The sequence below is a fragment of the Apium graveolens genome, chromosome 1 (genome assembly GCF_009905375.1).
Source record: "Apium graveolens cultivar Ventura chromosome 1, ASM990537v1, whole genome shotgun sequence".
In the NCBI taxonomy this organism is placed as follows: domain Eukaryota; kingdom Viridiplantae; phylum Streptophyta; class Magnoliopsida; order Apiales; family Apiaceae; genus Apium; species Apium graveolens.
In genome coordinates, this window is record NC_133647.1 from 197875420 (window position 1) to 197936367 (window position 60948).

Consider the following 60948-nt stretch of genomic DNA (forward strand, 5'->3'; position numbering starts at 1 on the left):
AACTTCAGCGAATGATTAGTTTTTTCCTAGAGGAGATTGTACTTTTTTTCCTTCGTCAATTTTTTTATCCCACTGGGTTTTTCTTTGACAAGGTTTTAATGAGGCAATCTATGATCCATAATGACAATAAAAGGGGAGTGTTATAATATGATTGTCACACATGGTCAATATTGTGAGATTGTAATAGTAGAGGTATGAACTAGCATTTGAAATGGTATACATGCAATTAATAGTTTGTTCCTTGCATTGCCTATAAAAGCCATGCAACTGTGAATGAAAAAGAACACACCAGCAACAATCACTTTTTTGCTTGCATTCTACTATATCACATCTCCGCCCCTTTTATTTACTCCAGCTATTGTTATAATATAGTTAGTATTTTACAACAATAACCCCTTTGTCATGATAATTATATTTTTTCAGAAAATTTTAGTGTTAAATATCGGACCTAATTTTCGCATAAAGTGATAATTTTAATTAAATACATATATTTCATTTCCCCTGTAAATCAAAAAAAAAATCATTATACTAGTTTGCTTAGATTTGATTGCCCAATAACTTTTACATTATCTAATATCTTCTGAATTGTCTTCACCTCATTTTTGTGGTCGCCCTGTTGTCGCAATAATAATATCTCAATTGATTGTAACATTTGAATAACGCTAGATGTCGGAATTTTTAGATATCTCGTGATTATCTTCTTCTTCTTCATCCGCCTCCAATTCATTTTTATTTAATTGACTTAGCAATGTTTCAATAATATTTTAGTCTCTGGTTAGTTGAATATAGAAATGTATTAAATAATCATTTTTTTATAATTCTTCTTAGTTGAATCTAGACATATAAGAGGTATAATGTATATCTAATGTGATAACCTCTCTAAAATGATAATTTTTTCCGATTCTAAGAAATCACTTCTGAGGGTTCTGTTATCATAGGTTTTGTGCCACTAAAATACATATATCTATTGTTATACCTTTTACCTAAAACTTTATTTATTTAAAATGACACAAAAAACTAAATAAAAGTATATAAATGCGTAATTATGTTGCTTACTATTATTTTAGTCATCTATTTTTCTTCGTTATCTCCCTCGCATTCCCTCGCATTCCTACGTGAAAAAATCTTCATAATATTTTTGTCCACTGTTCCTTTATTTACGGTATCATTTTTTAATTGATCCAAAATAATTTATCATAAACTTATGTGCAATAAGTAGTTCCAACTTTTTTAAAACTTATAGGTAAATGATAACACCGTAAAATTATAGTTTTCTCTACTATCTTTACTATAAATTAATGCCGTGACCACTGATTTGAGACCAATCCAAAAAATTAACTTTATACACGACCGTCATGAAATTTAACTTGATGTAATCGCCACCTAATTTCAACACATTCATTATTTATATGTGATAATCACTACTCCCTCAGTGTCAATAAATTCCATACATTATTTTTTTACACTTTTTCAATACTGTTTTAAGACATAACTCCATGATATTTTTATTTTATTTTTTCTAAATAAAAATTTTATATTTAAATTTTTATTCAAAAAAATATTATGAAACTATATTTTATAAAAATCTCGAAATTCGTGCAAATAGTAAACGTATAAAAACTAGCGGCGCGGAGTAACTACAATTTATGATCACTACATTTCAAAATAGCATATGGCTGGTTATGATCCCTTGCGGTCCTAATTTTAAAAGGGTAACCATGCAAACTTGTTTTTATTCAATAAAATTTGTTTACTAATGATAGATGACACAATTGAACAATGAATCAAATGTTCATAGTTTGCAACCATTATATAGGATTTAGCTTAGTATGTATACAAGAAATTTAGAAAGCTTCAGCAAGCAAGGCGCCTGCATGGTCCTGAACCACCTTCCAAGCTGCACTCACATGCTTAATATCTGTTAGGGTTCCTCCGATGGCGAACCGGATTACGTAAACCCCTCCCAACACCGTGTGACTCACGTAAATCCGACCCGAATCATTCACCGATTCCAGCAACTTCCGGTTGATTTCATTTACTTCATAATTGCAAATTTTTGCAATCATTGCAGACGGCTTGATTCTGAAACAGACCATTGAGAAAAGTCTAGGCGCCGCGATTTCAAACCTATTGTCCATTCTTACTAGGTCTTCGAAATACTTGGCCATGGCTACATGCCCTCTTATGAACTCTCTTAGCTGACAAACTCCATAGCTCCTTAATACAAACCATAATTTCAATGCTCGAAATCGCCTGCTCAACATTATTTGCCAGTCCTTATAATCCACCACTTTGTTCGTTTCACTGGCATTATTCTTTAAATATTGGGGATATGTGGATAGAGATTGAATAAGAGCACTCGGATTCTTCACCCAAAGACAACAACAATCTAATGTTGTCAAAAACCACTTGTGTGCATTCAAACTATAAGAATCTGCATTTTCGACACCGTCAAGATACTGTCGAAATTCGGGGCAAATGCAAGCACTTCCCGCGTACGCAGCATCAACATGAACCCATAAATCGTACTTTTTCGCCACCTCTGTAAGATCCGGCAATGGATCAACTGCGGTTGATGACGTTGTCCCGACAGTAGCACACAAATACAAAGGAATAAGCCCATTTTGCAGATCATACAAAATCACGGATTCCAGTCGATCAGGACAGAGCTGGAAATTCGAGGATTTTCTAGTTTCGATTACACGGATATTCTTGAAATCTATTCCAGCAATCTTGGCAGCCTTCTGCAGTGCAGAATGAGTCTGGTCAGAACAATAAACAACCAACTTACCAATATTATTATTTTCTTGTTGTCGCAAGTTTTTGTCTCTAGCTGCCACTAGCGTACACAACAAGGCCTCGCAAGTAGTCCCTTGCAAAACACCACCACCACCACCCGGAAAAAGAAACGATTCGGGAAGTTGAAGCATTCTCCCGAACCAATCAGTGACGACGTTTTCGAGCTCAGTAGCAGCAGGAGAAGCCATCCAGTTAAAGCCAACAACATTGAAACCAGTACTCAGCATTTCACCAAGAAAACCAGCAGTACTGCCACTAGAAGGAAAATAAGCAAAGAAGTTAGGACTTTGCCAATGTGTGATCCCAGGGATTATTTTAGTCTGTACATCTTGAAGAATCGTTTCGAGAGATTCGGGGTTGTATGGGGCTGATTCGGGTAAAATTTCGCGAAGATAACCAGGTGAGACTTGACTTCGAACTGGATAATTTTCGACTTTACAATAATAATCTGCAAGAAAATCTATCATCATGTGGCCTTGCCTTCGGAACTCTTCAGGCTCAAGTGTATTCATCGGAAATTGGGATGTTATTTTTTGAGCTGTATGATTATCGATTGAGCCCATTTTATCTTGCTTCTGCTTTTGTGTTTCTATAACAATTTACAAAGCAATGCAAGTGTAAGCAAGGCAAGTGTAGTCTTATCGTGGTACGAAAATTTCCTTGTCCATGTGTAGCTTATTTATTGTTTTTTTTTGCAATTATGAGCTATACCTTTTGATCCTAATTCCAATAGAATGCTAGTTTCATCCTTATATTTAAAATAAAATATTACTCCCTCCGTCCCTAAAAACGTTTCCTCTTTGTATTGGACACGTTTGCCAATGCACACTTTTGATTATTAATATCTTTAATACCGTATTAGTATTATATATAAAAATTTCATTGTATTAAAGTATTCATAAATACGAATCCAACAAAATCACTCATTACTATGTTTGATCTTATAGATTAGACGTAAATTATTAGTCAATCGCTTACCACGAACAGTGACGAAAGTCAAAATAGGAAAAACAATATGGGACGGACGGAGTAGATATTAGGAATCTGGAACATCGATAAAATTTTGAGTGTGAACAATATTTCTTATATTGGTTCCTTCCTTTATTATATTACTCCCTCCGTCCCAATTTATCTGTCTTATTTGACTTTTGATGATCAAATTGACTCAACTTTGACCGTAAATAAAAACTCATTTATTTATTATTTTGAAAAATTAAAATATGCATATAAAAGTAGATTAAACATACTTTCTAATTATATAAATTTTATAAGTATTTTTGATATTATACTATGTGAAATTTCCGGTCAAAGTTGGGTCAATTTGACCGTAAAAAGTCAAACAAGACAGATAAATTGGGACGGAGGGAGTATATTATTAAAAATACTTTTCATAAACTACGCAATAGAGAGATAAAAAAAATGTTCTAATATTATTTTATTAAATGTTCTAATATTATTTTATTAAATGAAAATTAGCACTTGCTAAGAAGAGGTACGTTGGTTATTTATAAATAAAAGAGGAAGAATTTTAATAAAATAAGAACTCACTAAAATTTGGTTAGAGCACATTTTTTCGTCTTATTCCTTAAATTACACCTTACAATAACAAATGTGGAATCTTGTAACATCTTTGGAGCACATCTGTGGAAAGAAATGCCCGAAATTGTTTTGGTTTGTACATCTTTGAAGGACTGTTTCCACTTCCACGTGTTCGGGATTGTATGGACCGTGAAAATAATTAACAACTTTTTAAAATTTAATTCCGCAAGAAAATCGATTATTAGGTGACCTTCTAAATTTTTTAGGGTCTATAAAACACTCTAATCCCATGTTAAAAAAACAGATATTTTTTACTTAATTTTAAAGCTAAATTTCTAGCAACAAGTAAATTAACAAATTATGATTTTTTTGGGACATATACGGGACTTGTGAACTCGAGTTTCTCCATTTATTCGTTTCAGAATTTTTGAATAATTATGTTTTGAGCTTATTTCAAATTCAAAATTGACAATAAATTTTTGTACAAACTCATTACTATCAATATAGTACTAACTAGACTTGTCAATTGTTCGTGTCGTGTATTTGCGTGTCGTGTACCTTTTCATGTCGTGTACTCAAATGTCAAACAAAAAACTGAACCATTTAGGGTTCGTGTACTTTCGCGTTCGTGTACCTTAGTTTCGTGTCGTTCCCGTGTCGTGTTTCGTGTAAAATTGAATATTAATATTAATATAATTAATTAAATAAATTAAGGTAAATATTAAATTTTTAGGTAAAATATATACAAAATTTATATAAAATGTATACATTTAAATCATTTATACTTACAAAATTATAAAGTTATGCATTACTTTTAAAGTATTCATTATAATTATACATATTTATATTTATATTTATTTAACTTTGATATTAATATTTATAATAAATATTAATATTTAACTAAAAATATATTTATTTTGTATATCTCGTGTCATGTTTGAGTATTTAAAGAGTAAACACTAAATCAACATAATATCTCAGTCGCGTATCTCGTGTCGTGTACCTTTTTATAACGTGTACTCAAAATGTAAACATATATACTAAATTTTTATATCATATTCATATCATATGTTTATATCGTGTTATAAATGACCGTGTCTAGTCCTAACAACATTGAAAAGTAGGAGTTATAGTAATCGGTGTATATGTATGCCACGTTTACCAAAAATTTTAGTGGCAGAAAGAGGGAAATTTATAATTTGAGTTGTAATCAAATTTAAATGTGATGTTAATAAGTAGGTGTATGAGGCCTGAGGAGAGACATCGGCATGTGAAACCGAGAAAATAGGCCAACTAAAATGAAACTTCATTTATTCTTTTTTAATTATGATATTTAATATCATAGGCTCAGATTTTTAATTTTTTATTTAAATTTTTATACTTTTTATTTATTATGCACATGCACACAAAAGTCGGGAGTATTTCGGAAAACAGTCTTTTCATTTTTATGAGAACTAACATAATAACCCGTGCGAGGCACGGGTTATTTTCTAGAGTTTTTTTATGTATGCAATTATAATGTTTTTAGTTATATTTTTATTTGTAAATGTTATATAATGTCTAACGTATTTATCTGTGTATCATTTTCATGCATGGGTTATTTTATAAAGTTTTTTTATGTATGCAATTATAATGTTTTTAGTTATATTTTTATTTGTAAATGTTGTATAATGTCTAACATATTTATCTCTGTAATATTTTCATACAACGCATTACTAAATTACACAATGTTTCCAATATAGCTTATTAAGGAAAAATAAATATATATATATATATATATTCTTGTTTGTATTGTATAATTGTATTTAATGAATGAATATAAACAGGATAGTCTTAAAATGAAACAAATAAACTTAATATGTAGAATGTTGGTATGTTTACAACGAAAAAGTTAAAAATTAACATATATGTTAAATACATAGTTGACCAAAAATTTTGAATTTTATTTAAATAAACTATGTAACTGTTCTATATTATTACTGAGTTCTCTACTAACTTACAATTAACTTACTCAATTTAAAAAGATAAAAAATGAATAACTGAATTCAGAATGACTTGCAATCATAATATAAAATTTACACTACTTTTAATATAAAAGTTGATTTTAATGAAAAATGTTAGTTTTTGAAATTTAACGTATGTATGTTTGGAAAAATGTTGGTTTTTTACACTACTCTTAACAAAATAAGATTAAGTTATATGTGTTTATGTTAGCATGTGAATTATCGTATGTTACATTTATTAGGAAATTACGATGATTTCAATTATTTATATGTTAAATATCTTATTTATGTACATGTATAATCATTATTAATATCTAGTGAGGCAATTGATTACTTAAATAACATGTTATAATTATTCAAAAATTAAAATTATGTAATAAATAAATTACAATAATTTATATATGGTATTCACATTATCACCGACAAACAATCCATATCTAGCCCGCAAGGTTGGCTCAGTTGGTTAAAAAGAGGATAACTATTCTCTTGGTCACAGATTCGAATCCCACGGGAGGAGAGATTCGAATCCCACGGGAGGAGAATTTATGATTATGCCTCCTTAGCCAGAGCATGTCGCTTAAATGCGGTTTATCTTGGTTCACGTGGTTTGCAGGCTATTGCGTGAACCCAGAGGATTTACCCGGTGCGCACCCGGTGGGTAGCGACTGCGGGTTATCTACGATAAAAAAAACAATCCATATCTGTTTTTACGCGACCGAGTATCAATCGTGTAACTTAAAATAAATTATATATTGTAAGACTTATTATTGATGTTCATGATTTGTTTTCAAGAATTTGAAGGAAAAATTGTAATTATATTTTTATTTAAACTATTTTTAAGTTTCTTTCATTACAACTTTAATATTTCTTCATATAATAATTTTATAATATTGTATACTTTTCTCCTAAAATTAAATATTTTTCAATTCGATAAAGTTTTATAAATATTAGTTGAACTGGTTAATTCTTCAAATTATTGAACAATATATACATATATATTAAATAGTATAAAATGTATTGAATCAAATGCTACAATATAGTATAGATATAATTTTTATTTGAATAATTCAAAATATTAAAATAACTCAAAATATTTTTACAATATTATCTTGATCAATAAATATTGTTTATCTAAAAGAATTCTTTTTAAAATGCTAGTTTTTTATAGTGAAAAATAAAAAATAAATCAATTTGATATATCATCATAGTTTTAACAAATCTCGTGAGATCTCATATCAAATTTTAAAATATTTTTAAAATCAGGACAAATCTCAAAACACTATTGCGCTACCAGTGAAGTTAGTAATTTTAATACAAATAATCAATTGACTTGATACTATAAATACCTCAAACATATTAATTTATATTAATATAAGATATCAAAAAAATTCACATTATTGATAAGATATTCTCGTCGAACTTGTAATTTAAATTTACTAAACGTAGAATGTGACAATATTGTTCGGCTAGTCATGGAGTCAAATTTCGAGTATTTTTTGAACAATGGGTCAAATTCTTATTTCAAATTCAAAATAAACTAAAATTCATTGACTCATTATAATTCGAACTTATCTAAATATTTAATAGTAATCTAGATTATTTATATATAGGCGATTCTATTTTCAATATTTTCTTTAAAAATTATATATGTAAATTTTAATTACTTTTTATAATAAAAAATAATATAAAAATATATGAGATATATTTTCAAACTAAAAAACAATAATAAATAAGATAATAATCCAGTTTTGTACTATGCCTAACTTTATATCTGGAATTAAGTTCTTTAAAATTAATTGTCCAAATATTCAAGTAACTATCATTTTTTTTGCGGAATTCAAGTAGCTATCTTTAAAGTTAAATAAAATATTTATTTAGCACACTTACATATTATGTGTATGATAAAAAACACATGTGACAATATGGTGTAGTGGTACACGGTTGTATAGAAGAATGAAGACATGGGTAGTTTAGTCTTTTCAATGAGACTTTTTAATCTCAAAATAGTATCCCCTTGTTGTGTTGTTATATATAGAAGAGATAAGCTTTATTCTCCCCCAAACCGTGCGACAGGGAATATACTGGTTATATTTGATTTGGTTTATATTTATAAAAAATACATAATTATTAAAAAAATTGTAAATTATTTTCATACATATCCTTATTTATTGTATTAATTGAGGGGTTATAAGTGTATATATATGTCTTCAAGTCAAATATTAGAACTATCAATTAAGGAGTAAGCATAAAAATTGAAATAAAAATGACACAATTATTTAAGGATTTTTTTTTTCAAACGAGGCAAATAGAAGGGGTCGGACTACCCCGAGAGAGTATTAGGTGGCTGCGAAACATTCCATTCATTGAATATTTGATACCTCATCATAATTCTTGCATTAAAAGTTGTCATCTTTAGTTATAATTTGATTAATTTCATTTGAGGGATTTCTCACACTTCCCAACTAACTCAACGACAAGACCGTTATTGAGTTTAATCTAGCTAAATTCTTAATTGTTCGAGATTCGACCTATTAAAAGTTATTAAACTCGAGTTCGAAATTTTATTGATTTAATTTTTTATTTTATATCGATTTATATAGAAAAAATTATTCCTGAACACCTTCATGAATATATTTCCGAACTATATTTTTTTTAATCGTAGGTGACCCGTAGCCGCTGCCCTTCGAATGCGCACTGGGTAAATCCTAGGGACTATTCAACGTGTGAACAGGCTTCGGCTGGATTGAAGATGGCTTCGGCCGTACCTGAAAGTGAAGAGAATGCGAGGGTTTGTACCCCCGATTCACCTCCGGTGTGAGAATCAGAATCTGACTGTAAAAGTATGGTAGTAATACAAGATAAGCAGAGTGTTGACGAGAGAATGTGTGTGTTTTGTCTTACTTCACAAGAGTTTTTATACCCAATCCTGCCATGAATGTTCATCCATTACAAATCATTAAGGAGGGAGTGAAAAGGGGGCGTTATGTCCCTTGTTCTGTCCAATGGTCCGCGAGTAGTGGGCCTCGGCCTGGGCTTCCGTGGGCCTTCGTTACGCGGGCCTGGAGGTCTTTCGGCCTAGTAGCTTAACCGCTTACCGGGCCTTCGTTCAATGGGCCTTATTGGGCCTATAACCAATATGTCCCTGTCCTTCGGCTGGGCCTTCGGGCCGGCCGACGGACACCGGTCTCGGCCCATATTGGGGTGAAGAAACCCTAGGGCGATCGCTTCAGTCCCGCCTCGATCTTCGGTCGTACACGTGGCAAGCTTGTGGGGACTTGCAGTGCATTAATGTGACAGCTGTTGGCACGACGTTCCATGACTCAATCTAAGCCGTTGAATGTCAACCGTCTTGATCTAGGACGTCCATTTCAAAAAACCCCAACCGTCGTTTTTCTAAATTTATTTTAGGCGCCTATATAAGCCCATTTGTGTGTTTCATTTTCTTTTTATCACTTTAGTTCCTCCATACACAGTGACAAATCACGGTGAATCTTCCAATCACGGGCAACAGCAACTCCGTCTTCCCAAATCATCCCATTTCAATCCAAGAACATCTCCAAATAAGTAAGTCTCTTTTCTTGTTTTCCAGTTTTGAATTTGCATGCTAATTTTCTGTTTTAGGGAGTTTGCATGTGGACTTAGTGGTTTTGTTCTGGGTTCACGGGGTTTTTTCTGGGTTTTGTGCGTGTGCCATTGCGTTTTTCTGGGGATTTTGGGTATTTCTGGGTAGGTAATATAGGTTTCTGGGTTTTACCAATTTGAGGAGGCCCCACGGGTTTAAAGATGGCATGCGAGGCGTTTTCTGACCAAGAACGTTCTTCGGAATTTCTTGGTTTTAGAACGTCTTTCGGGAGCCGACCCAGGGCGTAAACAGGTGGTCTGGAGTGATGTTTGCGAAAGGTTCTGTAGGCAAGAACATCCTTCGGGAGGGCTTGCCTCAGGAGTAGCCTTCGGAAACAGCCTCCGGGGTTCTGGTTCGTTCGGTCCTGGGACGTGTACTCGGGTTTTTACTTTTTCTTTTATGTCTGCTAATACGAGTACATGGACTAATGTCTCTCTGTTCCTGATACAGGGACATGGACCGAGCAAACCGTCCCCTAGATTCTTGGGACCCCTTGTCGAACAGCTTGGTGGGAACGTCTTCCATTCGCCCCGAGCGGACGGGACGGGCCCTATATGGTTCGGCTGCCGACTATCCCGCATCCAATAATAGATCTGAACTGATGAAAGGACGCGTAGTTCAGATGTATGATGATTACTCTGTCCCTCGAGGGCTTTGTTGGTTGTACGCGCCGAGGGAGGGTGAAAGAATCTACGACACTCCCGGGGTGCCGGATGGATATGGAGGTTGCGCCGTAGGGGTTTCAGAGGCAGCCTTCAAGTGTGGCTTGAGGGTGCCACCGTTGAAGCTGATCAAGCACCTTTTCTTCCAGATGGGTATCGCCCTCGGACAGATGGACCCGAACGGGTTCATCCATATTAACTGTTTTCAGAATAGGTGTCTTCACGCTGGGATCGCACCCAGCACTCGCCTATTCTGGTACCATTATGATTTTCGGAAAAATCCGAAGATTTCTGGTTTTTACACCATCGCCCGTCGAGCAGGGCAGCCTGTTTGGACGGCGACCAATTCGAACAATAAATCCACTCACACTCATGGGTGTTATGTGAGTGGTCCAAGGTTGGCGGCCATGTCGGTTTGGCGAGATATGAATCCTGCGTTGCTTCTCATGCCGAGTCTGACCTTGGAGGAGAAGGAGAACTACACGGCGTTAGTGGACGTCAATGTGAAGAAGCTGGGTCCCGGAGAGTTTCGGGACAAGGATTGGCTCTTCAGCTTGTGGGGTGGGGGTAACAAAACTTCTTCCTTGTCTTTTCTTTAGTTTTGTCCCAGCACCTGTATATTTGCTTGTTATGAATTTGCTTATATATGCCCGGACTGACTTGTTTCCCCTTTATATTTCAGTGTCTTCGAGAGAGGCCTTGATCGAGAGGAAGAAGGCCAGGGCGGCCGAGAAGAAGGCGGCTGAGGCGGCGGCGAAGAAGGTTGCCGATAAGGGAGCTACGCCCGATCCTTCCGAGGGCACAAGCGAGAGGGCCCAAACCGAGAAGCCTCCGTCGCCCCGTCAATCTCGAGCGGCTTCTGAGACCGAGGAGGGGGACGATCTGGAGTACATGGGAGAAGGGAATCCCTCCAAGAGGACCCGGAGCAAGGAGGAGATTGTGCGCTCTTATCTCCCGGGGTGGGGCGTGCTCACGTCCGACCATACTGTGTACCCAGCCCGACAATCCACGAAGGAGGTGGCTTCGGACCTATGCCATGGCCTTCAGCTCCCGGTCGATCTTCCGACCTTTACTTCGGCCTCTGCTACCGAAGCCTGCACGGAGCTTCTGTCCTTCCTATCCTTGGTACATTTTTTTAATCTTTCTATTTTTCTTCCATCTTCTTCCTTTCGGCACCTTTTAGTAATATTTTGTCGTCCTTTTGCAGGCTGCCCCTTGGGCCGCAGCCGTGGAGGATAAGGTTAAGGACATGGAGACTCGGATGGCCGAGGTAAAGGAGTTGGAGAGGAGGGCCGTGGCGGCCGATGAGGAACTTGTAAGGGTGAAAGCCCAGAACGAGGTCAAAGCCGCGGCGCTGAAGGAGGACAGATCTCGGCTGAAGACTGAGCTGGAGAGGGCGAACCGGAGGATCTCCCACCGGAACGTCCAGCTGAAGAGGTCCCGAAAGGAGCTTCGGAAGAAGCAGAAGCAGCTGGACCGGACGGAGGAACGCTGCTTCCAGTTCGGCGCTGATTATGTCCTGGAGAAGGCCCATGGCCTGAACTGGAATTATAAGCAGTTACTGGACGACAACCTGGAGGATCCTATCGGCCGGCCAGCAGTCGAAGTCCCTCATGTCTCCTCCAGCGAAGACGAAGAGCTCTCGGATGAAGACCCTCAAGCCTAAACCTTCAGCACTGAGGTGCTTGACATGACGGAAGATGATCTTGTTGCGAAGTTTGTCGTTGGTGTTTCATTGGTCGTACCCAACTCTTGTAGCGGCATTCTTCGTTCATCTTCCTGGATTTCTGTTTTTTGTAATCGGTACTCTTTGTAATTGGTATTTGTAATTTGTACTCTTGCCTTCGGGCTTTTGTAATTTAACTAGCCTTCGGGGTTTTATATTTTAATGCATCTTTTGTTTTTCATCAGCATTGTCCGACTGTATTTAATTGTTGTATCTTTTGCTTCATCCGCCTTAACAATCTAACAAAATGAATCGTATCTTCGGCTTATTCCTTCGCCTTAACGAAAATGAATTGTATCTTTGGCTTTTTGCCTTAACAATTTTAATAATTTGAATAAAATGAATCGTATCTTCGGCTTATTCATTCGCCTTAACGATCTTAATGAATTGTATCTTCGGCTTTCTGCCTCAACAATTTTAATAATTTGAATAAAATGAATCGTATCTTCGGCTTATTCATTCGCCTTAACGATCTTAATGAATTGTATCTTCGGCTTTCTGCCTCAATAATTTTAATAATTTGAATAAAATGAATCGTATCTTCGGCTTATTCATTCGCCTTAATGATCTTAATGAATTGTTGCCTTACTACCCCCTACGGCCCCAAGGGTTAAAGGTCGAAGGTGAGTTCGGGCTGTTAATCCTTTTACTGAATTCAGGCGAGGGAACATGGGTGCTGATCTTTCAGCGATTGTCCCTAGATCAGCAGGTCATGGTTCGTTCGTCCAAGTGAAGGTCTTCTTCGGGATCGCCCCTAAACCTGGTTTTCGGTTTAATTTTAAATACTTGAGTGAGGTCGAAGGACCATGTTCTTCTTTTGATCGCCCCAGAACAGGGGTTCCTTCGGCCTTTTTAATAATGATTAAGGGAAGATGAATGATAGGGCGTTATTCCAGGATTGCCCCTTAAGCCCCTTAATTCTTGTTTACCAATTTCAAATTGTCATAATAGTGCAGTGATGTTCGAGTTTTGGGCGATTGCCCCTTATGTCGTTCAATTAACAAATTAGACAAGGGCGGCGGCCGAGGGGTTTATCTTCTTCGGGATCGCCCTCAGATAATACTCGGTCGGCCGCAGCACGTATAAATAAAGAAATTTGACAAAAAATGAATCTTTATTTAGCCAAGTTGCTTACATTCTTCACATATAATTCAAATACAAACTTTTAAGAAATTTCTTACTGATAAAATTTTCGAAGGCGACTGGCATGCCAAGTGTTTTTGATTGATTTGCCTGACAATGTTTCGAGCTTAAAGGTTCCCGGACGAACGACCTCGATCACCTTATAGGGTCCTTCCCAGTTAGGCTGGAGCTTTCCTTGTTTGGACGGCATGGATGCGGCCAACTCCCTTAGGACTAGGTCTCCTACTCTGAAGGACCTTTTCTTCACATTGGAGTCATAGTGTTGTGCCGCTTGCAGTAAATACCTCATGTTTCTTTGATGTGCAGCTTCTCTTTCTTCTTCTATCAAGTCTACATTCGCCTTCAACCCGAAGCTATTAGTTTCCACATTGTAGGTCTCGGTTCGGTATGATTCCAAGCCTACTTCAACGGGAACTAGGGCCTCAGTGCCGTAGGCCATTCTAAAAGGAGTTTCTCCCTTTGATGTCCGGGGGGTGGTTCGGTAGGCCCATAAGATCCAAGGGAGTTCTTCCGCCCATCTTCCTTTTGCCTCGCCCAACTTTTTTTTGATTCCCCGGAATATCACTTTGTTCGCCGCCTCGATTGCCCCATTTCCTTGCGGGTGGGCGACTGAGCTAAATTTCTGTTCAATTCCGAAGTGGTGCAGAAACTTGCGGAATTTGTTTCCAATAAACTGAGTTCCATTATCTGAGATGCAGGTTTTCGGAATGCCAAACCGGAGAATGACATGTTCCAGGAAGAACTTTTTAGCGGCTTCTTCGGTTATGGTTGACAGAGGACGAGCTTCGACCCATTTGGTCATGTAGTCGATGGAAATTATACAGTATTTCGCTTGCTTCGTGCTAGTGGGCAGTATGCCAACTATATCCACGGCCCATATGGCGAATGGAATTGGGCTTAGTACAAAGGTCATTTCTTCTGGAAGCTGTTTCGGGACAGTGGCGAACAGATGGCATTGTACACATCTTTTTGCATAGTCGATGGCGTCTGCCCTCAGAGTGGGCCAGAAGAATCCCTGTCGGAGAATTTTAAAGCCGAGCGACTGACCAGCCAGGTGCTCGCCGCAAATTCCTTCGTGTACTGCCTCCAAAGCCTGTTGTTGTTCTTCGTTGTTCAAACAGCGCAGAAGGGGTTGACTGACTGATCGGCGATACATCCGCCCATTGATTATAGTGCAGTTCGATGCTCTGTATTTAATTTTCAGCGCATCCTTTCGGTCGGGTGGTAAAATGCCTTTTTCAGAAAGTTCCTGAGGGGGGTCATCCAGTCGCTTCCCTGGTGAATTTCAAGACATTCTTTCTTCTCGATCGAAGGCATTTTGGCTTCGGTGAGGTAAATAGAACCAGTTAAGTTCTGTGTCTCGGCCGAAGCTAGCCTAGAAAGGGCATCTGCCCTAGAATTGTTCTCTCTGCCAATTTGACTTATTCAAAGGTTTCAAATGATAAAGAAGCCTCACGTACCTTGGCGGCATAGGCTTTGGTTCGGGGGTTCCTTTGCTCATATTCCCCTGTGAAGTGTTTCACGACCAACATGGAGTCGCTGAAGGCCCTTAGGTGCTTCGCCTCAAGGCTTCGGGCCAGCTTCATCCCTGCGAGGAGGGCCTCATATTCGGCCTCATTATTTGTCAAAGGGAAGTCGAACCTTATAGCTTGGCATATTTCAAATCCTTCGGGACTGGAGAGGATCAAGCCGGCCCTACACTTTTTTCCGGCTACCGACCCATCTACAAAAAGCTTCCACTTTCCTGAGTTTCGGATTAGTTGTTCATCAGGAGAAAGGTCCTCCGGACCCGGGAATGTGCATTCAACCATGAAGTCGGCCAAAGCCTGGGCCTTAATTGCCGTTCGGGGAACGTATTCGAGATCAAATTCCCCGAGTTCGATGGACCATGCTACGACTCTCCCAGAGGCTTCGGGCCTAGTCAAAATCTTCTTCAGAGGTTGGCTGGTGACAACTTGGACCGTCCGGCCTTGAAAATAATGTCGCAATTTTCGGGAGGCCATAACCAACCCATATGCGAATTTTTCGGCGTTGGGGTACCTTGTCTCTGCGTCCTTGAGGATATGGGACACGTAGAACACAGGATGTGATTACCTTCATAATTTTTCACAAGGACGGCCCCCAGAGTTCTGTCGGACACAGCTAGATAAAGCTGAAGAGTTTCCTTCGGATCGGGCCTCATCAAGAGTGGTGCCTTCATCAAATATTCTTTTACTTCTTCGAACGCCTTTTGGCATTCGGTCCCCCACTCAAAATTCTTTGACCCTTTGAGCACGGCGAAGAAGGGAAGTGCTTTTTCGGCTGACCGGGAAATGAAACACCGAAGGGCGGCGAGCCGACCTGTCAATTTCTGTATATCTCTGATGCATTTGGGAGGTTCCATATTGATAACTGCTTTGATCTTCTCCGGGTTCGTCTCTATTCCCCGGGTGCTGACCATGTACCCGAGAAACTTTCCACTAGAGACTCTGAAGGTACATTTGTTCGGATTGATCCCCATGTTGTTCTTTCGGAGAGTTTCAAAGCATTCCTTCAAGTCTTCGGCGTGATCTCGGAATAGTGATTTTACTATCATATCATCCACGTATGATTCCATGTTCCTCCCGATCTTCTCTTTAAAGACCTTGTTCACCATTCGCTGGAATGTGGCTCCAACGTTCTTCAGTCCGAAGGGAATTTTAATATAAGCATAAGTCCCCTTCGGAGTTATGAACGCTGTCTTGGGCACGTCCCTATCATTCATAGCAATTTGATGATAACCAGAAAAAGCGTCCAAAAAACTAAGTACCTCATATCCTGTCATTGCGTCTATCAGTTGGCCGATGTTAGGCAAAGGGTAGTGATCCTTTAGACATGCCTTATTGAGATCCGTGTAATCCACGCACATTCTCTATTTCCCATTCGACTTCTTCACGACCACCACATTGGCTAGCCAGTCAGGATACTCGATCTCCTCGATAAATTTGGCTTCTAACAATTTTTCCACTTCGGCTTCTATTACCTTCTGTCGTTCGACTGCAAATGTCCACTTCTTCTGCTTTACCGGCTTGGCCTCAGGCTGCACATTCAAGCAGTGCGTTGCCGTCTTGGGATCCAATCCAGGCATATCTTCGGGTCCCCAGGCGAACACATCATGGTATTGCCGGATGACAGCTATTACCTTTGCCTTCAGATCCGCCCCCATGTTTTTTCCAATTCGGACCATCTTTCCCGAATGGCCCGCATATAATTCCACTTCTTCGGTCTCTGCTGTGGGTTCGGCAATTGGGCTCGAGAGATCGGCCCCAAATTTTTCCAGCTCGATGTTCAATGTCTCTCGGCTTCCGCTGGGTTCGGATTCTGCCCGCTTCCTTTTCCCAGTTCCATCCGGTCGTTCGTATTCCTGATCCTTCTCAAGGTCTTCGAGCATTATGATTCGGGCGGTTTTCTGATCGCCCCTCATTTCTCCTACCCCTTTTTCAGTGGGGAACTTGAGTTTGAGGTGGGGTATAGATTCCATTGCTTCAAAGGTTGATAATAAGGGCCTGCCAAATATTGCATTGTACGGGCTTTCAATCCGAACCACATAGAACTTCACCATCTTTTCGACGGTATACGGCAACTTGCCCAGGAGGACCGGAAGAGTAATCGTTCCTTCGAACTGAATAGGATGTCCTCCGATGGCGTAAAGGGGAGCCTCGTTACAGGGCTCTAGTTGCTCTCCTGCCAAGTTCATCTTGCAATAGGTTTTGTGGAATAGTATATTGGCCGAGCTGTCTGTGTCCACCATTACTTTCCATATTTTATTCTGCCTGATGATGGGATTGATGATTAGAGGGTCCTCGTGCGGGCGAATGACATCCTCGTAATCTTCAGTGATGAAGGTCATGGGCATGTAGGGCTTTGCCTGTCCGAACTGATACAGATTGTACACCTGTCGGGCATACTTCTTCTTTGCCGTCTTGCTATCCTTATCCAGGATGCTTCCCCCAGATATAGTTTTTACTTCGCCTCGTATCCTGTCCCTTCGCTCTGGCTCATCGGCCTCTACTTTCTCCTCTTGGTTCTCCTTCGACCCCAATCTATCTCTCAGATCTCGAATGAACTGATTAAGCTCGCCGTCTTTGATCATGCGCTCAATGAGCTTCTTGAGGTGATAACATTCATCAGTGTTATGCCCCTTGTCCCTGTGATAGTCACAGTACTTATCGGGGATTTTCTTGTGGTTCGGGACCTTCATCTTGGCGGGGCGAACAAACCCTGGCTTGCCCTTTATCTCATGGAAAATCTTGGAGATCGGCGCATTCAAGGGGGTGAACACGGCCGAATCTCTATCTCGACGTCGTTCGGCCCCACGATCTGTGTCTTTCCTTCCTTTCTGCTATCCCTCTGGTCAGATCCTGATCTTGAGCCCTCATATCTGTCGGCTCGCTTTGATCGGTCGTCCCTTCTTGAGTCTTTATACCCCCCAATACTTTCCATTTTTCGGCGAATATTCTCGCCTCTTACATATATATCATTCAGGAATTTTGGTGGAAATCGTAAAGAGATGAGCGAAGCTTTTTACCTTTATAGGGGTCTTGCCCCGCCGTTAGGAAGCCCATTGCTTTGATTTTGTCCAGGTTAGTGACCATCCCCGCTTCTTCCTTGAACCGAGCGAGATAATCTCCCAGCTCTTCATTCGCCCTTTGTCGACAGTGGACTAAGGCTTCGGTATCCTTCGCCTTTCGGCATAGGTGCGAGTAGTACTTTAAGAACTTCCTCTTCAACTGCTCGTAAGACCCGATGGACCGAGGTTTCAGGGATTTGTACCACATTGAAGCAGACCCTTTGAGATAAGTCTTGAACATTTTGTACAACATGATATCATTGTGGCCCATCCCAACCATCAGGAGTTCATACTTTTCACAGTGGTCCTCGGGGTCTCCTTTCCCGTTGAACTCGCTCATCTTGGGGAATTGTCTCTCTTCGTCCGGAGGGGGTCGGTACAGCTCAATCTCTTGTATTACAACAGGTTCTCGATCGGGCCACTTATCACCGAACAGGGCCTTCTCTAAGCGATTGAGCCTTAGGCGGGATCCATCGGGCTCCTCATCTGAATCAGAAGAGTAAGGTTGTTTAGTCCTCTTCCTTCAGGGATGCGAATCAGAGTCAGACTCATCTTCTTCGTCATACACCCTACATTCCCTTCTATCTTTATTCGTTCTGCCGGTCTCGTCGGCCCACATCGCCTCTCTCAGGGTTCGTTCTTGCATTTCAATTTCCTCCCTTTGCAGTTTACAGGGCCTTCGACTGGAGCGCATCAGCTTCTCTTTTCTTGGCTCGCGCTTCCGCTTCCTTGTCAACTTGATCAACTTTGGCCTTACCCTTCTCCGCGGCCTTTTCTGCCCGGATCTTTAGGAGTAAGGCCTGTTCTTCAGGGGATAGCGTAATAACCCCGTCCTCGTCGATTAGGGTGGACGGTTGTCCTTTGTCGGTGAAACCAGGCGGTGGTGAATGTTCATGAATTATTTCTGTCATAGTCTCGTTCACAACTTGTAACTCTCGTATTTCCTACAGACGGCGCCAAATGTTACGCCCAGATCCTTTTGGTCACGTGAACAGGCTTCGGCTGGATTGAAGATGGCTTCGGCCGTACCTGAAAGTGAAGAGAATGCGAGGGTTTGTACCCCCGATTCACCTCCGGTGTGAGAATCAGAATCTGGCTGTAAAAGTAGGGTAGTAATACAAGAGAAGCAGAGTGTTGATGAGAGAATGTGTGTGTTTTGTCTTACTTCACAAGGGTTTTTATACCCAATCCTGCCATGAATGTTCATCCGTTACAAATCATTTAGGAGGGAGTGAAAATGGGGCGTTATGTCCCTTGTTCTGTCCAACGGTCCGCGAGTAGTGGGCCTCGGCCTGGGCTTCCGTGGGCCTTCGTTACGCGGGCCTGGAGGTCCTTCGGCCCAGTAGCTTAACCGCTTACTGGGCCTTCGTTCAATGGGCCTTATTGGGCCTATAACCAACAGTAATGTTAAATCAGCAAAGCTTACTTGTTACCGGAATGTTACCTCATCACAAGAAAACATAGTTAAATGTTATTTCATATTCACCTAACTTCTGAAGTATGCCGTCAACAAATCAACCGAACAAACATTAATGATAATAGGATGTTAAGTGCACAGACATGAGCCATATGCATGAATATATTCTAAAAAATTAAGTACATCTTGAAGCCACTATTAAGTTAAAATATACCTTTGGTTCAAGCATTAGAGCACCCATAGTGCAGCGTCCCATTTTTCTCTCCCTAGTGACCCTTTTAGCTGCCACGTAATCTAGAAATGGGTTCAACTAAAAAATAGCCAAATCAATACAATGCAAGCACACTGTCACATTTATGGGTCCCATTATTTTATATATTAGTATTAAAAAGGATATATTATTTATATTATATTATATATGTATTCAAAGGGTTTTAAATTTTATTTAATAATTTTCAAATTTTAATAATCAAAATGAAGTGAATAAAAAATATCATAAAAATAAAAAATCCTTAATTTAAATGCATCATATTATTAAGAAAACATGAATTAAAAAAACAACACACAAGAAAATATTAAAAATAAACGTTACAATACAAAAAAATTAACGATTATTATGGAACTGGAAGATATGCTCAACCAGGTCATTTTGTAGCTGACGATGTCTTTGTTTATCACACATTTGCATACTGTGTTGTATATATGTTTCATGCGGGACAAAAGGTTCTTCACCCAAATTTGGTTCCGGTAAGCCATTTTATTGCATCGTCATAAGTTGGTAGTGGACCAAATTGAGCCGTGTATGTGTTCCTCTCGTCTTCAACAATCATATTATGTATTATGATGCATGCCCTCATGATTCTCCCAAGATTTGCTCTGTCCCAAAAATGTGTTGAACCACGTATAATTGCGAAACGGGACTGTAACACACCAAACGCTCGTTCAAAGTCTTTTCGTTGGCTTTCTTGATATTTTGAAAATAATTTCTTTTTTTCACTTTGGGGACGGGGTATCGTTTTAACGAATGTTGACCATTCAGAATGTATTCCATCAGTTAAGTAATATCCCATATTATAATTGTTTCTATTAAGAGTAAAATTTACCTCTGGAGCACGACCTTGTAGCACATCATCAAATACTGGTGAACGATCTAAAATATTTATGTCATTATTTGACCCAACAAATCCAACAAATGCGTGCCATATACATAAGGCAGATGAAGCAACCGCTTCCAATATAATTGTTGCAACTCCTTTATGACCACTCATGAACATTCCCGTCCATGCTTTTGGACAATTTTTCCATTGCCAGTGCATGCAATCAATACTTCCCATCATAATATGAAATTGCATCCACAATACGGAGAAAGACATGTCTTCCCATACAGAATCTTCGTCGAAATATATTTTCTGGATATACTGGATTTGGTGAAAAATAATCATTCACTAGACGTTGATGACCTGCTTCATGATCTCTGTAAATACATTTTCGAGGCGTGGATGTTGAACTTTGTCCATATATTTTATGAAAGAGTTCGACTCGATAATTATCTTCAGTGTCATCACAAAATTCTTCAATAAATTCTTCAATTAACTCTTTAGTGAAACTTTCTGGTGTAGATGTTTGATTCATGTTGATGTAAATTGAATGACCTGATAGATCTAATTTATATACAACAAAAAAATGAATATATTCTAACGGCAAGCTCACAACAAATAAAAATAAATGCTAGCTTCCAACAGCTAACATACAAACAAATAAAAACAAATGCTAGCTTCCAACAGCTAGCTTACAAACGAATAAAAACAAATGCTAGCTTCCAACGGCCAGCTTATAAACGAATAAAAACAAACAAGAAAATACAAACTTTAGTTTCTTGTCATATTTTTCTCAAGCAACTTTGCATGAGCCTTCCGCTGAGTGTCATTCATTTTAGTAGTATATGCCATAATGACTTGTAAATCCATCTCAGACTGTTTCGCCTCAATCTCCCTTAGCAGAATGTCATATAATTTATCCATTATGTCCATTTTTCTTTCGTGATTAACTTGTAAAGATTCCCATTCATCAACTTATGCAGCTCTGGCCTTCCCCTTTCCCTTTCTTTTAGTTGCAGCTTTTGTACCAGGGAGACGAACCGGTTCAAATTCTTCAGATGTTGGTGTATCGTTATTTCCTTCAGATGAGTAAGCTTCAGAACTACTTATTTTAGTTCTTTTAGAAGTTGCACTAGTTGGAGCAGTTCTCCACTTAGGATGTCTACGAAACTCACGCTAATGAAGCTCAAAGTTAGACTTTTTCTTGTAATTAATTAAATGATCTTCATGAGCTTTCTCAATTATGTTATCCAAGTTTGAACCGCTCCCGATTTTTCGTTGAGCCTCATCATAACATGCACCAAATTTCTGAGTACCTTCATTTATTCTTTGCCACCTTTTTTTCCTTGCCACAACTCCTCTTTTAATGACACTGAGATTATCTTCTTCACAATATTAATGAATTCGCTCTCAAAATGCTTCGGGTTTTTTATCAGTACCGACTACTGGACCAATTGACACATTCAACCATGCACTTATTAAGAGTTTATCTTCAACCCACCTCCACTGATCGGTAATTTCTCGTAAATCTTCAGTTTCCTCGCAATCATCATTTAAATCGATAATGTTTTCATGACCAAAAGCCGGCACTTGCGCACGTTTAGAATTTTGACTATTGGTGGGTGTTTGTTGAATTTCAAATTGTGGATTTGAAAGCGGAGGAAATGGAAATTAAAGATTCTAAGAAAATGGAAATTGGTATGGTGAATTCGGATTTTGAGAATTAAAATTAAAATTTTGTGGGTTTGCAAAATAGGAATTTGGATATAGGTATGGAAATTGAGGGTTTGAATTTTGAGAATTTGAAGGTGGAGGATTATTTGGATTCTTATTTTGATAATAAATAAAAATTAATTTTTTTTAGGAAGTGAAGAATGTGAATGATAGAATAGGAGAAATGAGTATTTATAGAATTAAATGTTAACGTTATAAAATTGAACGTTATAAATAAGAACGTTACAATTAGCCGTTGTACAGAAAAAAGGACTGCATGCACATTCAATAACACCTGCAATGATTAAAAAGAAATAATAAAATATTTAAAAGTAAAGAAATGGGACATCCCACTATGGTGGGACTGCCCACTTCATATGTATTTGCTTCAACGCTTAAAATGAGAAAAAGAGATGGTCGACTCCACTTTACGAGTCCCAATGTTCGAAATGTACCCGTGTTGCGGGTGCTCTTAAAATCACTTGTGCAAACACTTCATCTGTGTCTGGCTCAGCCTGATTAAACACATAAAAAAATACAATACATCTTAGTAAAGGTACAAACCACATACTTCACCCATGAGTTCGATGAATTAGATTATCAACAAATTAAAATGTGTACATAGTAGTCTAAATTAAAAAACCAAACAAAAACTTTTTTATTACCTTTAAGTTAACATCAACAACACGGCATAATATCTTGGGCGGAATATTATACACCGGGCATCTGCTGCTCTGCCACCTGATTACCAAATCTCAAGTTAACGTGCTAATTAAGAAATCCATACAAGCCAATCATACAAACTTCTTTAACAATAAAAATTAATTTTTAAAAATAAAAATATAAGCCACCATCTTCAGATGCCTAACAATAAAATTTTACACTACAAATCTATATTTCTATTACTATAAAAAAATCAAAGTCTAAAAGTAATAGCTAATTAAGTAACACACATAAAAATTATTGTGAAACTACACTTAAAAGTAACAACAACTTTAATACACACACATATAGAAAAGATTTAAAAACTATATTAGCAAAAATATAAATTAAACATATTCAATGTGACTTAAGAAAAATAATACACAAGCTCAGTTTCACTAGGCACAGTAACAAGCGGACCGACACAAGTCTTTCATAGCCACCTGGTGGCAATGTTAAATAGATAGCCAAAATGTACTAAAAATCCTCCTAGTTATCTGACTAATACAAATTATTTTTCATTACACTGGGCTTTGATCTACATGTCAACTAGCTTGCTAATTTATAGTTATCACAGGTGCAACAAAGATGACATATAAGTAGGGATTTATATTTAGTTAACAGAAGTCGATATCAATAATATGATCAATATAGTAATTTGCAGAATCATTATTCTGCAATAACAAGGCTATATACTTTAGATTCGATCATGACAAAAATAAGAAAAATTAGGAAAGGTGGGAACCTGGAAGCACACAACAAGACTTCCAGGCTTCAAAATATGGCATTCTGAGTGGTCTATTCTGAGAGATCATTCACGAATAGACTCTTTCACATTAACCACACATTGTCCTCTGGTCCATACCCGACAAATAACTTATTTATTCTCATTCTGACAGAGCATCATGCATATGTAGAGCAAGTCATCAATAGTCATAAAACAACAATAAAATTCAGAAAAAGAAAACAAGACTTCAAGAATATAAATAGTTTATATATGGTACTATTAAACTAAAGACTGATCTTAGCTGCTTTTTTTTTGCAATACTATCCGACAGAAGTTGGGCACGAACATCCTTGACCTTCAAGTAGTTATACATCAGAAGACCACAGGTTGTAATTCGTAATAGAAATTTGAACTGACAATATAGAATTCATACCAATTGCATAGCCATTGATATTGAGTTTAATAATTGTTGACTCCGAAAATATGAGAAATAAAAGAGCAATCAATAACTAGTCTTTCAAAAACACCAGCAACTCGTATGGTCATTGTACCCGTTCTTTCATTTATCAATAAGATTGAAAAGTTTAATGTAAAACATTTGAAAACAATATCCATAAATTGAAACTTACAATAATAACCATAATGTGTCAATACCCATTTGCTGAATATAGCTGTATAATTCATATTCAAACAATAGTAGCATCACTTTATATTTTACAAATAATCAAACATAAATCAACGATAGCACAAATAGATGTTCAAATACACAAACATATCTTTGATATATACAAATACATTATTAAAACTAACTTATTAAAACAACAAGACACATATATATAACAAAAAATAAAATAAAATAAACATATACAAACAAATATTATAAGAAAAGGAGACATGGATATAACTATATGTACCATTACAACCGCAAAATCACTTACTTTGTAGATGACCCAAGATGAAGAATCAACCAATCTTTTAAAAAAGTTCAATTAAAACCCATAATTTGAATATTAAAACAAAAATTTGGGAAATACTTACTAATTTGAGCGGCTTCGAGGTAGTAATTGCATAATCGACCTCAATAAAGCTTTATCGTCATAAATTGAGTGTTTTAATTGAAAAAAAACACTAGGGTTCGAGCTAATTAGAATTCAATATTGGAGGGTATTGGGGGTTTGAAAGCTAGGGTTTGAATTAGAGGTTTGTACACTAGAGTTTGAAGTATAGGGTTTCGGTTTAGGTTCGAATTAGGGTTCTTGAGAGGTGAGATGGTGATATATAGAGTGAGATGGAGAAAAAAAAAGTGGGCTGAGAGCTGTTGGTGTAGAGATGAAGAAGGGGGAAATAAAATTGTGTCGAGGGGGAATAAGTTTTTAGCATAAGGGGAAATGTTTTGAAGTTAAAGGGGGAACGAGGGAAATGTATAACCGCATATTTTTTAAGTTTTTTAAATAGTAGTTTAGACATCGGTGTTAATCATTACTGATGTATTAAAATAAATTTAACATCGTTTTAGAATATAGTTGAAAGGAATATGTCCTAAGTCCAATCATGTATTAGGATTTAGGAATAACTTCCTGTGTAATCTGTTTTGATTTCATTGATATTAATAAAAGACTTGTTTTATTTTTATTACGGGCTTTATCTATTTAAGTGTTTAAATAAGATATACCATAGTTTAGAGTAAATCTTTTTATGGATTATGATGAGATCATAATAGTGAGACCTTAAAGATGATAACTCTAAACTTAAATAGTTCCGGGTCGTAGGATTACTAACTGGTAATTAATAATCCGCAGAGATCGGTACATACTATGCTTGCTTCATTATGAAGGATGTCTGTTCTCATAGACATTTGTGTGGTGACACTATAGCTAGTATGTAGGTGCTTATTATAGAATAAGTTCACTGAACATGACTCGCACAGCTGAATAACTGATGGAGTTCACTCACGTGGGAGCAAAATTTGAACTTGATGAAGTTCAAGAAGCACAAACTACTACGGATCAAGTGGAAACACCTGTTCTGACTGAACAACCTTTTGTGGAACAGCCCATTCATAGGTCAGGGAGAGTGTCTCACCAACCTGAGAGGTAATATGGCCTTGTCATTGAGAATGACAATGAGTTGTCGATCATTGATGATGACGACCCTGTGACCCATAATGAGGCTATGAGTAGTGTTGACTCAGAGAAATGGCATAGTGCCATGAAATCCGAAAAGGAATCTATGTATACGGTATACGAAAGAATGATTAGAGCAGATGGCCAGGTGGAGACCTATAAGGCCAGGCTTGTGGCAAAAGGATTCAAACAAAGGCAATGGATTGACTTTGATGAAACCTTTTACCTGTAGCCCTGTTAAAATCAGTTCGGATTTTGCTTGCGATTGGCGCTTACTACGACTATGAGATCTGGCAAATAGCCAGATGGTTTTCTTTCCAAGAGAAAAGAAAACCTAGTGTGTAAGCTGCTGCGAATCGTATGTGGTATAAAGCAAGCTTCTCGCAGATGGAACATCCGTTTTGATGAGACAATCAAAGAGTTTGATTTTATCAAAAACGTAGATGAACCATGCGTCTACAAAAGGGTTAGTGGGAGCGCGGTAACATTTCTTGTATTGTATTGAAATAGAGTTGACACACATAACAACATAGCAGACCCACTCACAAAGCTACTTTCTGAAAGTCACTTTGATCGTCATAAAGACAAGATGGGTATTAGATACCAGAGTGATTGGCTTTAGTACAAGTGGGAGATTGAAAGGAATATGTCCTAAGTCCAATCATGTATTAGGATTTAGGAATAACTTCCTGTGTAATCTGTTTTGATTTCATTGATATTAATAAAAGACTTGTTTTGTTTTTATTACGGGCTTTATCTATTTAAGTGTTTAAATAAGATATACCATTGTTTAGAGTAAAGCTTTTTATGGATTATGATGAGATCATAATAGTGAGACCTAAAAGATGATAACTCTAAACTTAAATAGTTCCTGGTCGTAGGATTACTAACTGGTAATTAATAATCCGCAGAGATCGGTACATACTATGCTTGCTTCATTATGAAGGACGTCTGTTCTCATAGACATTTGTGTGGTGACACTATAGCTAGTATGTAGGTGCTTATTATAGAATAAGTTCACTGAACATGACTCGCACAGCTGAACAACTGATGGAGTTCACTCACGTGTCAGCAGTTGTTCACATAGTGATAGTTGTACAAGTATCCTTAGACTTGAGGTCATCATAGTCATCTTGTGTACACTGAACTATGCTTTGGTTTAGTTCTTAGTCTCCAGGGATAATTATTAGGGCTCTACTGGGTATAGGAATTTGTACACGAAGATAGTGTATGATCAATAAAGGATCTACCCCTTCCAGTGAAGGAAGCGAATGTTCAAGGCTGATCCACTTATGCTAGTTCAGGAATCTCTGGCCAGAGTGAATGAAATTAGAAAGGAGTTTCTAATTTGCATAGAACTACGCATAGTAAATGGTAAGCAAGTGATTGAATTAGATAGGCTTGACACGAGATCCATGCCTTGTATTTAATCGGGACATGGTAGGGTAGAAGGAGTTTATTGTACGGTAACTATTCACTGAATAGGTTCTTGGTATTCTAAGCAGTGAATTCGTATTATCCGGATAGTCACAATATGCTGAGAAGTATCCCTCACGATGTAGAATAAATGTGATTAATTAATTAATCATATTTAATAAATTAGAGAATTTATATAAATAATGATAAAATAGTTTTATTATTATTTATTTCTACTACCGGCTTAATATTGAACCTACAGGGTCACACCATAAAAAGAGAATGATTTAATGGAGGAGGAATTAATTAATAATGGCTAATAATTATTTATTTATGAAATAAATAATTAATTGGCAAATTTAATAATTGATTAAATGAGATTTAATTGATTATAAATTAATTAAGAAAAGTTCTTAATATTATTAATTAAGAATTTAATTTTTGGAAATTAAATCAAGAGAGAGAATTATTTCTAAAGTATTTAGAAAAAGGATTAATAATTATAAGGTGTTTTAATTATTAATGAGAATAATAAATGGGATAATATTAATAATATTTATGGGAAAATTTCAGCTAAAATTTTTGCCTATAAATATACTATTATAAACCCTATTTTTATATTAACCCCAAAATTTTATAAAACCTAATTCTCTCCACCTCCTCCTCCTCCTTAACGTCGTTTTCTTGGTGGATACCGGTGGAGTGCTTCACGTTTGAGGAGCAGCTGCTAAGGATCTCCGATCGTTTCTTTTGGATCGCATATTAAAGGTTAGTAATCGATCCCTATGTTTTTACCACGATTTATATGCTTTTATTTGGATTTTGTATGTGTAAAAGTGCTTTTACATGCTTCCGCTGCGATAAAAATCCAACAATAGTGATGTTAAAAAACTAACTAACATTGTCCGCAAGTGCAACCGATGTTAAAGGCCGTCTAATAATTATTTTCTTGTAGCATTTCAAATCTTTGCATAATGTCATTTACATAAATTTTGTTGATGTTGTTATAGATGGCAGGCACAATATTCATTCCAGAAGAACCGAAACAAAAATTAATATACGGTTACATGTTCGGAAGGATCACGTAAAATTAGTGAAGTACAAGCCCAAAATACTGGTGATGTATAACCTTGCATTATAATCATGTATTTTGATGATGTTCACGATCATCTTATATTTTAATTTTAGGTTTTTAATCAAAAAGTATTGTTATGCCCAAATTTGGATATGGGCTCTAAACATTCTCATATTAGATTTCATTAAAATGGGGTAAAGCCGGTCGAGTTGAAGAGAGTCGGAGCTCCCTATGCTAGCATACATGCTCTCCTTTCTCTCAGAGATTCGGGTTTTCCACGCTAGCAGACGGGCTTTCCTCTCTCTTAGAGATTTAGGCTCTTATCTCTATTCGCTAGCAGAGATTCAGACTCTCTACGCTAGCAGACGGACTCTCCCCTCTCTCAGAGATTCGGGCTCTCGACATTAGCAGACGGGTTCGCCTCTCTCACAGAGATTCGAACTCTCTACGTTAGCAGATGGGCTCTCCTCTCTTTCAGAGATTCAGACTCTCTACTATAGCAGATGGGCTCTCATCTCTGTCAGATATTCGGGCTCTCTATGCTATAAGACGGGCTCTCTTCTCCTAGAGATTCGAGCTCTCTACGCTAGTAAACAGGCTCTCCTCTTTTTCAAATATTCGGGCTTTGTATGCCAGCAGACGGGCTCTCCTCTCACTCAGATATTCGGGCTTTCTACGCTCGTAGACGGATTTTCCTCTTTCTGAGATTCAGGCACTCTACGCTAACAGGCGGGCTCTCCTCTCTCTTCGTTAGCAGAGATTCATGTTTACCACTCTCTGAAGGAATCAGGTTCTCCGATCTCTCAAAGATTCCGACTCACCTCTCACTCATGAGTTCGGGCTCTCATCTCTCTCAGGGATTTAGGCTCACCTCACTCATGAGTTCGAGCTGATGGGTTCCGAAGGCATAAAACGCAGCGGATAAACGTAAATAAAACAAAAAATTTCGAAACCCAAAAACAGGATCCATGTATAATTATGGGCAGATTATGGAGATAACGAATCATACCTTTCAAGAGATTAACTTTCACGAACTCAACGGAGATCCTAGCTATCACGCTTTGTGTCTACCTCTCGGAGAAACACCTCTATGGTATCCACACGAGCACCTTCAAGAACGTCTCACGAACTTGACTACGGAATGGATGTACTAGCCTCCTTCTTGACGATCTGAATTGCCTCTGCCTCTCTTTGCTGCTGGGGTTTTCTTAAAAAGCGTACAAGCCTCTTTAACCTCTCATTATCTATTTATAATGACTGATTAAAAAGGCCCATAATAGCAAAGCCCAACCCTAGTAGGTATTGGATTAAATAATAAAAACGAATTTCTATTATTTAATTAATAACTAAGTCATACTTAATTATTATGGGCAAAAACATTCCTTTTAATTCGAATTTATATTATCTCAATTAAGTCTTACTTAATTATAATAAAATTCAAATAATCATCAATTAATTTAAATCCATAATTTAAATTAACTATTCCATTAAGTGCTCTATTTGTGCGACCCTATAGGCTATTATTTAATTGGCAATAATTTTATTCTCTAATAAAATTATAAACAATGAGCGGTATCTAGTAATACATCATTGTTACCCAATTAAACAATAATTAAATCGTGATTAGATAAAACCTTTCGTGATTAATGTTTTTCGTGTAATATAATCCCTTTAACCATACATATTATAGATTAAACTCGAGGCATGTATTTAGTCATCCTCTTCAACATTTAATCCGGGTTTACTTGATCCATGAGTAGATTATCGAGACAAATCATTATTTGAGCATGGCCATGCTTTTATAATCTCACTCAATCAAGAGGCCAATAATATCTCTCCTAATTATAGGAGGGTTAAATCCTTTATCTATCATTCATATTTCTCATACGACTCATGATATACCCGATGTCCACTTTTATCATCACCCGATCAAAAGTAACTTTTAATGTAGTCAAAGTATATTAATCCTCGTATAGAAATATAATGATTTCAAGTCAAAGGATCGTTACACCATTATCACTGTGAGTCTTTCTTATGACTTTATTAAACATGAAGAATCTCACTGTGGGTCTGTCCAGTAACATGTACTCTCACATGTACCTATGTATTGACTTTAGTATCCCCATACTTATAACCAATGAGATGTTGTTATCTTGTCAAATAACATACTAGTCTATCTATGTATTATTATTGTCCTATATAATAATACTCGACTAGGGACCTTTAAGAATATGATATATTATATAATCTCAAGTTCAAGTCATGTACTTAAACTATACAATTTGTATCATGATTCTAAGGACATTTATTATGCTAACAAAATATCGCAGTAATTAAGGTCATAATAAATACATTTATTGAATGATCAACTGACATAAAGATAAAAGAATAATGTATTGCCTCTAGGGCACCTACACTAACAATCTCCCACTTGCACTAGAGCCAATCACCCATATATCTAATACCCATGGAACTAGTGTGACCATCGTGTTTCTGCTGCGACAAGCCTTTGGTCAGTGGGTCTGCAATGTTATCATTTGTGTGCACTTTACATATGTGTATATCACCCCTTTCATTAATCTCTCGAATAAGGTGAAATCTCCTGAGTATATGTTTAGCCCGGGAGTGTGATCTAGGTTCTTTAGCCTGTGCAATGGCTCCATTATTATCGCAGTATAGATCAATGGGATCTGCGATCGATGGAACCACTCCCAAATCAGAAATGAACTTTCGAATCCAAACGGCCTCCTTAGCTGCTTCACAAGCTACAATGTACTCAGCCTCCATTGTAGAATCAGCTACTGTTTCTTGCTTTGAACTCTTCCAGCTTACAGCACCTCCGTTTAGACAAAACACAAAACCAGACTGTGATACAGTATCATCTCTGTCTGTTTGGAAACTTGCATCGGTGTAACCTTTTACAACGAGTTTCTCTTCTCCTCCATACACCAAGAATGAATCTTTAGTTCTTTTCAGGTACTTAAGAATATTCTTAACTGCCGTCCAGTGACCTTCACCCGGATTAGACTGGTATCTGCTCGTCATGCTCAAAGTATACGAGACATCTGGGCGAGTACATACCATTGCATACATGATAGATCCAATTGCTGAAGCATATGGAACTTTATTCATGTGGTCCTTCTCATCCAATGATTTCGGACACTGGTCCTTAGAGATCGTTATCCCTTGAGACACGGGGACATATCCCCTTTTTGCATTTTGCATTCCAAAATGATGCAAAACCTTATCAATGTATGTGCTCTGACTTAGATCGATCATCCTTCTAGATCTTTCTCTATAGATCCTCATTCCTAGAATGTAGGATGCCTCTCCTAAGTCTTTAATGGAGAAATTGCTCCCTAACCAAGTCTTAACAGCCTTTAGAGAAGGTATGTCATTCCCCATTAGTAGTATATCATCAACATTAGTACTATGAATGCCACATAGCTCCCACTAACCTTCTTGTAAACACACGGTTCATCTTCATTTTGAACAAAGCCATACTCTGTGACTATTTCATCAAAACGGATATTCCATCTCCTAGAGGATTGCTTCAATCCATAAATGGATCGACGCAATTTACATACCTTGCCAGCATTCCTTGGATCGACAAAACCCTCAGGTTGTGTCATGTACACATCCTCTTCAAGGCTTCCATTAAGGAAGGCTGTTTTGACATCCATTTGCCAGATTTCATAATCATGGAATGCTGCAATGGCAAGTAAAATCCTTATAGACACTATAGCCACTGGTGAGAAAGTTTCATCATAGTCAATACCATGAATTTGTTTGAAACCTTTTGCAACCATCCTAGCTTTATAGGTCTGAACATTTCCATCCATGCCCTTTTTCTTCTTAAAACCCCATTTGCACCCTATGGGTTTTACCCCTTCAGGTGGATCAACCAAAGTCCATACTTGGTTTTCGTACATGGAATCTATCTCAGATTTCATGGCTTCAAGCCATCTCTTAGAGTCTGGACTGTTCATAGCATCTTGGTATGTGAGAGGCTCATCTTCATCTATGAGCATCAAATCACCACACTGAGTCATGAGAAATCCATATCTCTCTGGCTCATGGCGAAATCTACCAGATCTACGAACAACCTGTGTTTGTTGAGCATTATCATTATTCTGCTCTTGTTCCACTTCAGGTTCAATGCTAGTTTGCGGTTCTCGATCTTCATCGAGATCTATAGTTCTCCCACTGTTTCTTTTGGAAACAAAATCTCTTTCCATGAAGACAGCATCTCGAGCAATAAACACTTTCTGCTCAGAAGGACTATAAAAATAATACGCCTTTGTTTCATTAGGGTATCCTACAAAAATGCACTCTTCGGATTTAGGTCCAAGCTTGTCAGATTCTTGACGTTTCACAAACGCCTTACATCCCCAAACTTTCATAAAGTTCATGCCTGACCGTTTCTCTTTCCATATCTCATATGGAGTCTTTTGAACCTTCTTAGTAGGAACACGGTTAAGTGTGAAAGCCGTTGTTTCTAGAGCGTAACCCCAGAAACTAATTGGAAGATCTGCATGACTCATCATCGATCGCACCATGTCCAACAAGGTGCGATTTCTCCTCTCCGAAACTCCATTCCATTGAGGTGTTCCTGGCGGAATGAGTTGTGATACAATACCACACTCTTTCAAATACTCTCTAAATTCGGTGCTTAAGTATTCACCCCCACGATCGGATCGTAAGATCTTAATACTTGCATCTCCGCCAATTTGCTTCTCTACTTCAACCTTGTATTCTTTAAATTTTTCAAAAGAATCGGATTTGTTCTTCATAAGATATACATATCCATATCTACTGAAATCATCAGTAAATGTTATGAAGTAGTAGTAGCCTCCTCTAGCCATTACACGCATTGGGCCACATACATCACTATGTATTAGCTCCAGACGTTTAGTGGCCCTTTGACCCTTACCAGTGAAAGGGGCTTTAGTCATCTTACCAAGCAAACAAGATTCGCATTCTTGGTATGATTCAAAATCAAACTTATCCAAGTATCCATCCTTATGTAATTTGGATATGCGTTTCTCATTTATGTGGCCTAGACGACAATGCCAGAGGTATGTTTGATTTGAGTCATTCATTTTAAGTCGTTTGTTTTCTATATTACAGACAGGGTTATCTAAATCAAGAACATATAAACCATTAAATAAACGCGCAACACCATAGGTTAAATCATTCAAAGCAAAAGAGCAACTGTTGTTCTTTATTGTAAATGAAAAACCTTTCTTGTCCAAACAAGAAACATAAATAATGTTTCTGCGAATCGCAGGCACGTAAAAACAGTCTTCTAGTTCTAAAACAAGCCCAGAGGGCATAGATAAATAATAAGTCCCTACAGCTAAAGCAGCAACTTTTGCTCCATTGCCTACTCTTAGGTCCACTTCTCCCTTGGCCAAAGTTCTACTTCTCTGCAGGCCCTGCACATTTATACAAATGTGAGAAGCACATCCAGTATCAAATATCCAAGATGTAGAAATAGACAAATTGACTTCTATAACATAAATACCTGATCCAGAAATCTGAACTGCTTTCTTTTTCTTCAGATCCTCCAAGTAAATTGGACAGTTTCTCTTCCAGTGACCATCTTTCTTACAGTAGTGACATTCACCCTTGGTCACACCACCTTTAGGCTTTAAATCCTGTTTGGGACCTGACTTTGGCTTGGGTGTAGAATCAGATCCAATCTTCTTCTTACCCTTCCATTTGCCCTTCCCTTTGGCCTTACCTTTATTTCCCATCATCAGTATGGGAGCAGGTTCAGCTGTCTTCATGTTGGTCTCATATGTTCTCAACATATGCAACAATTCAGTAGGTGTTTTGTCAAATTCATTCATATTGTAGTTCACAACAAACTGAGTGAATTTGTTGTTCAAAGAATTCATGATTAGGTCAATACCAGTTTCCGGACCAATCGGGAAACCCAAAGTTTTAAGGTACTCAATGTAACCAATCATCTTCAGAACATATGGGCCAACTGGTTCACTCGCCCCTTGTTTGCAATTAAAAAGTGACTTACTCGTGTTGAACCTTTCTTGACGAGTTTGGCTTGCAAACATGTTTTGCAAGTGCTCATTGATAGTATATGCATCCATATGCACATGCTGTCTTTGAAGCTCAGCACTCATAGTTGCCAACATAAGACATGCAACATCATTTGCATCATTCTCATCCCTTGTGCGTGCTGCTCGTTCATCAGCAGTAGCACCCTCAGGAAGGGGGCCTGGAGGAGGAATATCAATGACATGAAGCTTGCGCTCCTGCCTGAGGACAATCCTCAAATTCCTCTGCCAGTCTAGGAAGTTGTTTCCTCCTGTCAGCTTGTCCTTCTCAAGGACTGAACGTACGGATAATGTGTTTGTGTTGTTTGCCATTACTCAGTATCTACAATAATAAAAGCGCAAAATAAACATTAGATTGTCTGAGTTAAAATTTTATGTTCATATGATTATGATATATTCGTAATATATCTCCCACTATTTTTTTATCAAATTAATAGCCCTAACTATTAATTCGGAAAGTATATCCCATAAATCTTTCGAGTGAGCCAAGATCCATATTTCGTCATGTTCTAAGTCAACCACTGGTATCCTTAAAACATGATTATTTAGGTAGATAACAGTTGTCAATTATATCATATATAATTCTTGGATAATTTGGTGAACAACAATTGATCTTATCTATCTAATAAATTTTTAACCAAACTTTATGCTTCTAAGTTCATAATAGTTGAATATAACCATTTATATTCACCTTATTATGATGACTCAGTTAAGTTAGACCCAATGATACAACGTCCGAATATAACCGTTTATATTCGTCGCATTTCACCATGATAGATAGGAGTCCCCTGCCACTGACAGCCCTTCCCCTTATCGATCTAGGATTTAATGAGTGTTCATTCATTGGAAAGCATCTAATTAAAACTTAATATTTTTACTTAGGGATTTTTAATTTAGAACGATTATGATCCCATCATAAAGAGATTCCCAATTTTTCCTTGAATAAAATACTTCAAATCAATACTCGTCAATGGTTTGATTTCCAGGTAGTGGAGGAGTCACATCGGTCTCGCTTAAAACCCACAGCCTTACAAGTTCTATGAACCCGTTGTTGACAAAATTGCCCCATGTCAGAAATAAAGAAAATTCGTATTTTATTCCGTGTTTCATAAACACGAGAATCTCATGATCGTTTCTTAATTTTAAATCTTGAGTCATTACAGATTTTATCTTGTTTAAAGGCATGGCATGGGTGATGTATCTAATACATACATGCATCATTAATCTAATTAAAACATGCATTTTCTACTCTACACATACTATTTATACATCATATGAAAAGTACGTAAAGTAAACGTGCAATAGTTATGGCCCAATCCTATGTGATCTTTTCAGGCTAATGAAAAGATCAAGGTCAATTTATGGTGTAAAAATAACTATTACATATGTCTTCTCTATTGCTTCCATTGTCTCCTTGGCCTCCATAGGATGCCTCCTCTTTCCCTTGTCCTTCTTGGATGTTACATTAAGAATTATACTAATGAACTCACAAAAGAACTCGAGTTACATTCGAGATAAAACAACTACAAATAGAAAACGACATGCAAGTCGTATTTATTACAAACCAAAAGAATAAACCATTACAACTAAGGTCTTAAGGCCATAACTATGCACCATGCTCAAGTAACCATTAAAGAACATGATAGATCATATAAAGATGACATACTATTTATCACTTATCATGATCCAATCAAGAATAATAAATAAGTAAAGCATATGTCATAAGCACAAATTAAAAACGAAACCCTAAGCACGCGGATCGACCTCCGCGGTGAGGTCGCTGGGGGGGTTTGGGGGGGCAGCGAGCCCGATGGCGGAAATTTTTGCAAAATCAAGTATCAGAATACTAGAAAAACATGTATCAGAATACTATTCCAGAAGCATGTATCAGTATACACACGATCCATATCCCAGTTACCAAAAACGTGTATCAGTATACATATTTTAAGAGATCGCATACATATGAGTTATGGCAGATCTTAAACATACGAGTATCATCATATAGATCATTAACAGATTCATCATATCATTCATATAACATAACTGTTATCATGGCAGACTCATATAACATAACTGTTATCATGGCAGACTCATCACACATGCATACTTGTAAAAATACAGTAAACATGTAACCAAATCAGCCCCTTATACACGTAGCTCTGATGCCATTGATGGGTTCTGAAGGCATAAAACGCAGCGGATAAACGTAAATAAAACAAAAAAATTTGAAACCCAAAAACAGGATCCATGTATAATTATGGGCAGATTATGGAGATAACGAATCATACCTTTCAAGAGATTAACTTTCACGAACTCAACGGAGATCCTAGCTATCACGCTTTGTGTCTACCTCTCGGAGAAACACCTCTATGGTATCCACACGAGCACCTTCAAGAACGTCTCACGAACTTGACTACGGAATGGATGTACTAGCCTCCTTGACGATCTGAATTGCCTCTGCCTCTCTTTGCTGCTAGGGTTTTCTTAAAAAACGTACAAGCCTCTTTAACCTCTCATTATCTATTTATAATGACTGATTAAAAAGGCCCATAATAGCAAAGCCCAACCCTAGTAGGTATTGGATTAAATAATAAAAACGAATTTCTATTATTTAATTAATAACTAAGTCATACTTAATTATTATGGGCAAAAACATTCCTTTTAATTCGAATTTATATTATCTCAATTAAGTCTTACTTAATTATAATAAAATTCAAATAATCATCAATTAATTTAAATCCATAATTTAAATTAACTATTCCATTAAGTGCTCTATTTGTGCGACCCTATAGGCTATTATTTAATTGGCAATAATTTTATTCTCTAATAAAATTATAAACAATGAGCGGTATCTAGTAATACATCATTGTTACCCAAGTAAACAATAATTAAATCATGATTAGATAAAACCTTTCGTGATTAATGTTTTTCGTGTAATATAATCCCTTTAACCATACATATTATAGATTAAACTCGAGGCATGTATTTAGTCATCCTCTTCAACATTTAATCCGGGTTTATTTGATCCATGAGTAGATTATCGAGACAAATCATTATTTGAGCATGGCCATGCTTTTATAATCTCACTCAATCAAGAGGCCAATAATATCTCTCCTAATTATAGGAGGGTTAAATCCTTTATCTATCATTCATATTTCTCATACGACTCATGATATACCCGATTTCCACTTTTATCATCACCCGATCAAAAGTAACTTTTAATGTAGTCAAAGTATATTAATCCTCGTATAGAAATATAATGATTTCAAGTCAAAGGATCGTTATACCATTATCACTGTGAGTCTTTCTTATGACTTTATTAAACATGAAGAATCTCACTGTGGGTCTGTCCAGTACCATGTACTCTCACATGTACCTATGTATTGACTTTAGTATCCCCATACTTATAACCAATGAGATGTGGTTATCTTGTCAAACAACATACTAGTCTATCTATGTATTATTATTATCCTATATAATAATACTCGACTAGGGACCTTTAAGAATATGATATATTATATAATCTCAAGTTCAAGTCATGTACTTAAACTATACAATTTGTATCATGATTCTAAGGACATTTATTATGCTAACAAAATATCGCAGTAATTAAGGTCATAATAAAAACATTTATTGAATGATCAACTGACATAAAGATAAAAGAATAATGTATTGCCTTTAGGGAACCTACACTAACACGAGCTCCCCTCTCACTCATAGGTTCAGGCTCACCCCTGTAAGAAGCTCGACCTCACTTCCCTAACAGAAGCTCTAACTCTCATTATGGGCAGGATTTAGAAGATGGGTCGAGCAACCATAAAACTTGGGCTATTTTGAAGACTTAAAATGTGGTGAGATGTCAGCCGGCTCATATCATGAGTACAAATACATAAAGGAAATGCGAAAAATAGAACGAAGCGAGGCCACGATGGCTATGACTTTCTTTGGGAGGTGGGAAAGTCCCTACCATGAGGGTTAGTGTGAGCGGAGGTGGTCAGGCCAACTTGCATCACCAAATATTGGATGAATGGGATGCTGGCCCACTGCATAAAGACATGTCACACGATCGACGGACACCGCAAGCTTGGCTCACGAGCTCATATCTAGTGAATAAAACAATTTAAGACTCTCTAAGTTGCGGGCTCGCATCACATGAAAGGGTCATGCAAGATGGAATAAACTAATGAGGAACTGATATAACATCAGACAAGGGAGAGACTAGACGGGCTAACTTTTTTTTAGTAATTTTTGTTGAAGCGACTCGCATCATGCAAATTCTAGCTGCATTATAGATAATAACTCACTAACGGTTGAGTTATTCATAAAACTGTGCTGACACGGAATATTCCTATAATCACGGGAGGAAATCGGGAGATGCCGCAAGATCGTAGGTGTCGTGTGGGGTCGGTCGGGATTTGCATGACTAATTGGTTGAAGGCCTGATCTGGAGATGGGCTTGGGCTCCATGGGTCGAAAAACCCTAACCCTAGCCATGTAACTTGTTCCCCGAGAACTATGTGAGGCTTGATCCCTATAAATAGGGTATAGAGGAAACTTGTATGATTATGTGAATTGAAACACGAAAAAGAATAAGAGAAAGAACACATTCTTTATTCATTTGTTTAGAAGTCATCACCCAAGCCCAACCATCACCACAAACAACCTTCCTCCGCCATGAAACACCACCCCTAAATTTTTATTCCGGCCAAGAACCTCCAAAACACTGTTAAACGGAATTCTCCCATTAACATTTGGCGCTAGAAGGAGGGGGTTTACATCTTAGGAAGAAGGATGTTTATATTAAAGAGATGTGGGGGGTGAAAGTCTAGCCAAAGGGAGTAAGATGATTAATAGGGTCGACGTGGTCCGACAACAATCTGAGGGTCTAGTCGAAGAGAGCCGGGGCTCCAGCTCACCTCACATAATATGAAATATTGAGGTTCAGCCTAATGAATATATTGAAGATAGAAGAAAACCCTAATGACATGCATTAAATCAAGGCAGGCGGAGTAGGTGCTCGGGCCCATTATGCTAGAAAGAGTTTCAGCCCACCACTCTAAAGTAGCTTGGGCTTTCATCTCTCTCAGAGATTCGGGTTCTCTACGGGCTTATTTTCAAAATAGAGTGGATCGAGATTCGTAATATAAAATGAATAAATGTTCAAAATTTTCATTTTTGACTCCTTCAGAATCTAGCTATAGTGTAAACACCCCAAATTTGGGAAAAAATGTTCTATTGCTTATCAATTCACTTTTATTTACAATTCTTGTTATAATAAACCAAATCAAACCAAATGTACCCAATATATCCCGCAAAAGCAGGGTCTGGATGACGAGGATATGATGTACGCAGCATTCCCTTCATTCAAAAGAATGAACAGGCTATTTACCAAAATACCCTCGACTTGTGTGTGAACATGTGTAAATATAAAATATAACTATAAAAAGATATAATTACATAATACCGAATAATGACTATTTGTATTCATTTTTATCCCACATAAAAATACTTTTGATATTTTCAACTCAATCTTGCATAACAACACTCGTAGAACTTTTGCTTTGTAAATGAAATGACTTCCTGTTCCAAATCACAAGATATTCGATTTATCAAAAATGATTAGTGTCAATAATATATGAAACCTAGACTACAAAAATAATAGAATTAAGCACATTAACAAAATGAAAATAAGTGAATAAACTGACATTATATGCTACTAACACCTCAAAATACAAGATTCATCTATCACATAAGTACGCCTCCAAGATCTTCTATCTAATATCATATCTCCCCGAAGGTTTAAAAAATGAAAATCTAGTGAAAAAGTTATCACAAATTCTTCTCGGTCTTCCTTTCCTTCTCGCAATCGGCAACACTAAACCTTCAACTCTCCGTATTGGGGTCGATATACGTCTCCTCCGTACATGTCCAAACCACCGCAGTCTACTTTCCCTTATTTTTTTATTATAGATGCAACTCATAATTGCCTTCTAAAATACCTATCGACAATCTATCTAACTAGACGCGACCACAAATCTAACGTAACATTCTCATTTCCGCTTCCGCTACCTCTAGTTATTGTTCTTGGGTCTTTTTTTACCGCCCAATATTACATCTCATGCAACAAAACTTGTCTAGTACTAATTTTGTATTAACTTATCCTTTAAAAAAGTTTTCTCTCCCATCTTCGTTATTTCACCCAATCAAATTTATTTACCCCTGTCAAACAAAGAACACTTTATTTACTAACGATCGCATCTAATACTAAGGACTTGCCAAATTAACCTCAGCTTTTTACCCTTAAGAGCGGGTTTCGTTGTCCTAAAATGATTTTTGTTATATATTTTAAGTTAAAATTTATAATTTAAAATGGCATGAAATAGTTGATCATTAAATACATAATTATGTTCATTATAATTATTTTTCTTGCTCATTTTCTTTCATTACATAATAGAAATTATATCAAAGATCTTGATTCAACATTTAATATCATCTATAATTTCGTCAAATGATAATAGACATAGTAATTATTATATATCGATACATATAACTAAATATCTTCCGATCATTATACGTACATAACTAAATATCTTCCGAATCGATGCAAACAGATTTTGTATAGTTCTTTACAAAGCTATGTGCAATTTTTTATAACAAAATATCTATACCCGTACATTAAACGGGCTTTGCACGATTCTTTACAAATATACGTACAATTTCTTTAACAAAATTATAGTCAGTAGTGTTAATGACAATAAGTTATAGTTTTCTCTGATATCTTATAGCATATTAACATCCTATTCAATTTTATTATTAAATAACAATCTAAAATACACTCATAAAATTAAAAATGATGTGCGTATAATGTTTATATAGAATGTTTGGTCCATCACAATAAAATATAATAACTTATACAGGATGGTCATGAAATTTAAGTTTAGGTCACCGCCACCTAATCTAAACACAACAAGTGTTAAATGATTGATTATAGCTCATGTTTTTTTTTTTTTTTTATTATCACTAAAAGTAAGAATATATTAGAAATCTCCAAATCGATCCATCTGTTAGCTTTTTACATATCCATCTTTTAGGCCCAATGCCCAATACTTCTACTTTAGGCCCAATGCCCAATCCATTTTTACATCTCTACTAAACTTCTATTTTATTTGAAGTTTAATAAGAAAACATGGGTTGATATAATTTTGAAAGTAAGTGATTCAAGTTCATAATTATGCAAACCGATAACTTTATACTAGTTTCGTCCATTGAATTATTCACATATGAGGTGGGGTACGAAATTTATCAAAAAATATAATTTATTGAGATAAAAATAAAAAAGGTGGTTAAAGTGGTGGGACAGATTAAAAAAGACCAATTTTTAATGTATATAGTCAATATATTGGAATGAAGTAATGGATATGAGTGGATGTATTTGATTTGTATATTATAAATTTTTATTATTTTATTTGAAGAATTGAGAGGGACATTCAATAATGAAAATGTGGAAAAATGAATGGTATAGAAGAGCAGAAAACAACCAAGACTTAGGGTCATTGGGCAAATCTGAATTAAAATTACCTGAATCATTCAAATTTATGAATCATTTATTCTGAATTATTAAGATATCTGAATTCATAATGAGTAAAATTGTTTGATAAATAAATTCACCAAATATTTGAATGATTTCAATTAAATAAATATACCATTTTAAATTAATAATTATTTCTCATAAAAGATAATAAACTTTATATAATCAATTTAATTTGGTATTGATGTGCCTGAGGTTGTCCTTAAGAATGTTTAGGGTTGTGCCTGAGATTATAAGATTCCATCATATAATAGTAGGGGTATTTTTGTAAATAGGGGGTTAACTTAAAATTACAAAACTAACCATTTAAAATTGTACTAAAAATCCTTATAATCTCATTAACAGCATGTAATTAACATGCACATGCCCCTGGATAGTGACACATAGAGTGCACGTCACATGAGGTGATCGAGTGTATTTATAGATATTGTTGAATGGCTGGTTAGACATTTAGGGGGCGTTTGGTTCATTTCGGGGAAACGGAATGAAATCGAGAAAGGGAAAGAAGGATAAAGGAATGTAAAGACATAATTGTTTTACGTGTTTGGTTTAGATCCGGAAAGAGAATGAAAATTTACATGATTACATTTATTTTTAATTTTTTAATATTAACCAATCTCAATATAGTCAAATATATTTTTATTATAACAGTATAATATATTAACATTATAATAAATAAACAAATTTAATTATTTAATAGCACAATTAACTTTTTTAATAAATTAACATATAAATTTATATCAAAATTATTTTTAATTTATAAAAACAAAATTATAAATCATTTTTAATTTTTAAAATTAATTTTGCATACTGATATATTTTTTGGTCCAAAATTTAAATTATAATTGAAATAAGAAAATAAAAGTGGGAAAGGGTGTTCAAATATCTAGTTTGAGAATGGAGTTTGAGAAATAAGGGGTAAACCTACAACTAAAAAAGGGGAAAGAGGATGATTGTTTTTACTAAACAAACATCAACAAAGGGAATGATTCCAATTCTTTCTCTTTCTCTTTGTTGAATACCTTGTATCAAAAGCCCCCTTATAAAAGAATCATTCATGAAAATATGGCTCAGTTAAACCAATTTTTATATCCAAATAAAATGAATGACCGAATTAAACAATGGCCTGCTCATGGACTGCTAATTCAGAGGTATTAATTGGTAAACAAACAGGGCCTTAAAAATATATACGGTTCAAAAATTCACAAATTTTTATTTGTAGTTAAAACTAATTTAGTGTTCGGACGGTGATTACTTAACGAAATGGGGTATGAATAATGACTTAATGAGATCGATATCTAGGTTAGATGAGAATAAAATAAAAGAGTAACGCTAGACGGCTAGTTTGTACAAATATTATGTACAAAAATTTGTATAAAATAACATAATAATTTTATGTTATATTTCAATTAAAGGTTGATATACATATAGGGTCTGTTCCAATTAAAAGTTAACACATATCATTTTCTACAAAATTTTATATTTAATCTTATGCGCCAAGCATTTTCCAAAATAAAATCCTACCAAGTGAGGAAGTTATGAAATTCTCACCCCATGCACCTTCATTCAATCTTAAAAAAGAAGAAGACATTCGGAAAATTTGTAAACCATCAAGATTGATGTCCCTATAGAACACTAAATATTTATTCATTAAAATTTTACATTTAATCATAACATGTAAGTGTTCAATGAATGATAATTAGACAATGAACCAAATGTTCAAATACATAATCTATCCGCTTTGTCAAAAAATTCATGCAAACTTCAAAACAATTCTGAATATACACACTCTCATTCTGCATGTACATAAATTCAATCTCGAATTTCAGTTCAGTCCAAGCAATCGTCGTAAATCTTTCGTCGCATCATCCACACACATTTGATCACCTCCTTTCTTGAAAAATGAGGGCACGGGCAGTGCCCTCGGCGACGGTGACATTGTCACCGCGGATCCAGCATATACGTCCGATAACCCGACACGAACCGCAATATTTTCGGTGCATTTTTTTGCGCTTTCCTTGATCGACATCAACGACTCGCCCCGCCTCAATATTTTAATATTTTCGGGTGCGAGTACGATGGTTTTGTTGCATGATTGCGTTTTTTTGCAAATCAAATCGTTCGAGCTCGCTGATCGTTTCGAGAACGTTGATTTTTCGGGAGAGCGTCGTCTATGATCAGGCTTTTCAGGCCTAGTAACCGGCTTATTTACCTTAGGAATGCCGGTAGAATAACCGTGAAAATTTGTTTTCCGGCGATGAAAAGCGGCCGGAGAGGTTCTGATCCGGTGACTCAAACAATCTTGTGGTCTCAATACTTCCGTCCCCATTATCTCAATTAAACACAAAAAAGCATCACGTCAAAAAACTACGTATTTCTATTGTTACAAGATTCCGGTTCGGTGACTACGTATTTCGAAATCCTGGTTCCGTAACTGCATGCATGCAAAAGAATGATATATGAAGGGGATAGAAGAAGAAAGAGGAAAGGGAGAATAATGGTGTTTGGTTTTCCTCTCCCTCTCTCTTCTGGAAAAGAGGAATGAATCTAAAAGATTGAAAGTTGAAAATATAAACAAAAAAGATTTATATGAAAACTCTAAATATGCGTTGAGTTGTTGAAGCTCTAGGGTGAAATTGAGGTATGAAGAAATAGGGGAGGGTGATTGTTTATATATACTTGTTTCCGAGAAGTGTTTGTGGTTTGTGTGTTGCCTTTAAGATTTTAATTCGGTTTTAAAATAGATAAGAATTTCTTTTTCTTTTTGGAGTAGGAGTAAAATAGGCTTTTTGTTGGTCATCATATTTGTGATGGGTTTATGATTTGGCACAAACTTCATACTTCGTTCTGTTTTTTTTGACCTAATCTTTTTTGCTTATAACTTAGTATCTGTTTTGATAACACGATAAGGGAGAATCGAATCTTGGTGATTCGACAAGACATAATCCCCATTTACCGCATGAGCTACACCATCACCCCCTACTTCGTTCTGTTTTGATTGAGAGAAATCGGTCTTGCAACGAAGATATGATCGAGGCCCATTTCCAACGGGCCTTATTAAGAAGATTGTTAAATATGACACTGTTGAGCGCTACTTGTTCAAGCCCATATATCACTCTTTGACCGTCCATCGGCCCCCCATTTCTTTACCGTTTTTACAATTTTGACGCGTTTTAAGTTGTATATAAAGTATAGTTCAGTAACTCGTTCTTATGATTTTGTGATTTTAAATGAAAACTGAATATTTAGAAATTTATTTATAAAATGGAAATTTTTAGAAAAATTACGGAACCTTAAAATATGTGTCGACACTCTCTCCCAAAATATATAGAAACAAGGGGGACGGAAGGAGTAATATTTAAAGAGAATTTTCATTTTTCTTCAAATAACACGTGGTACATTTATATTAGTGTTTTAAAACTCGGTAGTACCCGGACTCGGACCTATTTCCGATCCAGTTTTGGTATAGTCGGTAATAACTCGGATTTTTACCTGACTTGGGTCAAACTCAGACAAAACTCAGATTACCCGGAAAAAAACTCGTTTTTTAGAAAAAAAATTTGAAAAAAATGGGTAATGTTCCCAAAAAAAAAACTCGTAAGTGGGTACTAAATTCTAACAAAAAAATAAAGCTTTTAATTTTTTTTTGATAAAATGATGTAAAAGACTAGACAAAATAAAAAAAAATCGCTGCTCATTTATAAAATATAACAACTTAAATTTATATTAAATTAAAATTTATCGTACATTTAAAATTTTTGAGTTTATATTGATTACTCGTTACTTCCACGGTAGTGCCTCGTGGCACGACATCACCCGTACTATTGAAATTATTCATCTTTTTTTCAAAATACTCGAAAACATAATTAATTTTTTTGTATCATTTATTTAGAAAATATTTTGAGTTAAATAAATATTAAAATAAAAAGTTAGTATTTTATTTTTTTCGAGTTTTTAACCCGATACTCTTTTCGAATACTTCCGAAATACCCCGAATACTTATTAGTTCATCCCGATTTTTAGAACACCGGTTATATTCGATGATTATGTTAGTTAAAGCGTATCACGAGCCACAGTTCATTCTTTTGACATAACAAAGCAATTGATCCCAATCCAACCACAAAAGCGTGACAGACAATAAAAGCCACTCAAATTTATCGAATGACAGGTACCACAAGTCACACCACCCTCTTATCTAATCATAACTAACTCAAAAATTAAAAAACAAAATCGAAAGCCAACCAAGCAAGCAAGCAAGCTAGCACTCAGCAAACTAAATTAGTCAAAGTAACAACACTAAACAAGTACTAGTTGGTGTGTAATAATATCAAAATGCTAGCCAAAGAATCTCCAGGCCCAAGTTTCGATCTCCCTGAAGAAGTTCTCGACGTTTTACCAACTGATCCTTATGAACAGCTCGATGTTGCTCGTAAAATAACCTCCATTGCACTTGCTACACGTATCTCTTCTCTCGAAACAGAGTTGTCATCGTTAAGCGAAAAGCTTGAGGAGAAAGATGATATCATTGCTCAGCTTCAAGAACAGCTTGATTCTCTCGATTCTTCGCTTTCAGATACTGCTGATAAACTCTCCCTTGCTAACCAAGACAAGGTGAATATATTTCTTTGCGGTAAACGTCTGTTACAAAAATTTAAATACTCACGCACACTAAAATACTGGTAGTATATGAATTATGAAGTAGTAGTGGAAATTATGCAGGAGAGGCTATTGGAGGAGAATGCTAACTTGTCCAATGCGGTTGAGAAGCTCAATCGCGATGTTGTCAAGGTACTACTAAATTAGCCTAATTTCGGAAACCTTTTATGTAGGGTGTTTCTGCATTATTAATCACTAATCATCCTTGTTAAAGAGTATAAGATTTTGGTGGGGCATTCCTCTACCACCTTAAGGTTTTAGACGGACTGGTTACTTAACATGGTATCAGAGCTCGGTTTAGGGAGGGGTATAAGATCTTGTTTGTGACGGACTGGTTACTTAACAATCTTATGTTACAATTGTCGTATAAATTTTTATTTTAATAAATTTTGTGTCTGTGCTTAAACTTTTGTTTGTATGAGTGGATGGTATTGTCTGTAGGGCAAGATGATTTGTGCTAGAACTTGACCATATACAAAGAGACAGGCACAAGGAACAATTTTTTTTTTTTTGTAAAAGATGAATGTCAGTATTTTCTGCTACTTATAATTGAAGAGTGAAGACAACAATAAAATTCCAATTTCATGTATGAACTACTAATTGCAAAGTAACTAATAGCGTCGGTCACCTAATCTTTGGTACTTTATGATGCACTCTTGTCTGTTGCTTTACTTTGTCGAATAGTAGTGCTTTAGGAATTTAAATTCAGACTGTAAAACTACAGATCTATGGCTGTTTTTACAAAGGGGATTCCCTTCTGATGTGTATTTACTATTTAGAGTAGTACTCGTAATTTCCCAACTACAAGGGCACCTGAAATCTCAGGCACGACTCTGGTATTTAGAGTAGTACTCGTAATTTCCCAACTACAATTGTCCCGATTTATATGTTATTTCAACAAAATATACTATTAATAAGCAATGACAGAAGTGCCTAGCTTACAATTAATAAATTTTGATTCAGAAAGAAATTTTGCATTCCCTAAAAATTAGCGATGATGAATGCAGTTGGAAGGATTCAGAAAAACACTGATGAAATCACTTCAAGATGATGACGGAAACTCTGTAAGTTACTTTGGTTCGAAACCTTAAAGCTTCTAAAGTAATATGAATACTGGAATTTAAGATGTTCCTCGTACATTTGAGGGTGAACCAGTACTAAAAACACTTTCCTTTTTTGCCAGGGAGGAGCATTGAAATCTGCTGCCACAAATGCAGCAAATGATGCCGGATTATCCACTCAGTCACTTTCTAGAGGTCAATCTCTTGTTTATGTATATTTCCGGTACTATTAAGCTCTGTTTAGTTATAGAGAATGAAATGGCCAAAAAATGGAATGAAAAGTTCACGGGGCATTAGTATTCATAGATGAAATTCAGAGTTTCACTATGGAAGTATCTAGGTTTTCGCGGTAGCTTACTTGAATGCAGAATGGGGCTGACTTACTAATTCGCATAGTTTCCAGTACTCGTACCTATTCACAAAGAAACAAGTAAAGAGAGTGCGTGGTATTTTCATATGCAGGACTTTGTTTTACTAGTAGATTTTAGCTTATGAGTATCTGGCTATGCTGTTTTACTACTTTGCTTTTGGACTGCCTGAGGTTATGAGTGAGACTGTTTTTTGTCAAGTTTTCGATGTTTTACCTAAAGGGTATCTAGCACTTTTATGATGAAAGTCTATAGGCTATACGATTAGTTATATTAAATTTTCCAGAACAAGATTTTTGGATCTCTGCAGAGTGCAGCCCTTTTGAATTTTAGCAGATTCTTCAGTTTCTCGGAGAAGTAGGCAAAATTTATCTGTTTTCTCACATTAAAACCAACATGCTTTTAGTTTATTTTCTTTTGACCTACTTGTATGCTCTTAGCCATGTCCGATTTCTAGCTAGTAAATTTTATGATTATGAAAAATTTGATGAAAGATAATTCCCAAGTTAAACTTAAATAATGCAATTGGTTTCAGATGATACTGCCACAGCATCACTGCAAAGCCAGCCGAGTGTGGAAAGTTCAAATGCAGAGAATCACGAGACCGATGGTGAGCTCTATATACTTTAGAATTTGCTTCTTCCAAGCTACAGTCCCAACAGTCTTTAGGTCACAGTGTTTCCTGTTCTTGATTCGTGTAATTGCCATTCGGATGGGTCTAATCTACTACATTATAGTCTCAGGGCTGCAATCTATCGAGTGCATTAATTCTGTTCGTTTCTTTCTTCTTATCTTATATCCTGCAGTTTCCAGGCCTTCCATACCACAAGGTCTATTAATAGCATCCCAAACTAGCACACCTCGGCTAACTCCACCTGGTTCTCCTCCTAGTAAGTCATCATCTGCATCTCCCAAAGTCACATCTAGGCCGCTGTCTCCCAGGAGACACTCAATATCATTTGCTGGAACAAGGGGCATGTTTGATGGAAGGGCATCCTTTTCCTCTGTGCCATCAAGTCAACACAGTTCAATGGGCTATGACTCAGGTTAATATCAAACACTTTCTTGTGCAAACATTGAACTAGAATTATTAGGCATAAATTTAAAAAAATGTTGTCCATAGTTTCAGACTTTCAGTAACTTACAAAATCAGTAGATAAGATAGATTGTTATGCACGGGTACACGATACTATTGCTTAATTTCTTGCCTGTTTCAGGACGAGCTAGAGTCGATGGAAAAGAATTCTTTCGCCAAGTCAGGTACAGACATGCTGATTGCCTTGAAGTTAATAATGTAGCACCAAACTATGAGTTTGTTTTTCCTTGTGTTATACTCATATTCCATTCATGAGACTTTTCCATACGTACATGGCATTTCAGATGTAAAAACTTGTCCGTCTTAATGACTAACCAACTCATCTAAAACCTTAAGATGTTAGAGGAAGGTCCCAACAGGATCATATATTATCTTCCAACACGTCTGATCATTGTTTCTTTTACCAGGAGCCGATTGAATTACGAGCAATTTGGTGCATTTTTAGCAAATGTCAAGGAATTAAATTCCCACAAGCAAACTAGAGAGGTATGCTAACTTTACATACTCCCTTTCCACATCTCACTACTACGAGAAATCGTAAGTTCCATGTTTGTCATTCTCATACTCTCATTCTGCAAATTCTAGGAAACTCTGAGAAAGGCAGATGAAATTTTCGGCCCTGATAACAATGACCTCTACTCAGTATTTGAGGGCTTAATTACTCGAAAAGCTTGAAATGTACCTACTCTCTATCAGAACTGTTTCATGCCTAGAAGATTTTGTTGTAATTTCACTTGTAAATTATACTACTCTTATATACCAGCTTCTTCCCTCTGTACTTACACTTCATATTAGAAGTTTTATATTATAAGGATTGAAAGATTATTTAGCTAGATTTACTTTTTCATGTCTTTCTAAACTGTTGCTTCATTTCCCCTTACTTGATCACTTGACTATGAGTTTCTGATGGTTGCTTAATATAATGTAAAACTTGTTTCCCATGGTCATCTGTCAAAACTCAGCAACTGTTGATTGGAATCTTGTCCTTATATACACAGGTTTTGAAATGTGTGTTATAATAAAACACCGGAAATAAATAAAAACATTAATCAGACACCCGATATTCTTTGGAATATTGTCGTTTGAGTACATAAGAGTAATGCTAGAAACATAAAAATAATTACAAAAAATTGTTATAAAATGACATAACATAAGTGAGGTGGCAATATAAAATAATTTAATTGATATTATTATTGTGAATACATGAAGGTCATTTATATTTAATTAATAAACATCTGTCAGTGACATGTGTAACTATTTTGAAAACTAATTTTACACCCGTGACAGTTTCCAATAAGCAAATACTGTATATATTTAAGCTTACCATTTTCAGCGTTCACGACTTAACAAGTTTTGAATGTTCGACGTCTCGTAGAGGAAGCAAGGGAGATACGACGACGGAAGGTGGTGTTTGAACCTGTTTTGAAAGCTGTGTTATACTAAAACAACACTTTGAACATCTGCTAAACTCAAGCTGGGTGGGGAACAAAAAAAAATATGACACAAAGTAGTCCTCAAGCAGTAGTATTATGAAATGTTTCAATAAAGATATGATTACTTGATAACCAAGAACATGCTGTCAGAGCTTGAAAGCTTTAATTTATCTATAACCACTCTGGGCCTTAAGAGCCCAGCGGGCTAGCCCATTAACTAAAACATTGAAGTCCATTAAGAGCTAAAAGCTTGAAGGTTTGGTTTGTATTTAAATATGCAATTTCTCCCACTGAGTTTTGAAAAAACTTTTGCTTTGCTGGTTATCTAGCCGTTGGCTGTCAAAATTTATGTCATGCAGTGACATGAACATTGTGGGTTGAAGAAGAAACATTGTTAAAACTCTCAAGTGAATAACAACATCATCATTGATCACAGTGCATGTTGAACAGATTTTGAACACGTGTAACAATAGAGGTCTCGTTATCTACTAAAACTCAACTAGGTGAAATGGGAAAATATCAGGTTTTGTCCATTGCCCATTGGTCGAATGTAAAGTATCTTGAACAAATTTTAGAAGTTAGATCTAAGAACATTTTTTGAAATATGTATTTGTAATAATTCTATGCATATTCGAGATTTAATTTTACCAATATATATTTGACGTGGACATCCCACGTGTCCCAACTTCTATTATTAATTAATCAAAATAATTATCAATGATATATCAATACATAACATTTCAATCATGTACAAAACTGATACTTGAGTCAACCAATACTCAAGCATCTCTAACAGGATGTTTAAGACGACTATATCTCTTAAACATACATCAAAACAATAACATGACTATGTATATCAACAAAACATACTTAATCTGATTATAATAATAATTGTCTGCCTATACAATTATTACTTAATCCCATTATGATAATAATTGTCAACAAATATAATTATTACCCAATCCAATTATGTCTTATATCACCAAACTCATATCACATATTGGGTTTAACCCCAACATTATAATTATCTACCAAATTTAAGCAAGTTGTGAACGAGGCTTAAAATTTTAGAGGTATTATGGATTAGTATGCCATAATCACCATTTATAATTATATAAATATATATATATAATAACATGTTGACATTATTTTAATCTCACAACTAAGCTAGGAGTGTATTCAATCCAATTTTAAAGGATTTTCTTTTTGGATTTTTAAAATTGTCATATATTCAAGAAGTAATGTCCAAAATATATTACTTTTTAACTCTAATTGTCCAAAATATCATTGTAGTTACGTTCCGCCCAAAATATCTATTATTACGCATTATAGACTTGTGTATTCCATACATTTTTTTAACAAAGTATACATATGTTGTAAATACCCGTGAATGTTCACTAAAAGATAAAAGTGAATACGAATGCGTATCTTTTGTTATTTTTTTAAAAATAAATACGTATATTTAGAATGCGTATCCCGTAGACATTTTGGTGGAACGTACAGTCAATTGGTAATTTGGGTATTTGACATTCAATGATGGTTATTTTGATTATTATCTTATATTCAATTAAGATTCTAAAAATCTTTTTAATCCGATAAGGATTGATTTTTTCTCTTTTTTAAATTCGGAGTATTCAATTCAGATTTTATTAAATTCTTATCCTAATTAATAAAAACAACAAATATTCTAAACCAATTTCTTAAAATGTATCATACTATATATTTTTTCCTCTCTTTTATTCTTTTCCATTATAATTAGAGGATATTTTCTTTTTGTTATTAAAATTCTAAACTATTTAACACACACAAAAACATAAAGAATAAGAATCTCCATTATTATCTTTCATTTTTATCTGATCCCGAATTTTACTTACGAACCAGATATACCCTCTTTTATGATTATAATCTCATAAAAATCCAAAAAATGTCAACCAAAAAGACAAACAAGAAATGGGTGATGAGACAGCCCCCTCTTCTCCCCATAATATGCGATAAGAATAGACACAAATGCACCCAATAACATTTGTATCTATAATCGCGTTAAAAACACCCACATTTCTTCAACTGATTCACAACTTCACCTTCCCAATAAAAACAATAAAAAAGTCACATTATATATTACACTATCAAAATATTGCTATCCATATGTGATTTTTTTAGTGACGTGGCCCAATCATAAACAGAATTTAACATCCCTTGAGTTCAAACTGTTTATATACACGAGTGGAGACCAAACATAAAGCATAAGCCACTTAATCTTATAATCCTGTCTTGTCTTAAACACCCATTAATCTTTTTTTTTTTTGGTTTTTCATATTAAGCTATATACTTATTAATCTTTACTTACACATATATAACATTCTTGAAGTTCTTACTCAAGTGGCTTGAAGGGTTTTTGAGCTCCAAGACTTGTGTGTGTGTTTTAGTGTGTGTTTTTTATTTTTATTTGATGGCTTTGTGTACATTAGCATTTCATGGGAAGATTAGCAAGGGGGTGAGTTTGGATCTTCAGAAGAAACATTTGTGCTTTGGAACAAATCTGCACTTACAGAAACTTAATCAGGTTTGATTTGTTTTGTGTGAGATTAAAGTTGAAATTTATTTGTTTTTTGATTTGCAAGATTTTGTGATTGATATGACTTGATTATGTTTGAATGTTTGTGTGAATGGTTGGTGTTAGAATTTCTTTTTTTTGGGTTTTTTATATGTTATCTAAACATTCAATGCATTAGATTTTTAAGTATATATGAAGTTGCTAGATATTTTTTTTTTTTTTGGAATGTTACATGTTAAGAAATGCATTAGATTTTAAGTTTTCGAAGGGGAGAGGAGAAATTAGTACGCGACTAGGCTATTAACAAATCCTCGGTGTTATGAATTTGTGTACTCATGTATAATTGTATATGAGTTTGTGCTCTTTGTGTGTGTTGCACTGATTTCAATTTTTAATTCAGTGTTGCTGGCGTTATTTGCTTTTGTTACTTGGTGCGCTTTCTTTTCGGTTTTATTTTGAGGTATCTATGAGGGAAAGCAATACATGTAGATATGTTTAGTGTTGAATGCAATTATAATCAAGTGGTGAGAGTATATCAAGATTCAGAGAAGCTTGACTAGTTACGAAAAAGACATGGAACAAGAAAAAGGATAGACTGTAATGTTATTCTATATTTTGCTCCTGTAAACTAAAGATGAAATGCTTATCTGTATTGTTCCTTTAAGCTAAATATACAAATTTGGAATTTTCATATTTGCATTGATTTTGAAATGCGGTTATGGAATTACGTTGTTAACAGACAAGGAAAAGATCATTCGGAATATTTGCAACTTTGTCCGAGACAGGGGAATACCATTCCCAAAGACCCCCTACTCCTCTTTTGGACACAATTAACTATCCAATTCACATGAAAAATCTGTCCACCAAGGTATATAAAGTACTTGACACGTACGAGCAATGTCTTGTTTAACATCTTTTATTATTTCTTTACATGTATAATTCATAATGATTTTGTACTAAAATGTTGCAGGAACTGAAGCAACTGGCAGAGGAACTGCGGTCAGATGTCATCTTCAATGTTTCCAAGACCGGGGGTCATCTTGGTTCAAGTCTTGGTGTTGTTGAGCTCACTGTAGCTCTTCATTATGTCTTTAATGCTCCCCAAGACAAGATTCTGTGGGATGTTGGTCATCAGGTGGTCGTCTCTCTTTATTTCCGTATCTAACTTTTAAAGATTTAGTGTTGAAAGATAAGGAAGTTGTGATAATTTTGTCTTCGATTTGTTTCTAACTAATGAAATTGCAGTCATACCCGCACAAAATTTTGACTGGAAGAAGGGACAAGATGCACACAATGAGACAAACTAATGGCTTGGCAGGATTTACTAAGCGCGCGGAGAGTGATTATGACTGCTTTGGTACCGGTCATAGTTCCACCACAATTTCTGCAGGATTAGGTAATTCTTATGCAAATCGACATGTTCTGATCAAATTTCTGATTAACTATTATAGTATGATTGTTTTTAGGTTTTATTACTTAGAAACAATAACCGCATTATCTGATGTACAATCAAGTAGTTTTTGAGAATGATCAATGGAATATTCAAATACTTCTGCCAATTTTTTTGAAAACGTCAATGAAATACATATGCTCCCACCCATGCATCCACAAATACTCAACCTCTTTTTACCAAGAACAAACAAAATTATTGCTAATTATAGTATGCTTGTTTTAGGTTTTATTACTTAGAAACAATAACCGCGTTATCTGATGTACAATCAAGTCTTGAGAATGGTCAATGGAATTCAAATACTTAGCAACATCTCATGCTTGTTCTGAATGCCGATATGATTTTTTTTTCACAATTAACAGGGATGGCTGTGGGAAGGGATTTAAAGGGAGGAAACAATGATGTAATTGCAATTATAGGGGACGGTGCCATGACAGCAGGTCAAGCTTATGAAGCTATGAACAATGCTGGATACTTGGATTCGGACATGATTGTCATTCTTAATGACAATAAACAGGTCTCTTTACCCACAGCTACTTTGGATGGGCCAGCAGCCCCTGTGGGGGCTTTAAGCAGTGCTCTTAGTAGGTTACAGTCCAACAGGCCTCTCAGAGAATTAAGAGAAGTTGCCAAGGTTAGTACAACTTTGCTGTAAATGGGGTAAGGATGAAGTATATAGTATGGAACCTCTATTTACTTTATTGTTGGGATTATTGCAGGGAGTTACCAAACAAATTGGTGGGCCTATGCATGAAATTGCTGCCAAGGTTGATGAATATGCACGTGGTATGATTAGCGGCTCTGGATCAAGTTTATTTGAAGAACTTGGACTCTATTACATCGGTCCAGTCGATGGTCACAACATTGATGACCTTGTTGCCATTATGAAAGAGGTTAAAAGTACTAAATCAACCGGTCCTGTATTGATTCATGTTATCACTGAGAAAGGCCGAGGATACCCCTATGCTGAAAAAGCTGCCGACAAGTACCATGGTATGTTCTATTTCATACTTGGCATTCAAAAGATTCAAGTTTGTATAGAATTCTTACTCTAGATATTTTGTAGAATCATGAATAAATTGTTATATATGCCACTGACAAGGTTTTGATTTCAATAGTAATTCCAAAATTTACCTGCTTTTTTATGAGGTATTATAGGAACAAATGAGCTCGTTATATCTGCCTAGCTAATATCGATTCCTATTTTGCAATTCAGATGGATATCATCTAATTATCTTGATTGTTTTTGCAGGAGTTGCGAAGTTTGATCCAGCAACTGGGCAGCAATTCAAAGCCACCGCTAAAACTCAGTCTTTCACAACGTACTTTGCAGATGCTTTGATTGCTGAAGCAGAGATTGATAAGGGAATAGTTGCAATCCATGCTGCAATGGGCGGGGGAACAGGCATGAACCTATTCCAACGTCGGTTTCCCAACAGGTGTTTTGATGTTGGAATAGCAGAACAACATGCTGTAACTTTTGCAGCAGGATTAGCTTGTGAAGGCCTAAAACCTTTTTGTGCAATCTACTCGTCTTTCCTGCAGAGGGCATATGACCAGGTAATCAAGAGCCTCTCCCACTCTTCTGAGTGTAAGTCTGGTAATAACTTTTGTTATTCGGAGTTAAGCTTGGTACTTGGGTTACAATCTCCTCTTGGTTCATGTCACAGGTAGTCCATGACGTGGATTTGCAGAAGTTGCCAGTTAGATTTGCAATGGACAGAGCTGGGCTAGTTGGAGCAGACGGTCCCACACATTCTGGATCATTTGATGTTACCTACATGGCTTGCCTTCCAAACATGGTAGTGATGGCCCCTTCTGATGAGGCTGAGCTATTTCACATGGTTGCAACTGCTGCTGCCATAGATGATAGGCCTAGTTGTTTCCGTTACCCAAGAGGAAATGGGATAGGTGTAGAGTTGCCTACTGGAAATAAAGGCATTCCACTCGAGGTGTGTTTCTAACCCAATGTTTATGTGCTGGTCTTCGTACGGTACATTATTTATTCATGTTATTTGATAATATCTCTATGTTTTCTAACAGGTTGGGAAAGGCCGGGTGTTGATTGAAGGGGAACGAGTAGCACTCTTGGGCTATGGAGCAGCAGTCCAGAGCTGTTTGGCTGCAGCTATGTTACTAGAAACTCGTGGTTTACGTTTAACAGTTGCTGATGCGCGCTTCTGTAAACCACTGGATCATGCACTTATTCGCAGCCTCACAAAATCGCATGACGTGTTGATCACAGTTGAAGAAGGATCTATTGGAGGGTTTGGTTCTCATGTTGTTCAATTTATGGCCCTCGACGGGCTTCTTGATGGAAATATAAAGGTAAAAATATTTAACTGCATATTTTTTACCTCAGTTAAATTGTTATTGAAAGTCAAATTTGAATTGTGCTGTGAACATTATTTGAAGTTCTTTTTTCTCAATAATCAAAGCTGATAGTGCTACTTTTTATTGCGACTTGAAACCGGTATTAATCTGTTGAATTATAGTTCTCTTAGAAATGTTGGAGATGTAGTTACTAATAGTTTAGGACAGACATGTCTTTGACAGTTTGTTGGGGCGGGATCTTAAGACTTTTAATTCTTTCACATGAGATTCCGAAAACCTGCGTAGTGATATTTTTGCAGAAACTGTAATATCATCTATTTGACACAGTCTGTCGTGTGCTTTTGCTTGAATAAAATGTAGTAACTAATTAATTTACTGCCTTCTTTGTTAAATATACAGTGGAGACCGATTGTCCTTCCTGATCGCTACATTGACCACGGATCACCAGCAGATCAACTAGCTGAAGCAGGACTGACTCCTTCTCACATTGCAGCAACAGTATTCAATATCCTCGGGCAAACAAGGGAGGCTCTCGAGATCATGTCATAACTGGAATCGGGATGTTTAACTATAAGTTTTTGCCATCGATGTACAAAAATCAAGGCAACTAATGTGAATATGTAAGAATCAACATTTCTTTTTGTTTGAATGTTATAAGAGGTAGTAATGGCGAGTTCAGTGTTTCTTGTTCATTGGCAATCGAAATTTTCATAGGTCATCCTAAGTTGCTAATTTAGCTTCCTGAACCCTGAATACAGAAGAACATATATTTGTATTGCATTGTGACAAATGTGATCTATGGGTGCATTTCCCCAGTTTATTTAAGAACCAAATATAGATTTACATTAAACCATATTCTGTGTTGTTTCTGCATTTTACATTATTGAGCATGCATTTGCATTCTCATCATTGAACAACAGATACATTTCACTAGCACCTACATATTCAAATATCAGAGAATCTATAAATTGCTTTTGAATCATTTCTTCTGCAAATGAATCTTCGTCGTTCTTGAAGTCGTCTGCACATTCTTTCACACTCATTATTTCTGCAATCTTCCCCGTCTTCTTCTTTATTCTCTTCGCGACTTTCTCAGGATTGATCCGACCCATTATTGTAACTTGGTGTCTTATTATGTCTGTCGTAAACGTCTCCACCCCTTTGATCAAACCAAGAGGACAAAAATCACTGAAACCATAAGATTTAAACCAACAGAACTCGTAAAATTTAAACTGCATTACACAGAACCAAAAAAAGTATGATCAATCATGAACCAACCTTTGGTTTTCGAAATGACTTTGGCAACTGTTCTTTCACATCCGTCGCAATGCATCCACACATGAAACTCTACCATTACAGACTGTTGAAAACAAGAACAAAAATCGAAAAAATTACATATTTCACATATCCAGTAAGAATGAAAAATGGATTCATGGATACTAAAAATGTAATAGGACTAATGTAACTTACTTTGTCTTCAATCTTCTTCTTCTTTCTCCATATTGGCATTGTTATGAAACAGAGAGACATGCACTTGAAATATGTGAATGCCTGGTAAAGTAGGAGAAAGGAAGCAGTTCTTATAATTTGAAAAGAGTTAGTTAATGCAGTTATTCATTTGAAAAACTGGAGGGTATATCTTATTTAGGAAAATGTTATTTCCAGAGTAACTATTTTATTTCCTGAGCAAAGAATGAATGAAAAAATAAAATTACCCCTGCATTCCCCATAAAAAACTCTTGAAAAATATTAAGGCAGGGGTAATTTAGTAATTTCGGATGTCTTTACTCCGGAAATAAAAAAAAGGTTCTGGAAATAACATTTTTATATATTATGATACGGACTTAGATACTAATTTCAAAAATAGGGTTAGAATTTTTTTTATTTTTTTCGGAATTTGGAAATAATTTCTATAATCCCTTTGCTACTCAATTTTTAGATTGCTTGGAGTAAAAAAAATGTTTACTCCAAATTTATGTTTTTATTTATTTTATGGGGTTTAAATTATGAAAAAATTATTTATGTTTTTGGTTAAAATCTGTTCAATTTTTTTAAAAAAATAAAAGTAAATAGTAATCAGTTTGGTAGAGATCGGAAAATTAGTTTATTTGATATGTTCATCAACTACTAAGGTTTTGGATCTTTGATAATCAGATTTATTTATTTTTAATAAAATTAAGATATTGGCTTTTTTTTACTTTTAGATACATATGCTTTTTTCGCATACCAATTTACAACCAAATCAACATTCAATCAAATTCAACTTTAAATGCAACAAAAGACAATTTCAATTATTTTGTCAAAAAACTTTAAAGTTTTTTCAAAGAATAAAAAAAAAAAAAAATTTCTTTCTCTCTTAATCTTTCCAAAAAAGGGAAGAAAATTTTGTCAAAATAATTGAAATTGTCTTTTGTTGCATTTAAAGTTGAATTTGATTGAATGTTGATTTGGTTGTAAATTGAATGTATATTCGTACCTTCTGCATTTTCTTTTCCTTTCTTTTATAAAAGTTGTTTATGAACAAATTGAAGAAATCTATTCCTAAACATTTCTTTTCTTTTCTCTCCAAAAAAAGTTTCTGAAACACAGCATTAATTAAGGATTTTTAAGGAATAAATAGTTTTTTTAATCAAAATTCCATAGGATGGGCAAATGAAACATACATTACATTGATCAAGTAAATTAAGACATTAGCTGATAGATGAGTTAAATTGAGATGCCCGGTATCAATTTAAAAAATTTTGCCCTCTGATATGGTTTACTTAGCCAAAAAAAAAACTCATCTCAATTTTTTTTGATTAAAAATGAGCAGAAAATTACTAAACTCTAGTTAGAGGAAAATCAGGGAACTCACGACAAAACAAATGATTATTTATCAGCTAAAAGATCGTTTTCCTCGCATTTTTCTAGCGAAATCTTTAATTAGGCCTTTAAGATTAGAATATGTTAGCATCTTTTTTTCCGATAATTCACATAACCAACTTATTTAGTCATTCTTGTAACATAGTAGAATAGAGATTCGACCTAATTCATTTCATATTTAAAAGCACAATTTTTTTAATTTTCAAATTGATGGCCATAGAAATGACGCTTACAAAATCATAGCGATCGTAGTCATTATCATAAGATTATTTTTGTTTATTGTGTGTATATGTTATTTTTTTTTCCTCTCACTTTATCCTTGATTTTATCCACTTTTACAGATGAGTCATTTTCCGGGATAAGATTATTTTTGTTTATTGTGTGTATATGTTATTTTTTTTCCTCTCACTTTATCCTTGATTTTATCCACTTTTAAAGATGAGTCATTTTCCGGGATTTCCATATCGGGAGGCACGTGCTTTGGCTAGAATTACGATTAGTGACGAGGATAAGCCAGTGGACAACTGTGTTGTTTTCCGGAATTTTGGGGATGACTAAGGCAAAGTAGCTGACGAGGATGGACGTGGATTTCGCACCCAACGGGAGGCCCATAAGCCGTAGGCCGTAGAGACAAAGTCCCTAGAAAGGGGAGACCATAAATCGTTGTGAATTTTTAATCATCACAAGTCATTCTCTAGTGTTATTTTTATTAAACTAATTGCCTCTACACGATGGATGTCTCATACAATGGCTTGTATTACTTGCCCTCAAGGCCGACCCTAACAAGGAGGATTGCGAGCGATTGTTCTGTATTTCAATTCTAGAAAATATATTTTCTTTCGACTGAAAGGATAACCTAGAGCTCCAAAATAGTTAAACCACCGAAGTGGGCTCTCCTTCAAAACCATGCATGTTGAATCTATGAGAAAGGCCTGGTAATCATGGACACTATCTATGAAACTAAATGTTCTTTACAGATATTTTCTGGATGTTATGTCATAAAACGGAATGGCAAATCAGGGCATGCAAGAAAATACATCTTGAAAATAACGAATTATGTTTTGCGATTTTTTTGTATTTCATTGTACTTGTTTACCTGGTACATATTACATAA

General features: G+C 35.9%; 5 protein-coding genes across 5 annotated transcripts; 2 read left to right on the top strand and 3 right to left on the bottom strand.

Annotated features, from left to right (window-relative positions):
- Window positions 1-1690: 1690 nt before the first annotated feature.
- On the bottom strand, window positions 1691-3486 carry LOC141677524 (tyrosine decarboxylase 4-like). The gene has a single exon (XM_074483504.1). The coding sequence runs from the start codon at window positions 3360-3362 to the stop codon at window positions 1845-1847; it is 1518 nt and encodes a 505-aa protein (XP_074339605.1). The 5' UTR covers window positions 3363-3486; the 3' UTR covers window positions 1691-1844.
- Window positions 3487-43845: 40359 nt separating this feature from the next.
- On the bottom strand, window positions 43846-44349 carry LOC141715370 (uncharacterized). Its single transcript, XM_074518734.1, has one exon. The coding sequence runs from the start codon at window positions 44347-44349 to the stop codon at window positions 43846-43848; it is 504 nt and encodes a 167-aa protein (XP_074374835.1).
- Window positions 44350-46230: 1881 nt separating this feature from the next.
- Window positions 46231-50036, top strand: LOC141677531 (uncharacterized protein At4g15545). The gene is made up of 9 exons (XM_074483513.1): window positions 46231-46631; window positions 46740-46808; window positions 47684-47740; window positions 47860-47932; window positions 48641-48715; window positions 48912-49151; window positions 49323-49365; window positions 49609-49687; window positions 49787-50036. Exons 1-9 carry the CDS (start codon window positions 46353-46355, stop codon window positions 49874-49876), a joined length of 1005 nt encoding a protein of 334 aa, XP_074339614.1. The 5' UTR covers window positions 46231-46352; the 3' UTR covers window positions 49877-50036.
- Window positions 50037-52878: 2842 nt separating this feature from the next.
- LOC141677540 (putative 1-deoxy-D-xylulose-5-phosphate synthase, chloroplastic) lies at window positions 52879-57664 on the top strand. Its single transcript, XM_074483525.1, has 10 exons — window positions 52879-53197; window positions 53928-54056; window positions 54159-54323; window positions 54434-54584; window positions 55001-55272; window positions 55358-55631; window positions 55891-56198; window positions 56309-56590; window positions 56682-56966; window positions 57372-57664. Exons 1-10 carry the CDS (start codon window positions 53084-53086, stop codon window positions 57519-57521), a joined length of 2130 nt encoding a protein of 709 aa, XP_074339626.1. The 5' UTR covers window positions 52879-53083; the 3' UTR covers window positions 57522-57664.
- An 11-nt stretch (window positions 57665-57675) lies between these two features.
- Window positions 57676-58563, bottom strand: LOC141677564 (heavy metal-associated isoprenylated plant protein 19-like). Its single transcript, XM_074483562.1, has 3 exons — window positions 58443-58563; window positions 58251-58332; window positions 57676-58131 (listed from the first exon to the last, which is right to left on the bottom strand). The coding sequence occupies exons 1-3, from the start codon at window positions 58500-58502 to the stop codon at window positions 57848-57850; spliced, it is 426 nt and encodes a 141-aa protein (XP_074339663.1). The 5' UTR covers window positions 58503-58563; the 3' UTR covers window positions 57676-57847.
- Between the last annotated feature and the right edge of the window lie 2385 nt (window positions 58564-60948).

Excerpts from the sequence above, each read along its gene's own strand:
- LOC141677524 (XM_074483504.1), bottom strand. The coding sequence starts at position 3,362 with ATGGGCTCAATCGATAATCATACAGCTCAAAAAATAACATCCCAATTT.
- LOC141715370 (XM_074518734.1), bottom strand. The coding sequence starts at position 44,349 with ATGGGGACGGAAGTATTGAGACCACAAGATTGTTTGAGTCACCGGATC.
- LOC141677531 (XM_074483513.1), top strand. The coding sequence starts at position 46,353 with ATGCTAGCCAAAGAATCTCCAGGCCCAAGTTTCGATCTCCCTGAAGAA. Across the intron at positions 47,741-47,859 it reads AAGATGATGACGGAAACTCT|GGAGGAGCATTGAAATCTGC; the intron begins GTAAGTTACTTT and ends CTTTTTTGCCAG. Across the intron at positions 48,716-48,911 it reads AGAGAATCACGAGACCGATG|TTTCCAGGCCTTCCATACCA; the intron begins GTGAGCTCTATA and ends TATATCCTGCAG.
- LOC141677540 (XM_074483525.1), top strand. The coding sequence starts at position 53,084 with ATGGCTTTGTGTACATTAGCATTTCATGGGAAGATTAGCAAGGGGGTG. Across the intron at positions 56,199-56,308 it reads TGCAGAGGGCATATGACCAG|GTAGTCCATGACGTGGATTT; the intron begins GTAATCAAGAGC and ends TTCATGTCACAG. Across the intron at positions 56,967-57,371 it reads TTCTTGATGGAAATATAAAG|TGGAGACCGATTGTCCTTCC; the intron begins GTAAAAATATTT and ends TTAAATATACAG.
- LOC141677564 (XM_074483562.1), bottom strand. The coding sequence starts at position 58,502 with ATGTCTCTCTGTTTCATAACAATGCCAATATGGAGAAAGAAGAAGAAG. Across the intron at positions 58,333-58,442 it reads AGAAGAAGATTGAAGACAAA|TCTGTAATGGTAGAGTTTCA; the intron begins GTAAGTTACATT and ends TGTTTTCAACAG. Across the intron at positions 58,132-58,250 it reads AGTCATTTCGAAAACCAAAG|GGGTGGAGACGTTTACGACA; the intron begins GTTGGTTCATGA and ends GTTTGATCAAAG.